Below are 72,089 nucleotides of genomic sequence, written 5' to 3' on the forward strand. Positions count from 1 at the left end.
AATAGAGTCAGCCCACTAGTTCATTGATCTTCATGATATCTAAACACTAATTTTTTAAAAAAAAACACATTGATATAAATAACATTTTGACATCCTAGATAGAATCTAAATTCTTCAATGTTCTTCAATATAAACATATTGCTTATCACAGGAGTCCTTCATGACATGGAAAAGCTCCTTTGATACTGTATAACCATCATAATCATGGGGAAACAGATATTGAAAGAGGAGGTAATGGGCCAAAGGTCACTAGCAGGGTCAAGGATGAAATGAGATTTAAGAGTGAAAGTTTCCACTTTGTTAGTCTTTATTCCCCAGTGAGACTCCAGAACATCCTGTTAGGTCTCGTTATGTCTACATTCAAAGTGAATTTCTATACATAGCGAGTAAGGAAGTCATCTGAGTAACATCACAGAATCCAATTATCCAATTTGATTATTTGGGGTATAGAAATGTGGATAACTTTATCAGTGTCAAGTAACACCCTTGATGTTTCTCTTTGGTTAAATCTGACTAACTCCTTAGATTTAAAATGAGTTCCTAGTCCACCATTGATTTTGTTCCCTTGAGAGCCTGAGGTAAGAAACTCCCTGACCATCTGTTCTGCACACCTACTAAGCCTTCGATTTTCTGAGGGACCGGCATTTCTATTAATTTGTGTACCACTTCAGCTGATGTCTAGAAAACCCTTTTATTTTTCAAAGATTTTATTTATTTATTTGACAGACAGAGTTCACAAGTGGGCAGAGAAACAGGCAGAGAGAGGAGGAAGCAGGCTCCCTGTTGAGCAGAGAGCCCGATGGGGGGTTCGATCCCAGGACCCTGGGATCATGACCTGAGCTGAAGGCAGAGGCTTTAACCCACTGAGCCACCCAGGTGCTCCTGGAAAACCCTTTCATACATACAAGAGAGTCTTGGGTGGGCAATAATGATTTTATTTAAACAGAGGACCAAACTGGCACCACTGAACACAATGATATAGCAATAAGGTTAGAGCCGTCAGTTGGCTACTGGAACCTGCTAGAAAAAAACCATGGGAAACTGTGCCTGTGGCTTCCACAGAGCAGACGGATCTACAGCCCACAGACAGAGCTGAAGAAGATGGGAGGAACTCCCTGGTGAGGAAGCTGTCTTCAGGACAGGGCTGGTCCAGGAGCTCACAAGATCGAACCACCAGGCCATCCATCATCAACCCCAGCTGACAGAAAAAATAAACCATTTTTTGTTGCCTCAAAAGGCTTGCAAAAGAGCTCCTGGGCCCCACGGAGCCCAGAGCAAGCTGCTCAGAGTCCGTCGTGTCCAGGCCCCTCAGATCAAAGATCAGTTTGGGGCAAAAGGAAGTTTTGAATTTGACAGGATTTTCCTGGACACGTTCAAAACAGGAATAACGTGACAGGCCAGGAGTAACAAACTCAACCGCCTGAGCCTCTTAAATGCAACAAGGCTGGGTGCATAGGGGCAAATTCTTCAGGGTCTGAGGTGGTCCGGACTTAGAGAAAAGCCACGAGGCTGCAAACGGGCCCTCAGCGCGAGAATCCGTAAAGCTGTGGTGAGACTTAGAAGTAAAAGGAGGGAGGAGGGAAGAGAGATGAAAGTAAGCAAATGAATTCTTTGACATATGCCTTATGAGTTTTGACACTTTGATAGGAAGAATCTGTTACAGTGCTTAAAAGTTCCAAGCTCAGCCCGCAGGGTATGGGGGAAAGGAGCAGAAAGTTCAAAGCAAATAATTACCTGTTATTGATGTATTATATTTAAAGACCCTGGCTAAGGATTAAAGACGCTCTCAAGGCCGTTAACAGCCTGCAGTAAACAAGTCATGTTTCAGAGAGGAGGAGGAGAAAAGAATTTCAGAAGGATTTCCTCCATTAGTCCTTCTGGAACCCTCTGTAGGTAAGGCAGAGCATGTCTATGTGCCTTACACAGAAGGACCTATTTAAGACCAGAAAAAAAAAAAAAAAAGAGTCATCAAATACTACTGGAGCTTTGTCTTGGTCCCTGAGGTTTTCTCCTCGGAGCTATCCTCTTTTTATCAAGGACTTTGTCTTCCTAACCATTATATTCCTGGCATCTCAGAGGGATACCCAGCCAGTCGGTAGGCGATAGATTTGGGTTGGGTGGATGGGTAGGTGGATGATTTCCTGGTGGAAACTAGTTTCTTTTTTTCTTTTTATTTTGAATGAAAAAAAAAAAAAAAAGATTTTATCACTAAAATAGGTGGAGGTTCACCAGACCTAGCACCTCTCTAGGGCAGGCCTAGAGAAGGGATGGTCTCCTCCAAGTAGCCCCTCAGACATAATGGCGGGATGTCTTCCTCAAGGAGGCACTTGATGGTTCCGTTCCTGCTTCCCCTTCTGTGGTATCTGATCTCTCAGCTGAGGACTATTATTCTAATGAAAAACACTTCCAGGAAATCAGTCCAAGACAGATTTAATTTGATGTGGAAAAGAATTTCAAATGCACATTATGTCCGTCGGAAATTATGACCAGCTTTAGCTTTCAAGTACCCAGATCTGAAGATGCCACAGCGCTTTGAAGGACATGGGGAGGAGGACTTCCTTGTTTTTGTTTTTTAGCAAAAAAAAAAAGAATAAACAAAAGAAGAAACATTCTTCCCCCCCACAGGGAAAAAGATAGTTCTGATCAACATAATCACAACCTTTCAGCGGGCAGAGCCTAGACACACACTGAAGCCACCAGGCCACGTGTGGCTGCTGGAGGCTGCTTGGAAGAGTGCGTCTGGTCCCCAGAGGCCACCTGTCTCAAACCACACTCTCCTGGGGCAATCCCCGGCTCAGGAACCTTCACGTCTGCAGCTCAAAGCTCTGAGCTGAGAATCAAGGCATCTCCAACCCCTCTTTCCTTGGCTTTCCAAGCCCAGCCCCCACAGGTGCCCTCAATAAACCATGCCCTGTGGCCTCCAGGTTCACCCAAAGATTGTCACCAGAGGACACTTCACTGAGCCCTAGTCAACCCTTCTTTCCACCCCTTCCACCCCAGAAAGGAACAATTTTAGAGCAAAAAGGGACCCCATCAATACTGTACCTAAGTTCCAGAATAATAAAATAAAAAGATTAGATGTACTTAGATGTCACTGCCTCTCCTCTCTTGAGCTTTTTAAGACCCAGCCTCAAGCTTCTCATTTGTTCTTGCTGGCTGGACTCAGAGGATACAAAGTTAAATAAAGCAAGGCTCCCGCCCTTGACATTCACATAGGTCTACAAATACTCTAAGAACCATCATGGTAAATGCCATTTCTCTATTTACATATTTTCTTGTCGTGATGAAATGCATATAACAAATTTGCCTTTTTAACCATTTTTGAGTGTTCTATTCAGTGGCATTAATTATATTCACAGTATTGGGCAATCATCACCACTGTTTTCGAAACTTTTCATCATCCCAAGCAGAAACTCTGTACCCATTATGCAAGAGCTCCCTCCTCATTCTCCCCTCCGCCAGCCCCTGGCCACCTCGCCACATTTTCTCTCTCTCTGAATTTGCGGATTCTATATATATTCCCTGTAAGTGGAGTCATACAATATTTTTCCTTTCATATCTGGCTTCTTTTCAGCGTAATGTTTTCAGGTTCATCCATGTTGGTGTGTATCAGATTTTCATTCTTTTTTAAGGCTGAAGAACTTCCTATTGGGTGTATATCCCCCATTCTGTTTATCCATTCATTCCATCTGTGGACACTTGGGTCACTTCCATGTTTTAACTGTTATGAATAATGTTGCTAGGAACACGGGTGTGTAAATATCTGTTTGAGTCTCTCTTTCAGTTCTTTCAGGTATCTAACTAAGAGTGGGACCACTGAGGCACCTTTCCATTTCTAGTTGATGGATGAACAAATGAGTAAACATTTTCAGCAGAGACACCAATTGGTATAAAGGCACCAAGGCATAGCACCACCCTGGGAAACTCTGTGCCGCCAGAAGCCATTAGAAATGGCTCCACCAGGGGACCTGCAGATGAGGCCATGGGGACAGGAACTCTCCTGGAAATCCACCATTGCCATCTGCTAACTGTCCTTAATCCAAGTAAACTCACGGGAACAGCCAAAATAGGACTGGTTCCCGAACTTTCCTCTTTCTGGACATTGAGGGCAGAGGTCACTCAAAGAAGCCAAACACCCCATACACTGATGACAAAGTGGCCTTCCTTCACTCCATCCTTTTTCTGTCAATCCAGAAAGATCCCCAAGCTAAGAAGACTTGTTCTCCAGGAACCACCATTCTTACATATAAGAAAAGATCAACATTCAGCATTTTAGTCTGAACACCTCTGTTGTTCACCCCCCACCCCCATTCAGTAGAGACGAGTTACCAGAGGTGGGAGAGTCTTCTGCAGCATCTGTCCCATGGACATACCCTATGGTGGGTCAGCTGACTTTGGTGATGAGCTCCATTAGCCAGGGTGAAAATACATGAAGAGAGGAGATTTGGGGAAGACAATGGCTTCATTTTTCAGATAGAGACTGAGAAGTGGCTCCTGGGGTGGAGTAGGGGCAGAGGACAGATCTCCAGCCTGGAGAGACATATGTGGGAGTCACGAGCACACGGGATGGTATAAACCAGCTAGGGTTATACCTTCAGGATATAAACCAGCTGGGGTTATATCTTCAGGTCCTCAGAAAGAGGACCAAAGCCAGAAGTCCAAATTCTACTTAAGAGATAAATCATCAGAGAGTTAAAAGAAGAGCAAACTTTGTGTGTTTTTGTTCGCATCTGGCAGGAGACAGCACGCCTCCCTACATGCGTCCCAGGGTAGCGCCGTGGGCCAACCAGCTTGGACTACTCATTGGGGGTGAGGCCAGTGCCACTGCAGACACGTGGACTGCCCCTGCTGGTTTTCTAATGGGACTAGATAGACACACTTGTTAACACGTTTTGTTAGAAGAGAAAGGGTGGTGGTAATTGATGCTTGATAGATAATCCAAGTCCCTACCGGGGCTAGAAAGGAAATCAGAATGTTCTAACATGCATTACCTCATCGAATCACCAGGTTGTGAGTGAGGCTTGATTGCTCCCACTTCACTGAAGAGGAAACTGAGGCACAGGTTTTTAGCAATAGAGCCAAGATTTGAAACTTGGTTTCCTAATAACTTCATGGCTGGCAAAATGACCTAACTGGGAGTTTGTAGAAAAGTGTTACCCCAATATAACTAACTCTCCAATATAACTAATGGCGGGAACCAAGAATTCCTGCTATCAACCACTCCTTAAAGGAGAAATCAGCACCGCCACCCAAATAAGCTAAAATATAAAATTGTTACTTAGGAACACTTACTTATTACTACTTGACATGCCTGAAATTAGGTAATCAGGTTAAAAATTAATTACAAAAAAATGAATAAATGGGGACTCCAGTAGAAGCTAACTGGATCCCAGGCACTATCCTTAGCGCATCTCGTGTATTTTATCATTAAATATTCACAAAAACCCAATGAGGTCATACTATCCCCAACGTACAGATTGAGAAAGTGAAGTCTAGGAGGTTAAGTAATTTGCCTAAGGTTAGGCAGCCAACAATAGGTAGAACTAAAATTTGAACCCTTCCTCTTAAAACCTATTCCATATCCCCTCCATGCAGTAATAATTCTTGTTATCTGTTATCTCTATCGGGAACCAGGAAATTCGTTCCTAATTTGCTTGGAAGCCATGGCAACAATGGGCACATCTTCTCTTCTTCCCATCCCTCCAATACCCTACTCCCACCTGTCCCAGCAAAAGAAATAGAAGACACCAGGTATAACCCCTCTAAACGAGGTAAATTTGTTGGAACCCATTGCTTGGACCTCCAGACATGAATTCTCAAGAGAGGAGACACCACCTCTATGGAGACACAAATTAATTCTTTGGAGCCAAAGAACACAGATACCATAATTGTTTGTGGCCCTGCAAAGCTCAATGCTACCATCAAAAGCTTATTTCTCAATATTTCATCTCCCTCAATAGGGAGAATTTTTCTCCTAAGGGAGATGCTAATGGAAAAAAGTGGTTGAGATTCCACCGGGAAATCAACCAAGATTGAGAATGGCCCCAGGGGCCCAACCTGCACCCACATTCCTTCTCCAAATCTGGGCAATGTTGGCTGCTAACCTGGTGGAGGGCCTTTTCCAACCTTCCTAATAGCTTGCAAGAGTATAAATGCACTCTTCACACGCACATAAGTTTATATGTATGTTTCCAAAAAGGAAGAGTCTTGGAGGGTCTATTTGGAGAATTCTTCGTTACATGCTGTCCAGCTCATCCCTCTGCTGCAGGACCCACCAACGGGCACAGTGACTCTGAGAAATGACCCAGGTACAGCCCAGAGCCTGGCCACCTTACAGGCGCCTTCTGGGATGGGGCACACTTCCAAAAGTGCTGCTTCAGACAACAGTCACCAGCACCAGGGCCCGCCCGGCACTCAGGAGGAGGTGGGAGCAAGAGAAATCCTTGCTGCTTGCCTTTACTTCTTTGCCTCCTGAATTCAGAACATCCTGATGCTCAGCTCTGCTCCGACCAGACCAAACCGCAGAAAAAGCTACACAAGAGAAAAGTAGAGAGAAACATCTGTCTACAAGTTTTCTCTCCCGGTGGCGATCTATAGGCAGCAGTGTAACCCATGCATCGGTCCTCAAACACGCACTTCTCGCCTACTGCTAATACATTTCAAAGGGTTTCAGGGAAGCGTCAATGAGGATATGCGGATTGATTTCTTCCGTGGGAATGTGGTTACAGACAAGAAAAAAGGAAGAGGGGAAAGACGCAGAGCCCCAGCCAGCAATTCATCTCACAACGCGAATCTGCTAGAGAAGATGAGGAGAAACAGAGACTAGGGTGATGGGGTGAATCCCCAAAGTTGCAGGGAATTAGCAGCAAGGCTGAGCGCACAGCCTCCAGGAGCTGAGCCCGGTTACACTCTGCCCAACCGCACTACCTCTCACAGCCGGGGGTTCTTTTAATAACATGCACTTAAAAAGTGAAATTGCCAGAGCGCCAGCAGTCTTTATAAGGATTTCAGCGCAGCACATTTTCATTTCCTCCACATGGCAGGACCACCTTCTTTGTTCCGATTTCACCCGCAAGACCCTAATCCATGGACACTTGCCGTAACGAAGTGTTTCCAAGCTGGGATTTTGGAGGAGACCTACAGGCTATCTTCGACCACCTCCTCCCTTTCCCCTTCGAAGCCCAGTGGGTATTTTCCAAATGCAGGAGTTTGGTTTGGCCCTAGCCTCTTGTCGACTTGCACTCTTGACTGATGAAGAAAAAGACATGTCTCCAGCATGAATTTTTTTTTTTTTTCTCTTGCTGTCAGATAAGGATACCTGTACTGGATCCTTCCTGGCCACGGATCTTAACCTCCCTTGTTTCAGAAATTGTACCTAAGGCTTCAAAATCTCCTAACTGCACAGCATCTTGCTTTAGGCGGCATTTTCCACTGCCATCTGTGAAACTCAAACTCAAAGTTTAGTTTCCATCTTTGGGACCATTAAGTATTTTCATCAGAGATCTTTATTTTACTTAGTGTTTTTGTTGTTGTTGTTGTTGTTGTTTTGTTTTGTTTTGTTTTTTCTTAATGCTTTCTTTAAAAAAAAAATATTCTGGATGTGTGCTTGTGTGCAAGGGCAAGGGTTTTGAATGATGTTTCTTTGATTATCCCACTTAATCAGGAACCCCAAATGTCACCCCAGAGCATCTTATGCATTGCTAAGCCATGTGTTTGCAATCGGCAGCTGCTCTTGAGCCGGGCCAGCATGTGTTTTCGGCTTTTGAATTCAATTTCAGCAACCTTGAGCTGGGTACAACATAGCTGGGCCGGAATTTGAATGGTGTTAGCTTCATTTGGATTCAATGGAAGCCAGTTAACCGTCCACCCATCTGTCTGCCAGGACGTCCGTTTACACTCGCGCACCAATCCCTCATTTCAGTCTGGGCCTCTTGGGCACGTACATCTGAAGTGCAGGGCGCAAAAAAGTCCACTGTCTGCTTGATGGAAGGTGGGTCCTGCGGCGCGCGTCGGAGTGAAAAACCCTGCACATTCATGCACGATAAGGATAAAGAATCCCGCGAGGCCTCTGCCCAGCTCTGGCTTTTAATTAGTCAGTAAAGCTTGATAAATGGCTCACCTCGTGGGCTGTAGCCTCACATCCTCAGACATCTGGAGGGAAACTGGAAGGGAAATGTTCTGCTCATTCCAAAGAGCCAGATGTGTGCCATCACGCGGAAGGAATGTCCAGATGCCGAACGTCTCCACCGCATTCCTCCAAGCAAGCATTTCCCGCAGTCTTTTTGAAAGTCAGATGAAGAAATTCTCGCTGAGGTTTACGCGGTGTGGTAGAGAGCACTTTATACCACTTCAAATCCTTTCAAAGACATAGAGGTATAAATAAGGAAACTCATTTTATTATGAGACTAAGGAATTCTTTCTTTTTCAGATTGCAGTTCTGTGTTTAAATAGACTTCGTTACCTAGATGGAGTGTGAGTGTGTGTGTGTGTGTGTTGGCTAGAGCAGGGATTTTAAAACAAGGCTACCAGTCATCATTACCTGAAAATCTTTCTAGAAATATGGATCCCTGTTCCCAAACTGGACCTATTTTTTTAAAGATTTTATTTATTTATTTGACAGAGTTCACAAGTAGGCAGAGAGGCAGGCAGAGAGAGAGGGGGAAGCAGGATCCCTGCTGAGCAGAGAACCTGATGTGGGGCTTGTTCCCAGGACCTTGAGTTCATGACCTGAGCCGAAGGCAGAGGCTTAACCCACTGAGCCACCCAGGCGCCCCCCAAACTGGACCTATAGAACAAAATCTCCAGTTTTTAAATTCAGAAATCAGTATTTTTAAATGTAACCAGTTGGTTTGGTCATCAGAGCACAGAAGGGCATTTAGGATGCAGAGAATCAGGGACATATAAACTAATACTAACACTATCATGGCCAGCTTTCATTGAACTCCTGCCATGTACTTGACAGGCACCTGATTTAGCCTTGACCAGCACCGTACCACGGAGGTACTACGGCATCTCCCTTTTAAAACTGAGGAAATGGAAGCTGAATCACAAAGATGGTAAGTGGTGAGGCCAAACATTCAAGATTCTGGTCTAAGGGGTTGGTGGTTCTTGTTAAATCACAAGCTCCTGCCCAGCCAAGGCAGACGTCATTCCCAGAACACTTCCCCTTGGCCCTGAAGTCTCCAGTTGATTAGAGCTGAATCGGGAGATTAATCTCTCCTCTGATCTAGCCCAACCTGTTTGTTTTACAGATGAATAAACTTTGACCTAAAGAGAATTAAGTGAGTCTTCTGGGAACACCCAGATGAGAACTTAGATTTCCTGATTTTGTCAGAGTTCTTACCAAAGCACCACATTTCTGGTTTAGTAACTAAGCTCTTTCTGATTTAAACACTAAAAAGGGGACGCCTGGGTGGCTCAGTTGGTTAAGCAGCTGCCTTCGGCTCAGGTCATGATCCCAGCGTCCTGGGATTGAGTCCCACATCGGGCTCCTTGCTCCGCAGGGAGCCTGCTTCTCCCTCTGACTCTGCCTTCCACTCTGTCTGCCTGTGCTCGCTCTCACTCTCTCTCTCTTACAAATAAATAAATAAAATCTTTAAAAAATAATAATAATAAAAAAAAAAAATAAACACTAAAAAGTCCCCTTTGTCCTGGAAAGATAGCCACATTCGATGGCGCTCACTTAATTTCCTAAAACTTCTGGGTTTGAGGATCTCTGCAACTAAGACCTTCCAAAATCCCAGTGTGTGCCCTTACACGGTCCTGGGTTTTTGTCTGCTCATTTGAGGAGTCTAGATAAGAAATCTTTCCAGACTTATCTTAGAAGTCTGTTTTTTTCTGATTCCAGTTCCATGAGCATATATTTAGGGGTTTAGGGGGGGATAAAAGGTTTTAAAATGGTTACCTCATGCCATTTGGAGACTCCAGACACATGTTTCAACAGTTTTCTCTGAGGTTCCCAACTCACATGTTGCTTATTGCTAAACTTCGAGTTAATATGACCGCTTGAGATTTAGACCTCAACATTCCACCCACAGACATGCTCTGGAAGCTTCCTTTCTCCATCCCACGCACAAGATTTCACTGTTGACATTATTACATAACTTTCCTCAAATTCGGATTGCCAAGACTGGTGTGTAGGGCTCCTACTGTCTGCGAAGGCGGGGCTGTGAATCTGTCTGGATTCACAAGGCTCCGTCAGCCTCAGAAGACACATGAAGGTTCAGATCACTGAGATGGAAACCTCACACTTAAGACTTTACTGAGATGGGTGCTGCTGTGCACCTGCAAGGTAGCAAATGCAGTAAAGACAGACAGCTCAGTGACCTGGTTCCAGGTCACTGGTGTCCTGGTCCTCCTGTGACAATGGCCAGATTTGCTGTCTTTTCTTCAAGGATTTGGTGATTTTTCTCCCTTCTCCCAAGCTCAGGATACCAAATTCTTATTGATTAGAGAAATAAAACCTCACACAGTTGTGGGAAAGCTAGAGAAATAAGACTCCGAAAGAGGCAGTCATTGATCAGAACTGCAGAGACACGGCCCCAATGGACAAGTTAACATTGTCCAGAGACCAGGGATGTCTATCTATGGAGATGGTGTGGCAGAGAGGAGCTAGTGGAGAAGCCTGTGGAAAGCAGGCATGGTTCGCTGGTAGCCGGCAGGGCTAGTCATCAGGAAGATGAGCTGGATGCAGAGTGAGGCAAAGGAAGGGCAAGGTAGGCCCCGCTGGCAATACCCTGACAGGCTTTCACTAGAAGCAGAAAGAATAGTCTGGAACCCACTCGTGTCTCCACATTTGTCTCTCACCATATCTTACACAACTATCTTCAGAGAGTAATGGCTGCTTTCTTTCCACCTTTCAAACATCACGTAATCTCTCCTTGAGTGGGTCTAACTCACACCCACACACCGATTCTTGGGAACGTCGTTCGAGCTTAGCCAAGCTGACACAGTACAAAACCACCACAGTCTACCCCTTTTCAACGAGACATCCATATACACCTTGTTCAGTCATGTTTATTCCCAAGTAAGGATGACAGTAAAAGGATGTTTTCACCGAATGTGGTGCAACTACCATCACACAACCAAAGACATACTAAGTCTCTCCCTAAAGTAGCATACTAAGGCCCATGTGTTACTTTAGTCATCTTGGGATGGCCATGTCATGCAAAACCATTTCTAAATTAAGACTAAAGTTTTTTCTTCTCAGAAACTGGTCAGAAGGACTCTCAGTGATGCCAAAAGTAAAAGCTGAGAGAGAGAAGGCAAAACAGAAGAACTAGGAGCCATGAGAATCTGAGCCACTTGTTTGTAGATCTTGCGTGTATCTTTAGGACCTGTGCCTGCCCAACTTTATGGCTTGATCTGTCAGAAAACTCTCAGTTCTTAATGGGTGGTATGGAGTCCAAGGTCAAGTGCTCGGTCTCTGCTCCATACAGACATAGGGACTCAGTCTCTATGGCCTTGTAATGAGACAAAAGCTATTTTTCAAATGAACAGTTATCTACAGAATGGCATGGCAATGTTCCCAAATCCTAAAGACCTTCCCTATGACTCATTTATAAGAGTATGTTAAAGCCATAGTCTAGAGACACATCAGGTGTCATAAAATATCCTTGATTCCAAGGCCAAAGTGACAGCACAGTTTGCAAAGCCATCTACCACAGAGCCTTCTTTTGTTATGGGACCAGCTCAAAACTGGCAATTTGGGGGGCTTATGCAACAAATGATTCAGATGACATGACCAAATGAAGGGCAGACTGCCTTCAAGATCCATAAAGGTCTACTAGACTTTGTGTCTTCTTAGCAGCGGAAGTGCTAGATGCAGAAACTTTCAGCCTGTCATAGAGGATTGAACCTCTAGAAATTTTCACTGAGATAAGGGTTCCTAAATTTTTGTGTCATCTATGTCCACCCTCTGATACACCCTTGAAGTGTCTAGATCAGTTTCCTCTAACTCACTTTTTCGTCACTGGGTCCAATCAGCGTGATATCATCAATGGGCATCAGTGTAGTAGATCAGCATGATGTCCCATGGAACAGAGGGACAAGTAAGGGCCTTGTGGATTAGATTATGACAGAGGACTAGAGATGAGTTAGTTCAGTGAAGGCCAAATCGGCAAGTTCAATGGAAATATGGTAGGATTCTCTAACTTACAAGTCCTTAATAGTAGTACTAACCTCTGCAGTCACTCCAGAAATGCCATAATTCTTCTGAGGCCATTCTAGAACCTTCAACTTGGCCTTTCCCACCAAAGTAGTCTTTAGGTCATTCCAGGGGTCAGGGAAACAGGTGGGGGCTCTGCCAGATGCTGAGTATGTCTATGTTCCAGTTATGCACCCCAGTACTGGGGATATAAGCATAGGATAGGTTCAGAGACACGCTTGGCCCACTGTGAAATGGACCTGATGCAAAACCCTATTAACCACTTCACCGCAACAATCTCCTACTCTGGCTGATGGGCCATTGTAGCATTTTGAGACCCCAGGAGGTAGTGTCATCTCACAGCCAGTATCCAACAGTCCCCCCAAAGGCTCACTAGTCCCCCCTTCCTTAATGACAATCACCTGCAAAGTGGTAGCACAACCTCTGGAGAAGGTCAAGGAGATTTACACTATATACTTGTGACTGTACTTCAGGGCCAGCCCACTTCAGATGAGTGCAGTTGTGCCTGCCTCTGCTCTGAGAAACTAAACGGTAGGCCCACTCCCCATGCCAATGGGCTCTTGTGCACACATGTTCCCTTATACACCCAGGGCACCTTCTACTAGGTGCTGTACAACTACACCACCCCCGACACACAATGCCCCTGCTTTGGGGAGGTTAAGTCTCTGCAGCTACCCAGAGGGAAAAAGGCAGCCTCAACTCTGCTTCCCCGCTTATGAGAACATGAGCCCCTAATGAGATTCTCTGCATATAAATCCTTTTGCCCCTTCATAAAAAAGGCCCTATAAGTCAGGTATTATAAATTCCCCCTATATTCATTTCTGAGGCCTGTTGGAATTACCAGGAAACTAGGTGACTTAAAATGACAGAAATTTATTTTCTCATAGTCCTCGAGGCCAGAAGCCAGAAATCAAAGTGTCAGTTGGGCCAGGCTCCCTTTGAAGTCTCTAGGACAGGAGCCTGCCTTACCTCTCCAGCCTCTGGAGACCCCAGGCATTCTCTGGTTCATGGTGGCATCATGCCAATTCTCTTTCCATCTTCACATGACCCCCTCCTCTATGTGCACCTCTGCATAGCCTCCCCTCTTCTTATAAGGACCCTAGTCATTGGAGTCAGGGCCCACCCTGCTCTAGCATGAACTCAGCCAATTACCTCTGCAAGGATCCTGGTTCCAAATAAGGTCATGTACTCTGGTTCAGGGTAAACATGAACTTGGGAAGGGGTAGGGAAACACTCTTCAATCCCCCAATTCCTCTAATAGTGTTTCTCAACCCTAACTGCCTTGCATGCCCTTGGTGGCTCCCTTGAGACCCATGCAGCCTAGGTTCCCATCCCTACCTCCTGAAATTCTGCCATAGTCTTGCTGGGATGGGATCCAGGTATCAGTACTTTTGAAAGTTCCCCAGGTGAGCTTTACTGACTGTAGCCCAGTGGTCCATAGGGTGCATGATGCTTTCCAGCCAACCTATATCCAAGGAGAGCCAAGATCCCTGCCCGGCTCCCAGTCACTGCTGACAGCCACCTGTCTAGCCCAGAGGGATCCTACAAGATCTACAGTCGCCATCCAAACTTCTGCTTAAAAACAAACAAACAAACAAACACAGGACATTGCATCCACATGGTCAGACTTCCACTCAGGTCTACTGCATTCTGGCACCATTTTTCACGTTGGGCTTCTCTTCTATGTTGTCCTCTACAACACCCCAGGCAGTGTATTTCCAGGAAGCTATGGCACTTCTCAGTTAGTCAACATCTTCCCACACCATGCACCCAAGATGCACAGTAACCTCAGAAAATGCAACTCCTCTTACTCCTGCTGCTCCCCCAGCAGACCATCTGTTGTAGGTTAGGAAGTCTCTGGAGGGTGGGACGGTCCCTGCAGGGTGGAACAGTCCCCTTGGCCTGCCTTTCTCTTTCCCAATATGAACACATGTACCTAAGTTCCTTCTGGCCTAGCCCTATGTAACAGCCGACATTCTTGTCTCCCCTGGTATTTACACAACACCCTTAAACCAATACTGTGCACTTACATTAACACACACAAAAATACGTTGGCGGGTCTGTGGCTATGCTCGGACAGGTTCCATTTAGGATGAAATCAAAGACTGGCTTCCCCAAACCCAAACCCTAGTAGTTTTCCTTGCTGGCTTCGAAAAAAAGCAATTCTCCTTTGTTCCCTGTGAGCAAAATTTTCCAGTTGCAGAAGAAAGGCTGTGTTTTTCTCTTGGTAATTAAGCTCCCTAGATGAAATAAATCTACATTTATTTCAACCCTGAATGCGCATAGAACCGGGATTTTCCATCTTAGAGTTGCCCCCTAAATTGTCTTCCTAAAACGGTGCCTTGTTCATCAAAGGACTGCTCTGACTCTGGAATGCCTTCTTGTTGGAGCTGGTTATTGTTTCTTCTTCTCTCGGTGCCACTATGGTGGCCGAGAGGCAGGGAGGGAGGCCCAACTTGTCCAGTGATTAGAGGATGATGACGGATTATTCCCAACACTCTTCCCGGAATGATCAGCTAATCCTGACAAGTTTAGTATCAGATAATAAAATGGGTAATAATAATTTCATATACCTTATGTAATACAATAATAATAATAAGCTATGTTTCCCATTACCTAGCAGGCCATAGAAAATTCCAGTGAGGACACGATTCTTATAAAATGGATCGTTCGATTACACAGTAAAGTGCCCCCGGCTTATTTCTGTTTGTACTTCCCTCCACAGCAGTGAAATTCTCTCTCTCTCTCTCTCTCTCCACCCTGCTGCCACCCCACTTGTTGTTTCTATCCCTGGCTGTTTTCCTTCAAACGCTCTGCTTGGGGTATTAATATCTGTGCGGTGAGAAGCACATCTGCCTATTCCTGGAAAACTATATAAAGCAAAGGAAGCTAATCAAATGCCCAGAAAAGGACACAAAGAAACCTTGCTCACGTGTTTTTCCCCAAGGCCATTCAAAGTCTCCCGCGGCTTCCTCTGGTGCCACCTGGAAGGGAGCTGTGGCAGAATAAGATGACAGCTCTCTGACCCTAATGGAAATGGAGCATGCAAACACCTTCACTCCTTCTAGCTTTGCCTCCACTCACTGGCTAAAGATCGGGGGAAGCACAAATCCTCGGGCTCACCGGTGCCCTGGGGCGTCATTGACACTGGCTGGAATTCTTGCACCTGAAGAACAGAGGTTCCAGAGGGAGCCCGGAATGGGGGATGGGAGGAGTCAGGTGATCTGGTCAGCCGGCCCCCTCTGCTGGCCAGCTGTATTTTGAGGATGGCACTCCACCCCCTCGCCCCCCATGACTCAATTACCCCATATTTAACAGTAAATAATTCAGATTTAGGGGTCTCTCACGTCCTTTCAATATCTAATGATCTGATAGCCTGAGGCAAGGCAAACAGCCAATAAAAATGAGCGCTCCCCAGCCTCTGTTCTAGCCTTGTAGACCAAATTGCTGACATGTATTTAATAATAAAGGTCTCAGTGACTCGCATACACATGAAAAAGATTTGCACAAATAGGAAGTTTGTGCCTATCCGTTGTTTCAACGGGCACCCTCCCTCCGGGGTCTCCACTTTTCTTTATCTCTGGTTGCTATTTGCCTCACGAGAAAGAAGGTTGCCCCGTAAGAGCTAATCTATGACATAAACTTGTCATGGGCCCACAGCAGAGACGTGTTACCTTACACACCAGAATACATTCCCACACCAGCTCCTTTGTCCAGAAAGGCAGAAAGACACTTTCCTCAGCCTCCCTTTAAGTTGGGATTGAACCGCATGCCCAAGTCTTCCTCGCAAGCACTGTGAGCAGGAGTAACGCCACCCCCAGACCAAGGCAGGGAGGAGCAGGTGTGGATTTTCCATGCCCACTGGCATCTGCACAGCCGGGAGCAGAGAACTCTGAGCTGTGGCTGGAATCATTGTGGGTCCCCGAGTCCCGATGGGAGAAGGGTCTCAAAGAGGGACGTCTGATCACCTCAGAAGGTGGTATGAGCAAGAAATCAGTATGTTTGTATTAAGCCACTGATATGTGAGGCTTTGTGACGCCAGCAAAGCCTACCCGATCCTGGTACTTCAACAGGCCCATCCCAAAAGCAGAGAAGGAGTCCCCAAGACCATCAGCCACTGCCCTGCCGAGTGCTGTCCTAGAAGTGGGGTTGAGGTGGGGGTCTTGGTCTTGGGAGTTTTTCTGGCTCCCACTGGCCAAGTCTTCCATGAGATAGAAACGGAGAAGGTTATTCAGTCACATGCTTCATCATCTGAAACTATTAGGTGACCAGGTCAACCCAAGCCCCTTGTTCTTATTCACTGCTCACCAAAAAACCTTCTAATTATGATTTGGCATTCAATGCAGCTTTGTTGACAGGGAGAGGATACCACATCAGAGGAACTTTGAGTCAAGACATTCCTGTGACAGAGTCTAATTAGAGATAGTCAGTTACAGCTGCTGGCACACTTCTAGCTCCTTGAAGGGGAAATGTCCCTGCCCAGAGGCTAGGCCCAAGGGCCAACATAGATAGCCATGTTTGAACCCAAGGGTTCCCAAACCACAGTCCAGCTTATGATTGATTCATTCAGTTATCCATTCATTCACTCAACAAGTACTTATTAAGCACCTACTCTGTGCACTGGGGATAGAGCAGTAAACAAGCAAACTCCCTGTTCTCATGAATATTATATTCTAGAGGGTAGGAGGCAGCTGCTAACTATGAAAATAGATAAAGATCACATATCAGATGGATACAAGTGCTCAGCAGAAAAATAAAGTAGGGTGAGCAGGATAGGAGTGTGATCTAGGGCAAAGGGTGAGATTGCCTTTTCTATGTTTCAAGGGAAAGATTACTCTGATATTTGAGCAAGACACTGAAGCAATTCGGGAGATGGCTGTGTAGGCATTCCGCAGAACAAAGGATAAGAGTGGATGTGAAGGGAACAACAGCTGCAAAAATCTTCAGGTGGAGCGTGCTTGTTTGGTCAAGAAACCTCAGGAAGCTGGAAGGGCCAGGGGATGAACAAAGGAATGGTAAGAGGGAAAAAAATCTGTGGGGAACTGGGGTCCAGAACACACGGGACTATGTAGGTAGGCATGGCAAGGACTCTGACTTAGAGTAGAATGGGAAGTCCTCTCAAAGTTTGGAGCAGAGGAGTGATGCCATCTCGCTTAGATTTGAAAAAGGAGAGATCTGGTTCTTCTGTTGAGAGAAGACAGAGAAGACAGTGGGAGAACGTGTAAGAGCAAGGAGAGATCCGTTGGGAAGTATCACAATAACTCAGGTGACGGGTCACAGTGGGTCCTATGGTCTATGGCATAATTCGTCAAATTCTCTTAGGGATCTGAGCAGATCGTACCAGGAGAATGAAGCTTAGAACTTCAGGGACAGCCACGGAGAACGCATGAGGCAAACAGGATCCCCTGTCCCCTAATATTGACCAGAGTGCTGACCTGACTTCCTGGTAGCAATAACCTCATCTCCAGGATGCCGAACCTTGTCTTTGTAGATATCCTGCTTCAATCAGCTGTATCAGTCAGCTATTGCTGAAAAAAAAAAAAAAAAATCCCCGAATTCAGTAGCAAACAATACTGTGCATCCATTCTCAGTTCAGCGAGGAAAATTTGCTCTGGGCTACGGTCAACAGGTCAGCTGGAGAAGCTCTGCTCCATGTGATTACTTTGCAGCCTAGCCTGAAGACATAGCAGCTCCCTGAGGACATTTTTTTTCCCATACAGAAGTTGGAAGCTTCCAGAGGAGCAAGCAGAAACACATGATTCCTTCTAAAGCTTGGGCTCAAGGCTAGCACACTGTCAGTCCCTTCCACGTTCTATTGCTGAAGACTGTCACTGGCCAACCCGGCACCATCAGGGCAGAGGAGCACACTTCTACTCCAGTAGCGAGAACTGCAGAGTCACCTGGCAAAGTGTACGGATATGGAGAGGGTGAAAAATTGGAAATAACAATGCAGTCTATCACATCACCCCATTGGAAAGCGAGTCAGTGGCCTCGGGTAGGGCTTCTCAGACACTGAGACTCCTAAGAATGGCCTCCAGAGCTCATAAAAGATTCAGGTTCAGTAGGTCTGGGGTGGAGCCTGAGGATTTACATTTCTAACAAACTCCCAGGTGATGCTGTCCCTGCCGATCCCCACGCCGCACATCTGGTCACAAAGAGCCACATCATACTCCAAGGTACTGAGCATCAGATCCATGGGACAGTTGGTAGAAATATTTTAATTCTCCAGGTAATATCTAATATCTCACAATGCAATGCTAGGACACCTCCTTAGCTGTGGAGGGAGAAGACTATCTAGATCCCTCTATCTAGGTCTATCAAGACAGAGCTTGGGGGAACCCACCCTTGTTGCTTTTGACCTCAGGTCACAGAGAACACTCAGCTCGTGTTGAACTTCTCAGCTTCTTTCTCTGTCAAATAAGGATTATGGCTTCTAAAAAGCATTTTATCACCCTAACCCCAACACATGCATGCTGAGTTAGCCCTTCTTTCCACTGAGCTCATACATGATCTCTATTAAAATAGTTACAGCAAGATGGTCCAATTATCTCTTTCCACCTGGTAAGCTCTGTGATAGCTACCTCCATGTCTTCTCCATGGGTCTCCCTGATGCTTGACACTTATTAGTGTCCCAACTCACGTTTGCTGAGTGAAAAAATGAAAGAAAGAGCAAGATGGGCTCTCCTAGGGAGACGGGAAGGACTCTTGTGAAACCATTCGAGAACACTGCAAAGGATCTGATTGCCCACCCCGTGCTGGGCCCCTGCCCAGCTGTGGCCTCCAGCCTTTCCTGAATTCCCATAAAGCAGTGGTTTTCTGCATGCATGAGAGAAGCACCAGGAGATATTTTAAAAATCTCAATGCCCAGGCCACCATCCAAACCACTTAAATCGGAAGACTTGGGGTGGGACCAGGCATTGGTAATTTTTTAAGCTCCTGGTGATTTCCACATGCATCCAGGACTGAGGACAGCTGAGTGTCAGAGGACATTCAGCTCCCCAGCTCCGCAGGCAGCTGTGACACCTGCAAGGCAGACACAGGGGGACGGATGAGTCATGGATGGAGCTTAACCGTCACCGCCAGGGGCACTGCAGCTATTTAGAAACAACAAACAATCTGGAGAAATAAGAAACAGATTCTCCCAACCTTGTTATGAAAACAAGGGATTAGCTGTTATTGCATAAAAGCTGGTGCCTCACTAATCCTTACAGAACCTGTTTTGTCGAGAGTTCCAAAGAAGCCACGGGTCCTTGGAAGGCCCTCTCAGCTAGCAAATGGCCTGCCTAAAGCCAAAGAGAGGGCACCTGGCAGTGGGGCTGGTCTACGGGCCCCCTGAGACCAGAAGCTGGCAGGGGGACAGGCCCTGAGGTCCTAGAGCAGGGCTGAGCACGGGAAGAGGAGCATACTGAAATCACATGCCGTGAAAGTTGGAGAAAGCCCAGAAAAGAGGAGGAGGAGAAGAGAGACACAGATGAGCAGGGGTGGACAGGGGACGGTAAGGTGGAGAAGGGCTGAGAGGGGAGGCTGGCTGCTCAGACCTGCCCCACATCTCCCAGCTGCCAAGACCCCTCTCTAGCAGCCATGGGAGAGAGAATCCAGGGTCCTCATCTTTCCCACTGTCCCACGGAATGTTCTATGCACGTACTCCCCAGATGGCCTCATGCCCAGGGATGGGAGATTGTGTTCTCCAAGCAGGGAATGCGTGGAACCCCAGTGAGGTTCAAAGTTCCATGTCACAAACACCCAGTGATTCAGATGGAGGACAACAACGTTGGTGGCTCCGGGCCACTCATACAGAGACGATCTCTTTGGTTTCTTACCGCCCAGAGGGATAAGCACTGACTTGTAGAGTAAGAAAAACCCTCTGCAGGTGAACATGAGCTAGGTAGCAAGCAGCTTGGCTTAATCAGAGGCCCCTGTAGCTGAACACTGGAAAGGTTCCTCACACCGTTATTGGGAGCAGGGAGCCCAAGTACAGTGGAAGTTCAGACCCAGAACCAGGCCCATTGGAGACCCGAGGTCTGGCCCCTTGGCATCTCAGTGAGGGACGGATAGCGGACTGGTGGACAAAGGCCGTCACCTGGCCTGTGCCATACTGTCAAGAAAACACAACAAGACCATTCCCAGCCATTTCGTTTATGGCAGGGACCCCAGCCCATCACATCAGAGGGAGACTAAGCAAAGCACCCACCTTCTCCTCCTGCAATTCGAGGAAGGAAGAAGGATGTCGCAAGAGCTGGGGTTTTCCGCTTTGGCCAGAGTAGAGGGGACACGCCACTTGAACTTCTGATAATATTTTGCCCCCTCAGGGATTTGATGGCAAATCCAGTTCGGAGGGGGCCAACAACTGGGCCAAGGCCACTCATTCCTGCTCTCTGGACAGCAAGCAGCCGTGTTGCCCTGGTTCTCCTGCTGGGGACACCATCTTGCTGGTTCACCCTTGTATGTCAAGCACTACAAGCCTCAGGCAGCCCCAAAGCCTGCCTTCTGGGTCAGCAGCTCTGCAGTCATGGTGTCCATTTAGCAACCAGGAGGGTCCAAATCAGGCAGACACCGGGCTCAGTGGCATTTGAGCTCCACATGAGGCAGTAGACACTGCCAGAGGGTTGCAGTGTTGAGGGCAGGAGGTGGGGGTTTAAAGAGATAAAACACACAGAGCCCTTGCAACCCTGCCAGGCACGTGGCAAGGGCTCGATGACCAAGGGAATCCACATCTGCTCATGGGGTTCCTCAAGATGACCAAGGCAATCCACATCTGCTCATGGGGTTCCTCAAGAGCCAGTCTACATTCTGGTCAACTGTCTTTTGCAGCCACTGGTCCCAGGACCCAGTTCTTTTTAAGAAGCAACCTGAGAAGAAAGCTAGTTCTTGGCTGAGAGTCCAGCTCTGATGCACGGAGGCTGGCTCAGAACTTTTCTCCCCTCTCCCACCACCCTGTGGGCTCTGCGAGAGCCTTAAGTTCCCGGGCAAGGGGCTAACAGCCTCCAAAGCCCCACGTCCCTCTGCTACCCCTTCTTCCCCACCACTCTGTATTTGGAGTGGCCATAGGGAGTATGGCTATGGGGGAGTCATGCTCTCGTGTGCTCGTCTGTTGATTCGATTGCTTTTGGAGAGAGAAAGAAGAATTTCATGGTGTGCCAAATCTCTTTAGGGCGCTGAAAACATTCAAGAACCGGGTCCATAAGCCTCTGCCACACTCACCCATATTTGCCCCCTTCCCGCCGGTTCTCCCCCACCCCTGCCTGTGTTGTCATCTGTTTCTACTTCCCTCTTCCTTGTTGCCTCTTCCCTTTCTTCTTCCTCGTTACCCTCCTCCCGTTTCATCCCTCCCTACACCCACACCCCGTGGGACCACTGTGGGCAGAGGGTTGATGGTTATTGGTTGGGCGGGGGGAGTGGGAAAAAGGGAGACTTTCCAGCTCCTTCTCACCATATCAGACTATGTTCACATACATCTGCAGTAGGTCAAGCAATTTCATTTCATTTTATTGTGCACGTTGGGATGAAAGTCTCCCAAAACTGAACTTGAGAGCTTATTTTTTAAACTTGTAAAGTGAAATGCGTCTGGAGTAACTGAAAATAACCAGTGAATCTGGTGACCATTTGCCTTTCTGTTATGAGAAGTAAACTAAAAGCCATGAGAACGGCATGGGGGTGAAACAGGACTGGCCTCATAGAGGAGTAAACAAATCCGATGATAAATATTTACTATGACCAGTGAAGTATAGGAGGTCTTCAGAGTTTCTGCCCCAGACTCTATTTAGATGTTCCTGAGGAACAGCTCAGCAGGACAGCTCTGGATAGAGCCCCATCCCCCACCGTACCCAAACCCCGGCAATCAAGGGCATCCACCTGCCTGACCCTCCACCACCAACCCCCCCACCCACCCACCCATCAGAACTCCTCCCCTACCAGCGGAGAAGTGGCCACAACGATATCAGAGCCCTGGTGTGGGCCCACGGGGTCTGGTTCTAACAGGGCGGGTGACAACTTGCCAAATGAGATGGGTCCAAACCAGCAACTTCCGTCACCTCCTGACCCACCTCCAGGGACCTCTTGCCATGGCCCGAGCCTCTCCTCCACCCCCCAGAAGACTTTGGAGCCATTGCCCTCACCTGTGCGCACTCTCTCTCTTGCTCTCGATCTCGTGTTCTCTCTCTCTCTCTCCCCAGTCTCAGCATTTTGTAAGCCAGCTTGTCCCATGACTGCCATGCCACCTGGGACATCATTGTGTGCAATGCAGGTGAAAAGTGTTCCTGCCCCCAAACAGATGGGCCTTTAAGAAGATGAATGATTTTTACTAGACCTTGTCTCCAAAACAGTCACCAAAAAACAATTCCACACTCCAGGGTTCTGACCTAAAGCCTTCTGATCACAGCTACCCCCCATTAAATGTCAAACTCTTTCCAGAACACCTCCAAAATGAGACGAGTTCAAGACTGCACAGCAGAGGCTGATGAACTCAGCTACTTTGAAATGGGTATGCCATGAGAAGGAGTCTTTGAGAAATACATCCTGGTAGAAATTTCCATGCCAGAGCCCAGTTGAGTTTGGCCTTTAAATTCTTTAAGAGATTTAAAAAGAACAAATCCCATTCTTCCTGCCTTGGGAGTGACAGACAGTGTGGGAATAGTTTCTGGGACTTTAAGGTGATGAAGATCTCTCCTGCCTCCCCAAGGATCTATTTACGTTCATCCCTGCCTGCTGGTTTCCGCAGATTCCTGCTGGTACACAGTCTAGCAGCTGCATGGCCTGGCCTGGCCTGGCCAGGCTGGGAAGGGGACAGGGTCATGCCCACCAGACCTGTCATAGGGTCACCAGCTGACAAAGGCATCGCTTTCATGAGTTGTTTTGACGACAGTTTGACTTTCAACTCACTGATTTCTTTCCTTCCGCAGCATTGTTAGAGATAGAGAAATACAAATCCAGTTTCCTATTTTAATGGACCCACCAATTAAAAAAAATAAAATAAAATAAATAAAAAATTTAAAAAAACTTGCGTAACCCTGTGGATTACAGGGTGTTTAAATAAAAATTGGGTTGCTTTTTGTTCAAACAGCAAACAACATCGGAATTGCTATTTCCCCAATATTTTGGTCCCTCCCTGGGTGGAAGAGAGAGTAAACAAGCTGCCAGAGGTCAAACCCTTCACCGTGGTAGAAGGGGCTGGGGCTGGAACAGGGGCTTCTGTCCCCTTGGTCCCTGCTCTTCAACCAGAGCTATCTCCCCACAGTAGCCGCTGGGAGGCTTTCATTCTTCTGCCCTCCAGCAATGCCACACTTGCAGAAAGAGCAGAGCCCGCCTATTCCCCAAATTCTCCAAAGCAGATGCCCACAAAGCCCCCCGGGGACTGCAGCGCAGGCTTGATGTCATTACTTCGCTGTGTCCCAGAGCGACACTCGCATTCAGTCATCTCTGGGATGGAAGAGAGCAGCCGCCTTCTTCTTCCAAGTCCTTCTCTTCTCTGCCTCCTTCAACTAACACGTGTTTCAGGCCAAGTGCAACTGGAGCAGCAGACCATGTGGAGTGGTGGGGTATATAGGCTTTATGGTGGGGCTGGCCCTTCCCCCATCATTGCAGGAGCTAGGTGAGGCATCCGAGCAAGCTGGCCACCTCTGGGCCTGGTGTGCAACCGGCCGGAAGTCAGCAGGCCAACCCCCAGGAGGGAAAGAAGGACAGAAGCGGGGGAGACCAGCAACCGATGAGAATGCATCTGCCTCTCACTGCGTCCTCCAGCCGTGATGACGGGGGTGACCTGCAGAGTAAATTAGAGACAGATGAAGAGATGCAGGGGAAGCCAGATCTGTTCAGATCTCACTGCTGCCCCACCCAGCAAGGTCAGCCAGCAGGTCAGGGACTTGGGGCTCCCTCCACACTGGATGGTGCCTGACCCGCTGTGACCCCCTGAGCATTTGACCATTTGGCCACTAGTTCACGCCTTCCAAATCCCATACAAATTTCTACGGTGGCGAACAGTTTATTCTTTCACCCAATCTACCCCATAAGTGGTTGGACGTGACTTCAAACACTTGCTCTCTGTAGCTCACATCGCATAGACAGAGCCCCAAAAGGAAGCCTGATTCCAAGGAGGCTGACCCCAGACTTAGGTTAATGTCCAATCTGTACGTCAAAACCTATTTTGAAGGGACTTTTCTTTAATATTTTCTACTGTGTACTATTTCACACAAACTTACATGAAACTTTTTGGAGACATGCAATCATGAGTAAGATACCCTTATTTCTTGCTCAGGCAGCAAATCTCACCCCAAAATATGCAAATAGTATTGACACACTGAGAGTCACATCTTGTCACTCATCTACAAACTCTAGACAGGCTTTCAAAACAAATCACCGCCTTCTATTACAAAGCGTGGCTTTAAATGATTAAACCGGGGCACCTGGGAGGCCCCGGTTTAATCAGTTAAGTGTCTGTCTCTTGATTTCAGGTCAGATTAAAACCTCAGGATTATGAGATAGAGACCTGTGTTGGACTCTGCACTGGACATGGAACCTACTTCCTCTACCCCTCGCCCCTTAAATAAATAAATAAATAAATAAATAAATAAATAAATATTTAATGTATTTATTAATATACATTTAATAATATACGTGTATATTATTAAAATTATTAATTTAAAGATTATAAAATTTATATATAATTAAAACATAAAATATCTATTATCCACATACAAAATTATATATTTTATAATTTTTAAATTATATTTTATAATATATAAAATATATAATATTATGTATAATATTATATATATGTATGTATATATAAACAAAGTAACTACTGACCCCTCCATAGTTAATCTACGTAACTTAAATGGTGATCCATCCCACTGTGCACAATGCAGGGCCATCTCAGGCTCAGATCAAAGGCAGCACACACCAGAGCTTTCCCTAAAAAGAAGACAAGACCTCTCATGTGGTCCTTAAAGGTTCTGGTTGATGAAATCTGGCAAGACTTTCTTCTGTGCATACACATGAAACACACACAATGATGAATAAAGTCTGTCCAGATGGGTTAAAACTTTCTGATCTGTGTTATGAATAACAAAAGGACCCAGAAATCAATAGATTGCCTGCGGGTGTGGTGGTTTTAATTTCCATTAGTTGATTGAAGTGTCCAAGCCACCATGATGAATGAAGCTGGAGTTTCACTGTACTGGGGGAGTATGTCCCATGATCCCAGGAAACCCTTGCAATATCCCCTGATTAAATGAGCTTTCTTGTAAGTTCAAAATTCACTAGATCAGGTTTACTGTCATTGTTGAAAATTTCAATGAAACAGATTGGTCCACTTTCCTGCTCTATAACACAGGCCTAGCACATGCTAAGCAATAAATAGTAATAAAGGAAATAATTAATATGTTTTCCATTATTGATCTAATATTTTGGAGGGCTTCAAATTTATACTCTATACACAAGAATTCTTTTCCCATACCATAAAAACAAAAGCTACATATCGATTACTGGCTGGATATCCAATAAACTTATAATATGCTTTACAAGATTATTTTAAATAAATCCCTACTATGAATTTGTCTTCTTACCTCTTGCTTTTTGGACAAAGAATTTCCTGCAAAGGTTATTCTGTTAAACTGAGGACAGCCATTGATTTATCAATTCAGTAGATTTTTTACACTTCCTTTGTTATACACTCTATGTTGGCCTTGAAAAACAGTAAATATAGAATTCAGCCTCAACCCCAAAAACATATGGTCTAGATTTCAAGATATACTACAAAGCTATAGTGATCAAAACAGTATGGTACTGGCACAAAAAGGGCTCACAGATCAACGGAGCAGAACAGAAATTCCAGAAATAAACCCACATTTATATGGTCAGTTAATATTCAATAAAGAAAGCAAGAACATACAATGGAAAAAAGAGAGTTGTTTCCAACAAATGATATTGGGGAATACTGGACAGCTACAAGCAAAAGAATGAAATTAGATCACTTTCTTACAACATAAACAAAAATAAACTCAAAATGGATTGAAGACATAAATATGAGATCTGAAACCATAAAATTCCTAGAAGAAAACATAGTCAGTAATCTCTTTGACATTCAGCCATAGTAAACACTTTTCTAGGTATACGTCCCTTGGCAAGAGAAACAAAAGCAAAATTAAACTATTAGGATAATACCAAAATCAAAAGCTTTTGCATAGTGAACAAAACCATCAACAAAACAAAAGACAACCCACCAAATGGGAGAAGATATTTGTAAATCATATATTTGATAAAGGGATAATATCCGAAATATATACAGAACTTATACAACTCAACACCAATAATAATAATCATCATCATCATCATCATCTAATTAAAAATGGGCAGAAGACATAAACAGACATTTTTCCAAAGAAGACATACAGATGACCAACAGACACATGAAGAGACGCTCATCATCACTCACCAGCAGGAAAATGCAAATCAAGACCACAAGGAGATATCACCTCATGGCTGTCTGAATGACTAAAATTAAAAATACAAGTGTCAACAAGTGTTGGTGAGGATGTGGAGGAAAAGGAACCCTCATGCACTGTCAGTGGGAATGAAAACTGGTGCACCCACTGTGGAAGACAGTATGCAGTTTCCTAAAAACCTTAAAAATAGAAATACCATATGATTCAGTAATTTCACTAAGGGGTATTTACCCAAAGGAAATGAAAACATAAATTTAAAAGATAAGATATACACTCCTGTGTTTATTGCAATATTATTTATAGCAACCAAGATATGGAAGAAATCCAACCCAACTGTCCATCCATAGATACATGGATAAAGAAGATATGTTTTTACTATCATATGATCTCCCTGATATGAGGAAGTGGAGACACAACGTGGGGGGTTAAGGGGGTAGGAGAAGAATAAATGAAACAAGATAGGATTGGGAGGGAGACAAACCATAAGTGACTCTTAATCTCACAAAACAAACTGAGGGTTGCTGGGGGGAGGGGGTTTGGGAGAAGGGGGTGGGATTATGGACATTGGGGAGGGTATGTGCTTTGGTGAGTGCTGTGAAGTGTGTAAACCTGGTGATTCACGGACCTATACCCCTGGGGATAAAAATATATGTTTATAAAAAATAAAAAATTTAAAAAAAAGAAGATATGTTTTATAGATAGATAGGTATAGATAGATATAGGTAGATAGATAGAGATAGATATAGATATAAACACAATGGAATATTACTCAGTCATAAAAAAGAAGGAAATATTGCCATTTGCAACAACATGAATGGATCTAGAGGGTATAAGGCTAAGTGAAATAAGTTAGAGATATACAAATACCACATTATTTCACTCATATGTGAAATTTAAGAAACAAAACAAAGACAAACAAAAAACAGATTCTTAAATATAAAGAACAACTGGTGGTCACCAGAAGGGAAGTGGGGCGGATGGGAGACATGGGTGAGGGGGATTAAGAGTACAAGTGTCTAGATGAACACTGAGTAATGTATAGAATTGTTAAATCATCATATTGCACACCTGAAACTACTATAACACTATATGTTAATTATATTTGAATTTTTTTAATTAAGCAACAAAAAAAGAATGCTAACTAAAAACAAACAAAATATATATTAAAAAATCTAATTGATGATGTAGAGAACTGAAATAAACCAGGAATTACAAGATAGTGGGATAAGTCAAAATAACAAACGCTTTAGGTAGGAGAGGGGCTATAGTGGGAGAGGGCCACCCTGGTGGAAAGGGATAGTCTATTCCTGCCACTGTTTAGAATTGCTAGTAAGAGATGACAAATTGACTTCCAGTCAATTTTATCATTCTCTTAAAATTCTCTGGAGACCATGCACCTCTTATTTCCTGCTTCCAGGCCACCCCTCTTCCCCAATGGCCCCTGATTGGCAATGGGCCAGGAAAGTAAACTCACAGAGCAGGAGAGGAGAAAACATGGGCAAACATGAGTCCCAGCTCCTCAGAGACCATCCCTCAGAGAGCTAACAAGGACTTCTGGGGCAACTGAGTTTTCAGATTAAATCCATTGTCATCTGGCCATAATTGGGACATTAATCTTCCTATGAAGTCATTTGTGGCTGAGTTGGAAAGTCATGGCAAAAATCAGGGAGCAGGACAGAAGTCTCCAGCAGTTCAAAGGGGCCCAAAAGAAGAATGATCTACCCCCTGGAGGGGGACATATCAGTAAAGGCACTGGACAAGAGCCGTATCTGTCTTACCAGAGAGATAAGTGGGTTTGGGAGTCTCTGGGCAGAGGAAACCCATTGGGTAAAGCATGGAACAGCCTGGCACTGGGGGTCACCTGTTGGCACAGAGGGACCTAGGAGCAGGTACAGTGGAGAAAACTACATTCACAGGCCCAAGTTGTTCCAATCATACTTAAGAGGTTTTCAAGGGGCACCTGGGCAGCTCAATCGGTTGGGTATCTGACTCTTGGTTTCTGCTCAGGTCATGATCTTGGGGTTCTGGGATCGAGCCCTGGATTAGGCTCCCCACTCAACAGGGAATCTTCCCAGGAGTCCCTCTTTCCCTCTCCCATTGCCCAAACCCCGGCTCACATATACGCACTCTCTCTCTCAAATTAAACAATAAATCTTTAAAAATTTTTTCTCAATAACTGAATCAAGTATCTGCTTTTGAATTTAAATTTTAAATAATTAAGATTAAATGAACAATTCAGTTGCTTAAGGCACTGCCACATTTCCAGTGTTCTTGACATAACCCTCTGGCCAGCTGGCCACTCCTCCAGACACCACTTATGACTGTGCAGGGCCATGGAATCCAATGACACACAGCAGTCCATGGGCACCCTGGGCCAGAGACCACTGCACATGGTGGAAAGAAGCAATGGTGTCAGCGGCTATTGGTGCCATAGCCAGGGAGTGGAGGGTCAAGGATGAAGGAAAACTGAAGAAAAGTAGAGAATCAAAGTATATTTCTTGGATATTGACTTCGAAGAGAAGGAGAAAGTAGAGTAACCACAGTGAATGCAGAACCACAGGACCTTGGATTATTGTTTGGTGAGACAGGAGAGTTTCAGGAATACTGGCGGGCCTGGAGAAAGAAGCAATACCGAGAGAGACGTTGCAGTATTGGTGGATAATGAAGGCAATCTTTGAGACTTTATTTCTCTGAAATCCCTGTGGTAATGATAGTCATACAATCAAGTTTACTGAACGTTTCCCATGAGTTGGTCATGCGCGTCTCATGTATTATCACATTTAATCAACATGTAATTACAGAATCGTAGAGTTTGCATTGAGAAGAGAAGCAGAGCCTGGAACGATCACTGCTAAATCAGTTGGAACTGACACATAATCATAATCAGAACATAATCCCCGAGGAATATGCTAGCATTTGGATCTCCGAGTCAAAAGGAAAAGGGTCCCAGTTACACTGACATACTCTTTCACACGGTGGACTCTTGCTTGCCCCTATGTACAACCCCCACAAAGCAGCTTCTGACTGGGAAGCAGGGTGGGAAAAGCAGGAAGAAGAAGAGACAAGATCCCGAGTCTCTGTCCCGGTGCAGTGCCATCCCCCAGGGTTACAAACTGTGGCGAAAATGTTGCCTGCAAGGAACACATGAAGATGGCCGCTCTTGGTGGAGCCAAGGATCCACCTATAAAATTCCCTCGTCTGTCCCCCTGTGACCAAATCATGTGCAAAGTCCCAGGCAAGATCCCACTGTCAATGCCTGGAAATCGTAAGGAAAAATGGTTCCTCTGAACCAGCTCGGCAGAAAGGCAAACATCTGCTCGCACATGCAGAAAACATGTCTAGCCCACTTCAAAGACGTCGTGCATGTCTTAACTACCAAAGGAAGGAATTCTGAAAAGAAAGCCATAAATAAGTCTTACGGGGGGAAGACTGTTCAGCATTTTTGATTGCGCTGTTGAAAGGCAGAGGGTTTTTTTTCCCCCCCTTTTTACTCTTGCTGATCTTGAGCCAATAAAGCTATTGACATAATTTTTTTAACTGATTACCAGAAACATATTTTTTTTAAGTTTGCCCATCTGGAATAACAATCCCAGTACACAAGAAAGAAGGCAGTAGCCTCACCTGCTTTACAGAACCCCGCTGCTCTCCAGTTCCAAAACATCTGCATGAGAGAGACTCTTTGGGCCACAATGGCAAGCACCAGAAGGAAAACCACAGGTGAGAAGGTTAATCTCAGTGTTCATTGCCCCCCATAGGGTCGTGCCTATTTGTTTGCATGAAGAGGACTGGCTCAGGGGATGGGCGATGCCAGGTCTGTACAAAGCCCATTTTACGACTCTAAAGGAACAGCTAATACTTTTGTGGGCCAAGCAAAGTTCTAAATGCTTCACATATATACATATTTAAATTCCTTTTCTCCTCACAATAGCCCTTATAGGCACAGAAAGGTTAATTGGCTTTCCCAAAGTCACACAGCTGTCAAGGCCCAGCATGCGACCAAGCTGACTCTCAGTCTACAAAGTACCTGCTAATCCCAGGTGCCTCCCTTCAACCCAACTCTTCTCCGGACTGTTCTTGCACTTTAAAGCCCACTGGGCCCAGTGAGAAGGGACTGACCCAATTAAGAAAAAGTCCCTCAGCTCTTCCAAAGCCAAAATTCCAACCTATGTACCTACCTAATGGATATATAGATGCCATTTTAAAGGTCGAGGTCTTACTCACATGTGAAGAAGGGGCTTCTTGCTACAATTTCCAAAGGTGGGCCTATCCAGATGGACAATTGGTGGTGTTCATTGGTCATTAGTCCCATCTATCTCAGTGTGTAGGAAATAATGGGGGTTTCTTCATTAATTTGGTTCTAGTTCTGGCTGCTTCCAGAAGGAGCCAGGGAAGCAGGACATCACAAAAACTAGGGAGCTCTGCAGAGAGGGCCAGGAGTTGTGGAAACAGGAGGTCTATGAGGACCTATTATGCTTTTCATCCCTGTGCTTGGGTCTTATCACCCTGGAGAAAGGACTGACCTCCTACTAGAGGGGATGTCAACAAGACTGGTCAAATATGATAAACTCCACCTGCATGAGATCAATGATACCCCTGAAAAATGTCTCTCCCTGGAGCAGTAAGCTTTCTGAACTCAAGATGGAAAATCCCAGGAAATATACATACCAGAGGGCCCAGAAAGTTCTAGAACTATCCCATATGTCAGAAATAATGTCTCCAACCTCCTAACTGAAGCCATGGAACTGAAGCCATATTTCTGACATCCCAAATGTCAGAAATAATGTCTCCAACCTGCCAACTGAATTCTGAGTACCTGGAAAAGAAAGAGAAGGGCCCCTGGCCCAGGCTGAAGGGCACTGCCCCATTCTGGGGGCTGCCCTCCCTGGCAGGCAAGCTGGCCCAGGCTCCCAGCCAGCTGCTGGACTGAAAAGGAAAGAGTACCAGGGAAGCAGCTCTGCAGGCTGGCCAGGTTCTTCGAAACTGTAAGTCCTGGTCAGTGTCTGGCCCCTCGAGTTCTGGCCCCCATCACAAGGACAAGGAGGACAGAAACTGGAAAGCGGCTGAGACGTGCTCTTGCCTTTCTCTGGGCCGCCCCACTCACCGTGGCAGGACTCTTAAAACGATATGTGCCCCACATCTTCCTGCTTGACCCTCAAGTCCACGTGCAGCCATGCTGCTCTTCCTATCTATAGAAAAGGAGCCAAGCACAGAAAGGTTGTAAGTGCAGTTTGCAACTCGAAATCTCCTCTCTGAACCCCGTCAGGGGGGGTCCACCTCCTTACTTCACAAAATCCTGGTATATTTATCAACCTGATCAATTCACGATCATGGATCCCAGAACTCACAAGCTGGGCGAGGTGTCAGAGACCTAGCCCAACCCCTTCCACTCCTCAGAGGAAAACAGGGTCCCAAGAGCTGAAGGCGGTGCTCCATTACTCACAGGCTACTGTAGCAACGAATCACCACAACCCGATGCCTTAAATGGACACCCACTTATCACTCCATTTCCCCAGGTCAGAAGCTCGGTGAGGCATGGCTCAGCTGGATCTCTGTTGAAGGTCTTATGGGCCCAAATCAAGGTGTCAGCAGGGCTGCAGACCTTTCGAGAAGCTCTGGGAAGACTCCTTCTCAAGCTCATTGAGTGCCTTGACAGAATTCAGGTCCTCATGGTTCTAGGCCCAGAGTCCCCATTTCTTTGTAGTCTGTCATCCGAGGCCCACCTACATTCCTGTCTCACTGCCCTTCCCTCCTGAAACCAGCAAGACATATGGAACCCTTCTCTTGATGTGACTCTCTCCAAATCCTCTTTCTGCCTCATCCCTCAGACTACAGCCAGAGAAAGTGCTCTGCTTCCGAGGGCTTGTGTGATTCAGTTGGGCCCACCGAGACCATTCAGGATCATCTCCCTCTGATAAAGTGCTTAATGAAATCTGCAAAGTCCTTTTGCTAGGACATGATCACATGGTCTAGGAATAAGGACATGAACATCTTCTGGCCATGCAGTCAGTTAGAAACCCAGAATAGGTGTTCAGCCCCCTCCCCCCCAGGTCAAGCATGCTGTGTGGCGGGAGCCTCAAAGCTCCAGGCTGGACAGGTTTCTGGCTGGAGGCTTGTATCGGCAGAAGGGATGGCCCCATTCCCTGCCACCGAGCAACGAGCAGGCGGACCTCAGCACCCTCTGGTTTTCCTGGTCTCTGGGGTTTATTTTGGCGGTGTCCTTCATCATTTTGTGAGAGCAGCTGCAAATCCTCGGAACATTCAACAGACAGATGTGCAAACGCGAATACCAAAACCTATTGCAAAATATTCATTTGTATGTTAATGTATATGCAGTCATTCAATAAACATTTGCAGCAAGCAGACCATGTGAAAAAGATTTGAGGATCTGTAGCATCTTTGAATTATTTATGAGGCAGTGCCCTCCCCCCTGATTAATATGAATAACAGAATTGACCACATCCGGGCCTTTGCTCAGGTCAGCATTCGTGCAGACGGTGTACCCTGAAGAACCTCAAAGGGCTGTGTTTGGGTCTGGTGGTGAAGTAGCCCGTCCACTGCATAGGTAGGTGGAGATCCAGACTGAAGCTGAGTCCCCTTCCAGCAGAGTAAGACCTGGGACTGCTGTCATGGATCCCTCAGGCCCCAGGGCTACATCTTTCTGCCAGGACACCCAGGGCAGAGGCACCGGCAGGAAGACAGGCATCCAACGGGATGTGTACCTGGCTCCTCGATGAGGCCAACAGGGCTGTCTTGCCCAGAGACCAAAGTTACAGACCTCTGTCCATACTCGGCCAGAGCCCTTTGCTCATGTCATTCAAAGCTGTGCACAGTTAAGAGTCTGAAAGGACTGCCACGTAGTCTCAAAGGACCAACGCAACCCACGGAGTAGCTACTCCCTTTTCAACAAGATCTGTATTTATTATAAAACATCTTTAACCAACAAGCATTCTTGAAACATGGTTCCATTTAGCAGGAAATTCAGATTGGTGTAGCTGGAAGGGGACTTGAAATAGGAACTTTTATTCCAAAGCAAGGAAAATGAGATCCTGGGAGGTGGGGTGACTTGCCCAGGAGCCCCCATGAGTCAGTTCAGAGAACAGAAGCTCTGGTGTTGGCCCCCCCTCCATCGCACCAAGGGGCCTCCGACGGCAATGCCGGCAAAGCAATGCTTAGAAACTGATAAACACGTACGTGTGGGTGTATTATATGACAAGTTATACTCCACAAGCATAGCACTTCCTATGGTAGCACCTAGAAGTGGGAAGAGCTGGCTGAGAGGCCGGGGAGCTAAACTCTGGTCCCCAGTCTGCGAGTAACAAGCTGTGTGACCACAGGCAAGTTATTTGACATCTCTGGACTTCATTCCCCTCACATGTAAACGAACTGAAGTTTAAAGCCTTTCCTATCCCCGACACCCAGGACTAAGGGCAAAAAGCCTTGTGGGGTTAGCTACGTGTCATGCGTAAAATAGAAATACAGAAGGATTTTGGCTGAAGACTCTCATTTAATTTGTTCTGCTGGAATGAAGGAACCCCAGGTCTATGATAAGATTCCCCCTTCCCAATGCACCAAGTGTCATGTGAGAGGCAAGGGAGGCTCCGGGCTGGAAGGAAGGAGCAGGTGGTGGCCATCCCCCACCCACCTGCCAAGACCACCTCCCCATGGGTGCTACACACCAGACCCCTTGAGGCTCCTTGAATCACCATGATTGATGGGCTCTCGGTTTACACACTTCACAGGGCCCTCCCACTCTTGTCAAGGGTGGCAGGGGATGGCTGCTGGGTTCTGGGCTCTCGCACTTTCTACCTGAGCCTTAATTGGATTAGAGACATGAGGCAAGGAGAACAGAGGAACACGCAGTCCCGTGAGCCCCAGCCCCGCTCTCTGGAAGCACCATCCTCGTTGACTAGGACAGCTCTGAATGTGTCTGGGAAGCTCTCCACCTAGTCTTGGCTGCAGCCCCAGGAGATAACACATACACAGATGTTCTCTTTGTATCAATGAGAACACGGGGGCTCTGTCCGGCTTGTAACCCCCTGCGTCCCCAGGAACAACGTGGGCCTGAGGACACATGTCCATCAGAATGGCAGCCCTTCTGTGCAGATGTCTTCCTCAAACACCAGGACACTCAAACCCAAAGGATATGAAGACATTTTGTGCCCACCATTCATTCAAACACAGCGCATGATGAGAGAAGCCCAAAGTTCACAGAAACTGATACTCCAGTGAGAAAAACACCTCGAAGATAGGTAAAACCAGCAGAGGAGGCTAACCAAGTCCTCGTTGGCCTGACTCATGTGGACTGAGGTTCAACAGAAGTTCAAGGGGGGAGAAGAGTAGTAAAGACCTTGCTCGCTACTGGCACACCGCTTGCCTGGCAAAAATAGGTATGTTGAATCCCAAGACAGTAATAAATGCCGTCTGAAGACAGAAAAAAAAGGAGTCAAACCCCAGATGGTTTTATTAGTTGGGCAATATTATGGTTTCCACAGTAACATTTGCCCTCTGTTTATAAGAACAGGGCAGGGAAAGGGGACTGATGGGGTTTTTTGCAGTACTTTTTTTCCCCAGCTACGACTGTGGCTTTCATTATCGGGGGAAGACCTGAAATCCCACAGGCTCAGGTCGTTACTCTGATCTTTCCCAGCAAAAGAGTCGGGCAAGGAAAAAGGAAACCACCTTATTAAAAGCAGAAACACCCTCAAAAGTTAAAACCAAAATATTAAGAAGGGCAACCCCTTTAAAAAAAAAAAAAAAAAGATTTGAGCATATCCAACAAATGGAAATCCCCCCATAGAAAGAACAAAGGTGTGCAGCCCAGACGAGCCAGAATTTGAAGGTTAGTGGGAAATGGGAAGGGAGCCTGTGTTTATGAATGAAGCCATCTGATAACATACTCCCGTGCCCTCCCATAAAGAATACCAGGGTGGGTGCTGGGAGGAGGGGGCGTGGCCTCCTCGCACCTTGGTCACGTACTAGCTGTATCTGGAACAGAGGTTCGCTCCTTATGCAGCTATCAGCATAAGTCTGGGCTGGCCCTTGCAGATCACATTTTGGCAAAAGCTAAGGAAGGCTCTTCCTTGGGGGCCCTGGGTAAGGAAGGGATGCACAGAGTTCCAGAACCAGCAGAAACCTTGAAGGTTATCTGGCATGTTCCATCATTTTATAGAGAAGGACCCTGAAGGCAGGGGGAGGGAAGTGATCAGCCTAAGATCCCCCTGGAAGGTGTTGGCAGAGCTGAGACCAGGACTCAAGTCTTTGCGTTTCTGATCTGCAAACATGTAGTATCTTCAACCATCAATAGAAAAAGTGAGTGCAAACCAATGCTTTGTCAGTCCTGTTTCAACCCTTGGGGGTTGTCCTTCCATAACCTTATCATTTCTCCTGATGATGCACCCTGGCTTCCTCTCTCTTGTCTCCTCTCCACCTTCTTCTCTCCATCGTGCAAATGGTGGGGGAGGGGGGAGGTGGACCTCTGCTTCACTGACTGTCCCCCACATATCCCAAGCAGTACCTCCATCTCACTGGCAAGACCTACATGAGTGAGGGGTGTGTGATTAAGTACAGGAGAGGTACCAGAGAAGGAAATGCAGCAGGAAGGGTGTGGGAGGCGGATGCAGGAGGGGTACATGTATAAAAAAGGGTACAGGAGGAGGGGCACAGGTGTAAAGGGTGCGAGCAGAAGGGTTCAGGAGGAGGGGTGGCGGGACGCAGGTCCCAGCCTGGACCACACAGAACATATATAAGGAGCATGAAAACAAAAGGATTGTGACACTTCCGGGTTGGTTAATTTCACCGTCCATGAGAAATGAATGGTAAGTTAGGAACAAGGGTTGAAGGTCTTGTTCTCCACATCAAACTCTCCCAGCATCCTATGTCTGTCTCAGGACCTCAGGCTGAAAGGGACCACAGTGACTGTGCTGCAGGTGTCCCTTATCCCTGACGGTGGACGCCAGCCAAGAGGATTGTATTTCCTTCGGGACCTCCAGCTGCATGAGGTTATAAGATTTACAGGCTACTGCCTGGATGCCTGGAGCTCAGGCACCTCACCCTCACCCGGGTGAGACAGATTTTCTGACTTGATAGCTCAAGAAGGCAGGACATTATTATTTTTCAATACCCACAAGATTCTAAGAAAAATAGGGAGAAATGGCAGTTTTATCGGCGCGTAGCTGGAATGTCTGATTGTCTGTTTTAAAAGGCTACCTCTATTTATGAGGCAGAGCTTAACCTCCACGGAATTTGTAGAGTGCATGGATTTGTGTGTCTTGATCCACAGAAAATACAAATGTCTGTGTGATTTTAGACCCAATAGGCAGATGCTGATCAGTCTTCTCGATCATCTGGAAGTCCATTTAGACCAACCAATCTGAGTGAATGAGTGAGTCAGGGACTCCCAGTTGTACATGTTCTTTCTTCTCATTCTAACTTGGTAAGGGATTTTTTTTAAAAAATCATCTCAAGTCACTTGAAAATGAAATTAACTATCAATCTAATTTTTAGAATAACTACAAGTTATAGAACATTTATAAAGGTAGCAACAAGTAAACATGAAACATTGTAACATCATATATATATTCATATCTAACTGAATATACTCATCTTGGAGGCTACCTGATGGAAATTTGTGATCACAGCGCTATGTACTATGTACCCACTACTCAGAAGTATAGGACATAAAAATGAGCCACTACCACACTGAGTGAACGTTTCCATACAGCTGCTCTGTAGGCAATGGGTTCCCAACAGCTGTGCAATAAAGCCTCCATCTGCAAGAAACTTCCTGGTGCCCTTGGGGCAATAGGGATCGTTCCTTGGGAGCCTGGCACTGGACACAGGGTTCCATGGGCTGTTGATATGTTTTATGTTAAAAAGAAAAGGGAAAAAAAAGTTTTATGGACAAATATGATTAGAGAATCCCAGGTTAAACAAAGAGAACTTGGCTTGTCATGCAATGCCTGGCCAACTTCATTCCCTCATCCCGTCAATGACAAGAACCGTAGGGTAAACTGAGTTAGATCTCTGTTAGCTGCAGGACCAGCTGAGATCAGAGCCCCGGATTACCCAAACCAACCAGTCCCATGCCAAGAGAAAGACTGGTGCTTGAATGCCCTTGACACACACAAACATACTGAAACCTCTGTGACAATCATCCCATCTTTTCTTTTCACCCCAAATGCTAATGCCACCAACCCACCATCTCGGCCTCTCTCAATAGAACATCCCATTAAGGGCGCCTGGGTGGCTCAGTGGGTTAAGCCACTGCCTTCGGCTCAGGTCATGATCTCAGGGTCCTGGGATCGAGTCCCGCATCGGGCTCTCTGCTCAGCAGGGAGCCTGCTTCCTCCTCTCTCTCTGCCTGCCTCTCTGCCTACTTGTGATCTCTCTCTGTCAAATAAATAAATAAAATCTTTAAAAAAAAAAAAAGAACATCCCATTAAACAGCGTTCAGTGGCATCTGCAGATCAACCAAAAGATACACGCCCTGCATATAGAGAAGCAAGCCATCTTTTGGGACGCCCGGGTGGCTCAATCAGTTAAATGTCTATTTTCCACTCAGGTCATGATCCCAGAGTCCTGGGATCGAGCCCCACATCAGGTTCCCTGCTTGGTGGTCTGTTTCTCCCTCCTACTGCCTCTCCCCCTGCTTGTGTTCTCTCTCTTTCTCTCTCTCTCAAATGAATAAATAAAACCTTTTTTAAAAAATGGAAAGAGGGGCGCCTGGGTGGCTCAGTGGGTTAAAGCCTCTGCCTTCGGCTCAGGTCATGATCCCAGGGTCCTGGGATCGAGCCCCGCATAGGGCTGTCTGCTCTGCGGAGAGCCTGCTTCCTCCTCTCTCTCTCTCTGCCTACTTCTAATCTCTGTCAAATAAATAAATAAAATCTTTAAAAAATAAAAATAAAAAATTGAAAGAAAGTCATCTTTCCTCCTTTCCAAAATGAAAAAAAAAAAAAAAAAAGAATCATAGAGGTTAAATTGGCTATAGAGGTTAAGAAATCCAAAGAAAGCTATTTTGTTCACATCTACTTTTAGCAAGAAACATTGCTCCACTTTCTGTGTACACACACACACACAAATGTGTGTGTGTGCACATGTGTTTTACATACACAAATTCCACCAAGATGATCCCCAAGCATCCTAATAAAAACTGACGAGGTCAACCAAGTAGCTTGGTGTTTCCTTTCTCCCAGCTTCCCACTCTGTGGCATTCTGTCAAGCCCCTCCAACCATTGGAGGCTAAATGATAAAGCCATCACTGAATTAATTACACAAGGATCTTGGTTGGACCACTTGCCCAGCAGGGAGCCAGACCCTGGGGCAGAGCCCACAGGTGGAGAAGAAACAGCCTGAAGGGCTTGCTCTCTAGCTCATGCTACATTCTCTCTTTGCAGACAGCCAAGCAGGAGAGGAATGTGAGGTAGAAAGGCAGGGTGGCCATGCTTTGATCTTTGTTCTGACAACAGTGCTTCACCAGACTTCTCTTCGGCACAAAGGACTGAAAGCCTGAAGTACGAGATACTCCTTTGTACATAATAGACACAAGTTTTCCATTAACACTGTTGATTTTGTCCCTCTTTTGGTGCGCACAGTGATACGCTATCATTTCAGAAGCTGACAGTGCAAAGTAGGACGGGTTTCCTAACAGTTTTATCTCTTTCTACAGTTGGCCTGTCCCGTGCCTCTCTCCCCACCCCCTTTAGCAGCAGGCACCATGCTAAGACCAACCAGGGCTCCCTAGAGAACTGGTTAGCATCTTAATACTAACTTTATTAGTTAGAATTAGTTAATTCTATTAGTTAGTTACTCTAAATCGACTCTAAGAATGATTTCACCTTCAGAAGACAGCTATTGAGTGTAAAAACCAAAAAATGGTGGAACGCAGCTTGGGATGTGGCTTTGCTGAAGCCCCCTCAGTTTTCTGGCAGGCCTACTTCCTTCAGCTGGTCCCCTCGTATTCCAAGGACAGGAACCTGAGCAAGAGCCACCATGAGAAATGCCTTGCATTTTCCTCAGCTCACTCTTCATTCCCTCACTCGATTATTCACTGAGGCAACACGGAAGATACTATGGGTATCTCCACAGAGCAGAGCATACGGTGAAGGAGGTGGACACTTGAGAAGAAAGGCTGGACACAAGGAGGAGCCTGGAGAAGTAGTCAACTCTAGGCCAGGAGAGAGTCAACGCAGGTCTGCTCCCACAAAGAAGTGATGAAGCTCTTCAGGAAACACACTCATAAAGATACACCAACAAGAATATTGCTGTCCAAAAAAGCTGAAAAAGATAGCTAATTCTCCACCAAGAGTGGGTTCAGGGGATGAAACCAAGAAAATGCGCACATGGGAGCCATTTTAGAGAAGTCTCTTCAGCCGTGATACGCAAAGATCCCTAAAACAGAATTAGGGAAAAAAAGAAAAGAAAAAAGACGTAATGGAATGAAATTAGCTCACTTTTTAATTTCCTTATTGAAGAATAATTGACACACAATATTGTATTCATTTCAGAGGTACAATAATTATTCCATATTTATAACGGTTACAAAATGCTCACCTCAGTAAGAATAGTTACCATTTGTCACCATACAAAGTTGTTACATATTATCATCTATTTTCCCTACGCTGTATAGTACCTCCCATGTCTTAATTATTTTGTAGCTGGAGGATTGTACCTCTTAATACCTTTCACCTATTTTGTCCCTCCCCCTCACCTCTTCCCCTCTGGTAACCATCAGTTTGTTCTTTGTGTCTATGAGTCTGTTTCTGTTTTGTTCACCTGTTTTGTTTTCCAGATATCACCTAAGGAAAGTCATAAGGTATTTGTCTTTCTCTGTCTGACTTATTTCACTTAGCATAATACCTTCTAGATTTATCTGCATCATTGCACATGACAAACCTCATTCTTTTTCACAACTGAGTAATATTCCTTTGTACATACACACCACATTTTCTTTATCCTCTTATCTAGTGATGGACATTCAGGTGGCTGCCATATCTTACCTATTGTAAATAATGCAGTGGTGAACATAGGGGTACATATGTCTTTGCAAATTCATGTTTTCATTTTTGGGAGGGGACAAGTGCCTAGAAGCAGAATTGCTGGCTTGTATGATTATTCCACTGTTTATTTTCCACTGTTAATTTTTTGAGGAACATCTATACTGTTTTCCACAGTGGTTTCCCCAATCTACATTCCCACCAACAGTGCACAAGGGTTCCCTGTTCTCTACATCTTCACCAACGCTTCTTATTTTCTGTCTTTTTGATAATAGCCATTCCGACAGGTAGGAGGTGATATCTCATTGTGATTTTGATCTGCATTTGCCTGATGGTTACTGAAGCTGCACATCTTTTGTGTGCACTTTTTGGCCATACGTATATCTTTTTGGGGGGGAAAAATGTTCAAAGTCTCTGCACATTTTTACTTGGATTGTTGGTTTTTTCTTACACTGAGTTTTATAAGTTCTTTATGTGTTTTGGATATTGACCCTTTGTGGTTTCAAGTCTTCTATTTAAGTTCTTAATCTGTTCTGAGTCTATTTTTGTCTACAAGCTAGGATAGTGGTCCAGCCTCATTCTTTTGTGTGTAGACATCCAGTTTTCCCAACACCATTTATTGGAGACTGTCCTTCACCCATTGTACAGTCTTGCCTCCTTTGTCATAGATTAACTGACCATATATGTGTGTGTTTCTTTCTGGGCTCACTATTCCATGCTATTGACCTATTTTTATGCCAGTACCATACTGTTTTGATTATTGTAGCTTTATTGTATCATTTAAAATCAGGAAGTAGGATGCCTCCAGCTTTGTTCTTCTTTCTCCAGATCACTTTGGATATTCAGGGTTTTTGAAAGTCCATACAAATTTTATTTGTTCTATTTCTGCACTGAAATGCAAAGATCCCTATAAAAAGCTTTGCAAAAAAAATAAATAAATACATAGTGGAGAGCAAATGTCAGCTCATATTTGTTTAACAAAAAACTTATACAGATTCAAGTCTGCGCTTTCAAATGCAATGAAAGTTTCTGGAAAGATAAAAAAACGGCTCACAGTGGTTATCTTTGCAGAATGGAACTTCCATTACATTTTTTACCATGAAAATATATTAGTTTTATTTTTTTAAGCTTTTTTTTATTTATTTGACAGAGAAAGAGAGAGAGATCAGTAGGCAGGGCAGCAGGCAGAGAGAGAGAGGAGGAAGCAGACTCCCCGCTGAGCAGAGAGCCTGATCCGGGGCTCGATCACAGGACTCTGAGATCATGACCTGAGCTGAAGGTAGAGGCTTAACCCACTGAGCCACCCAGGTGCTCCTAGTTTTATTTTTTTAATGAATAAAGAATAAGCCTACCATAAAGAAAACTAGCTCAAATACCACTCACATATTACCTGGGAGCATCCTAGTATGGCAGGCATAGCAGATCCTCTGAAATTCAGGGGATCTGATGTATAATTCTAACAAGGCCATATTGCTTTGGTATTTGGCCTTATATCACATACCCTCCCTACGAACCAGTTACACCTTTCAAAAAAGTAAGGATTATCAAGAGTCTCTGTCAGAATAAAGGATGGAGAAACATAGTAATAAACAATAGTAAAAAAATCACAAAATATTAATTAATTAACAGAACCAGGAGATTATAAATTCAGTTTACTGAGTTATCCTTAAAAGTGGCTCACTAAAGGGGCGCCTAGGTGGCTCAGTCGGTTAAGCATCTGCCTTCGGCTCAGGTCATGATCTCAGGATCCTGGGACTGAACTCCTTGCTCAGCAGGAAGTCTGTTTTTCTCTTTTCTTCTGCCCCTCCACCCCAATGTGCTTGCTCGCTCTCTCTCTCAAAAAATAAATAATATCTTTTAAAAAAATCAAGTGGTTCACTTAAGAAAGAGCTGGCAGACAACAAAGTCAGGACCCCCACTACGTGGCTGGTCCCCTTTCACAATGCTCCCGTATTTGTTGTTATTACACAGCCTGCAAGATCAAGCCCCTGATCTTTTTGACCCCAAACCCCACCCATTTGCTCACTTAGTCCCAGCCACACTGACCTCCTCTCTGTTTCTAAAACAGGCTAAGCAAACTCTTGCTTAAGGATCTTTATACTTGTTCTTCCCTCAGCCTGAAAGCATCTTCCTCTGGCCAGAAATCTCACCTAATTCGTGTCTCCAGTCAATTTCCACCTCCACCGAGATGCTATCCTTTATTGCTCCGTTTAAAATACCGATATCCACCCACCCCATCATCATCACAACCCCCCTTACCTTTCTTTAAAGCACATTATACTCAACTTCTGTCTGCCTCCTTCTCCCATTACAATTTAAGAACCTAGAATAGCACATAGTAAGGAACCAAGCAAGTTTGGTGAATGAATGAATGAGTGAATATATAAAAATTCCTTTGTACTTCCTTATAAGTTCTGTATGAGCAGAAGCTAATTCAGTCTTAGTGTTTCTTATATTCCAGGGCCTAAAACAATGCTTAGCCTGCCACAATGGAATAAAAAGAACCAGATTTACCTTCTCATCTTAAAAACCTGAAACCCTTGACAACATAGCAAAAACAAGGGTTTCCAGACATTGGACAACAGACAAGATAATGATCCCGGAGACGAGGGAAACCAACAAATGAGCCCTATGATTGATTGTTCCAGCTTCCTGCCTAGAGAGAGCTTCCAGGCTTCAAGGCATGGGTGGGAAGCCCAAAGAGAGCCCTGTGGTTTCATGGAGCTGAGAAGAGAGAGCTGAGGAATCAGGAAAGCCATGACAACAGCCGTAGTTCACAAGGCAGAGTAGCAGAGAGACTCCTGGAGAGACTCCAGCCAGAGTGGGCCATGTCATATGATACAGACCATCAGGTAAGGCATGTGAAGAGGAAGGAAAAGTAAGTCTTAGACCAGGGACTACTCTGACACCATCTAACAAAGCTTAAAAGCAGTTTTCATTATGGTCAAATGACTTCCAAGCAAGTAGCATAACTTATCCCAGAGCCAAACCCTGAACTACTGAAATGAATACCAAAACCCTAGCACTTTATAAGGTAAAATATACAGATAAAATGTCTAGCATCCAACCAAAAATTACCACCCATGCAAATAAGCAAGAAAATAAAACCCATAGTGAAAAAAAATCAAACAGTATACCCAGACTAAGGAACAACCCAACGGATTGGGGAGCCTGGGTGGCTCAGTTAGTTAAGCATCTGACTCTTAATTTGGGCACAGGCCACAATCTCAAGGTCCTGGGATCAAGCCCTGATCAGGCTACATAATGGGTATGAAACCTGCTTAAGATTCTCTCTTTCCCTCTCCCCAACCCCTGCTAACATCTTGCTCGCTCTCTCTCTCTCTAGGAAAAAAAAAGGAAGAAAGAACAGAAAAGAAAAAAAAATTGACACAAAGGATAAAATTAGCAGGCAAGGACAATAAAGCAATTATTGTAATTTCCTATTATAATTCCAAAAGGTGGAGGAAGGTATGAATGTGTTCAAGAAAGACATGGACTATATAATAAAGACTCAAATCAAACGCCTAGAAGTAAAACATATATTATCTGCTGTGAAAAATACATTGGATGAAATTAGGAGCCCGACTGCAGGGAAGTTGAACTCTAGCAATAAAATCTAACATGGAATGATGACTTTAAAAAAAAGCTAAAAAATAAAGACTAGAACATCACTATGTTGTGAAGCCCAGAGTCTTAATATACATAATTGGAATCCTCAATGGTAGGCATGGAAAAAATATCAAAGATCTGCTGGCCCCACTTTTTTCCAAATCTGATGAAAACTCTATATCCACAGATCCAAGAAATCCAACAAACCCCAAACACAAGAAATATGAAGAAAACAAAGCACATCATCATCAAATTGCCTAAAACCAGTGGTAAAAAAAAGAAAAATCTTAATAACAGAGAAAATGGACACATTACATACAGAGGAAAAATTATAAATATTACTGCCCCATTCTCTTCAGAAACAACACAAGTCAGCGGTTCGGCATCCTGAAAACACTGGGGGAAAACCGTCAACCTGGAGCTCTGTAGCCAGAGTAAAAAAAGAAAAAAAAAAAATCTTTTAGAAATAAAGACAAAATAATTTTTTTTTCAGACATATAAAGGCTGAATGAATTCATTCCCAGCAGAACGGCACAGCAAGAAATGTTAAAGGAAATCCTTTGGGCAGGGGAAAAATGATACCAGATGGAAATCTAGATCTACACGAAGGAATGAAGAGCACCCAGAATGGAAAGATAATCATGATAACATTTTGTAAACAATTTCCCAGCAGACGCTGACATTTTGCTCTTTTCTCTCTTCTCATATCTCCAAGTAAGATGGTTGCACACAGAGCTTTAAGAAATTTCATGAAAATATTAACCAACTATTATTACTGAATATTAAAAACATATATTTAGTGAGCCATCACGGATCCCTCATAGACGGAACTTACCGAATGTTGGAGGAAGGAAAATGGATCGAGACGTGGGGGAGGGAGAAGGAAGAAACACCCACTTAGCATTGGAGGTAGTTGCTTCCATCATGTGATATGACGGCTGTTATAACATCTCCCCTTGGCTTGTAAGAACTACCATGCCCTTCAGGGCCCAGCAGAAACCTGGCTTTCCTTCTGCAAAGGGTTCCCTCACCAGTCCCTTGTCTCCTGGGTACGATGGGAAGAAATAAGAATAAGCCTTAGCAGGATGCTTGGGTGGCTCAGTCAGTTAAGCCTCTGCCTTTGGCTCAGGTCATGATCCCAGGACGAGACCCAAATCAGGCTCCCTGCTCAGCAGGGAGTCTACTCCTCCCTCTCTTTCTGCCTCTTTCTCACACAATCTCTCTCTCTCAAATAAATAAATAAAATCTTAAAAAAAAAAAAAAAAGACCAGCACTCTAGTTTTCAAAGGTCATGACCCCCATTCTAAGGACTTGCAGGCTACTAGACCAACTCCCCCAAAGGAAGCCCTTGACTCCTTAACAGCAAGACAAACAGAATGTTGCTAATGTCCACAGATCTGTTTGTATATCTTGTGCAGAGCTTAGAGTAGAGCAGAGGACAGGCTCAATGCATTCCTTGATGCACTTAAATTTGAATTAAATTATGCATAGCAGATTTATATTCCGTGCCCCAAAGTTTACTCCTAGCCAAAAAAAAAAAAAAAAAAAACTGCTCTGACTTGAATATAACGAGCCATCTTTATGCCCTATCCTGGGAGCCTGGGGGTCAAAGGAACAACCACAGCCTCCAGTAATGTCTCTCTTTGGGCTGGTACCACAAAATGTCAAGGCTACCCAGCGACTTCATGCCCAATAGTCCAACAGTCCCCTTAGTCGTCTCAAAACAACAGAAACTTTTCTGGCATTTTCCTTTACTTATTACTTGTGGACACTCTCTGGATCTTGGGTTGTATCTTCCCAATGCAAAGAGCACCCAAACAAAATGACAATGAGCTCAAGTCCATCAAATTGTCAAGCTGTGCACAAACTAAAATCACTCATTGCCTAAATTTGTCATATTTGAAGTCTCTGTAGTGAGTAGATATTGACAAAGAAAGGGTCTGAGTGTTCTTCGGTCCCAGCTGGAGAGAGTCCTATCCCCACTGGCGAGCGTGGGTCCCACCCTTACTCTTCCGGGAACAGGCTTGGGGCCCCCAGCCCGTGCGGGGCTTGTGTGAGCCTGCGACAGGGAAGGGGTTCCCCAGCAGCACAGAGAAGGGGCTGGCTGAGCTGACCTTCCTCTGGCCAAAACAAGCAGGCTCTTGGAGATCATTATTTTAATTAGATAATTTAATCAGTCTTGACATGCTTTGTATACACAGACAAGAGCACGCCCGAGCTGCCACGGGGTCCGTGATCTTGAAAAGGTCTGATTTTTCCACTCACTCCTGGGTACAAAAATAAGGACAAGCTAGGAAGAGTTTTATTAACTCATTTTTCCTTCACATAGTACCACCGAGTTTTTTCCAGAGGTCTAGAAAAGAAAACAAGCCTCGGTGCCAATTTTTTTAAAGGAAGTTATTCATTTTTCCTAATCTTCACGAAACAGGGTGGTCGCGGAAGCCCCTTGAGACAACCTGTGTTCTCACGCAGCTGCCCCTGTGAGCAGTGCCCAGTGGAAGCTGCCGAGCCCTCCTGGGTGCGCCTTCTGGAAGAGAGGGAAGGGGGAAACCAGAAGGGGGGAAACAGAGGGGAAATGGAAGCAAAGGGAGGATGCTGTCTTTTTTTGTTTTTAGAAAAGCAAAATTAGTAGGGAAAACCATATATGTTTCAACAAGTTTCTTCTTTTCGGAAGTAACATAATGTTCTTGCAGGCAAAGGAATGATAAAAATCCAGAGTCCTGAGACCGAAGTATTTTTCCAGAAAGACTTAACTATCTCACCCCATCCAAAACTTTCTTTTTACCTAGAAGGTGGTCTCCGTATCTGGCTTCCCTCCAGGAAAGTGTCCGGGCATCTTCGTGGGCTGGGCTCCCTCCCTCCCACACGGCTGCTCCCTGTTTCAGAGGAGACCTTCCTGTCACCGCTTGGCCACTTCCCACGAGTCCGGAAGCACGAACCAGTCTTCATGTTTCTTAAGCGACCAAGGCCCTGAACTTGCATTTGCTTTCCTGCTAATGTAAACTCTGAGGTGCCCCTCGCTCGGTAAAGTCACCCTGCGGCTCTGTGTCAATAATCCCTCCTGATTCATTTCCCCTAGAGCAGCTCCCGCAAGACGAAGGGCTGTTCCCGGAACAAACTGCCTCTTCAGAAAGGTCAGACCCAGTGATCTGTACATATTCTAGACACAAGTCTTTTGGGACTTGAATGTAGTACAATCATTTTCCTCCAGTTTTGGTGACTTAATCTTCACTTTTTTTTTAGTGTCTTTTGATAAACCAAATTTCTCATTTTAATGGGAGTCAAATCTAGCATTATTTATTTCTTGCTTGTGCTTTTTTGTGTCTTCGTTTAAAAAAAAAAAAATCTTCTTCCCCTGCCCAAATGGCATAATGATACAGTGTTATAATGTTTTCCCGTGTCTTAATATTCTTTTAATTTTGTATTTAAGTTTTTAATGCAATTACAATGAGGTCTTTGTTATGACGTGAGGTAGGACATCCTTTTTGTTTTCATACAGATAACTATTTGTCTCAGCTGCATTTATGCCATAGTCCATCCTTTTCTCAGTGGTGTGCAACGAAATCTGTCATTTATCAAGTTTCCACACACGTGCATCTGTCTACATATATGCATATTAAAGACAGGAGTTCCTTCCGGGACCTTCAATTCCAGTCCAACACCCTAGGGTGCATTCCGGCCTGCCCCCTTAGCTTATTTATAACTCTGTTCTCCAAAAGTGAAAAACATGGCTCTCATTATCTACAATATATTCACTTCTTTGCTCTGTCCTAGAATAAACACAAAGTGCTCTCAATAGTTTGAAGGCGGGGGCGACCCTTTCACAAGCAAACCAGGACATTATGCACCACCCCAAAGAAACAGGTGTGGAAAAGAAAGAACCAAGTCTGCCTGTCTCCCTCCCATTGGTAAGAGAGAGATCTGGACTCCTGGCCCACCCCAGCTGGGAACATAGTAGCCACACAACCTTATACAGTGACAACACCCACCCCCAGGAGCAGAGTCTATGGCAGGGATCAGAATAAAGCACGTAAAGCTTAGCACTGAATCAGATGCAGACAGGCATAGGACGGTGGTCCTCACTCTGTGGTTGGTTCCACACTCATTCACCCGCCTCACCGAAGAGAAATTCACCAAACTTTCCTCCCATCTCATTTTCCTGCCAAAAGGAAACCCACGGAGAATTGTAACAAAGAGGATTTTGTTTCTCTGTCTAATGCTCTCTAGGAATCGTAAATGCAGGGTATTAACACCTTCGCCATGTTTTAATCTATTCTTGAAAGTCTCATTGGATGACTTGGAGGTGCGTCCTCCCATTTGGGAACAGGGAAAACCAGGACAAAGTGGCCTCTGTCCTTGCAGGAGGCTCCGGCAGAGACAGCCAGGCTCCTAGATGAACATCTTAGAGCTTTGCTTTCCACTGAACCATGATGCTTTCCCAAGACGTGGAACTATCTAGAGGGAAACATCTGGGGGCGAGTCCGGGGGAGGCGAAGACAGCGTGAAGAGCGGAGCTCCCTCCCTTCAAAGCCAACTTTCCAAGCCCGTGCCGAGGGAAGTTCCATTCTTTCCCACATGTCTCTGCCCGGCTAAATATAAATCCGTCTTGGTTTACATTATGCTGCCTCTAATTGAATCACATTCTTCATTTGTTTAATTCAGAAACAATAAGCCATCCTGAGCCCTCCCCGGGAAGCCTGCCACGGCCTCGGCAGGCCCTGTTCCCAGGCGCATCGGGCGGGGCTTGGCACCGCCGCCCCACCCAGGAGCATTTTGGGGGTGCAGACCTAGAGAGAACAAATGGGCCGATTTTTAGGACGCCCTTAAACATGACTGCCACATCAAGGAGCCCAAGAGAAAACGTAATGCCCACCAGATGCCTAAGAAGCTTTGCAGAGCATTAACCCTTCGATCCTGACTTTAACCGAAGTCCTTAGTGAAATCGAACAGATGGTCCTTCTTGAATGTGACAAAATGCCTACTGCAGAGCCAAAGCTGGCCTCGGCTCTCCAGTAGTGGAATGCTCGGGAATCGTGCTGGAAAAGAGGGAGAGAGAGAAAGAAGAGAGAGAGAAAGCAAAATGGTCGTTGTTTGTGGAGACTCTGATTCTCTACAGGAAAACCCAGAAAAATCCATTAGGAACTGATAGAACGAAGTAAAGACCTGGCCATATATTGGTACCTAAAAGCCAGTAACTCTATGAGATCTTAATTTATAGTTTAATGTAAGCAGTTTTCTTCATTCCTTTGACAACCACTGAGCTCCTCTCATATGCTAGCGGGGGTCCAGGTGCCTGAGAGCCAGCAGAGAACAGAGCCGTGTACCCCTCCATTCTGCAGCTTACCTCCTGGAGGGATGGACAGGATAAGGGACATCGATAGATACGAAACAACCCAGCGGTAAGACAGTCGGTGCTGAAAGTAAGGCCATGTGAGGGACATGTGAAGAGGCTGCTGGTTTTTAGGAGAAAAAGAGACACCCTCTCTGCAGAACTGATCTTAGGTGACATCCTGAAAGAAGTGGGGGCACCAATCTTTGAAACTGAAATCTGGGCTGCTTCCATTTCCCTCGACCCAGCCAGGCAGACGAATTATCTCCAGCAGATACCAGGGGAGAGGAAGCAGGGGAGGGCATTGGGGTCCCACTGGAGGGTGGGAAAATCAGTATCGGAGGTAAGGGAGGCATCAGTAGGACACGAGGCAGGGGTCACCAGGTCATAAGGAGGACTGTGGCTTTTACCAGTTAGAGGTTTTCAGTGGAGAAACAGCATGATCTGACTTTCTGTCCAAAGAGACTAAGAGACTATAAGATAAGCATCTCACACCCTTTAAAATGGCTGCCATCGTTGGGGGGTGGGGGTGAGGGCAGGGAACAGAAACAAAATAACAAGTGTTGGCCAGGATGTGGAGAAATTTGAATCCTTGTTCACTGTTGGTGGGAATGTAAACTGGTACAGCCACTATGGAAAACAGTACGGCAGCTCCTCAAAAAGAATTAAAAACAAAATTACCGTAGGATCCAACAATTCTGCTTCCGGGAATAAATGCAAAAGAATTAAAAGCGGGGACTTGAAGAGAGATTTTCACACCGATGTTCACAGCAGCATTACTCACAATTAGCCAAAGGATAGAATCAACCCAGTGTCCATCAAAAGATGAATGGAGGGGCATCTGGGTGGCTCAGGGGATTAAACATCTGACTCTTGATTTCAGCTCAGGTCACAACCTCGGGGTCATGGGATCCAGCCCCATGTCCGGCTCCTCGCTCAGTGGGGAGTCTGCTGGAGATTCTCTCCCTCCCTCTCCCCCTCTCCCCTAACATAAATAAATAATTTAAAAAAAAAAAAAAAAAAAAAAAACCTTCTGTGAGATCCCTTGAGTAGCCAGATTCATAAAGACAAAAAGCAGAATGATGGTCGCTGGGGGCTGGGGAGGAGGGAATGGGAAGTTGTTATTTAATGAGTACAGAGTTCCCGTTTTGCAAGATGAAGAGAATTCTGGAGATGACTGGTGGTGATGGTGTACAATAGCATGAATGGAATTTACCACTACGGACCTGTAGATGGCTAAGATGGTGACTTTATGTTCTGTGTATTTTACCACAATTAAAAGAGAGAGAGAAGAATCAGGCCTGAGTTAAACAGCCTTTATTAAAATATTGTTTTACATACTAAACAGCCCAAGTAGCCTTGGCTCACAATCGTTTGCTAAGGCATGCACATCTAGAGCGGGCAAACCAGGCCATGTAGCCCCTTTTAGAATGCGGCGGTGAGGGGCAACTTCCTTCTGGAATCTTCCATCACTGCAGAGGCGGATGCTGCACGGTGACTCTTGCTTGCCCCGTCCTGGAGCCAGACTCTGCTCGCCATCCTATTCAGAACAAACACCACCAACAAAACGGGCTCCAGCAAGCAATTTCAAGCTTCATGGCAATCTTAGGGAAAACGGCAAAGGGAGGTCTCATTCATGACTGAGAGCAAAACTTTTAGGATTCTGTGGCCCATCATTCGGTGTCCCTGGCCAGGCATGGAGTGACCGCCGTCTTTATCCCTCCTCTCCCTTCTGCTGCCAAAGAAAACTCCCTCCTGCCAGCCCGCTCTGGCTGGGCCTCCTTCCTTCCTTTCCTGCTCATCTGGACCTTACACCCCCATCTTCTCTGAGCCATGCCAGCCTGGGGTATCTCAACTTCCCTCGGCCCGGCAAAGCCGAACAGAGCAGGCGGAGACAGGCTTCTCCCCACGCAGGGATCACAGGGCCGTGAGTACGCAGATGTCCAACCGTAGTAGGTAACGCACCATCCATGTGCTGTTTCACTTTCCTCTAGGTGGTCAGAGTCTGCGAGGATGCAAGCAAAATGCTTCAGAGACCACATGGGCAAGTGTAAGGATCACCACCCCCTAGGATGGTGGAGGAACAGGCCATGGGGGCACTTTGTCTATAGGAGGACATCATGAATGTGTAGACCCATCCCACGGGTCCATGCTACTAAGTGTGGCACTGGACAGAGCCCCCTTGGGGTTCACCTGTCTCCAGAGCTCTCATCCTCACCTTTCAGACTCCAGAGAGCCCGTTGCCTTCCCAAAGCATCCTTGCGGCGAGGCAAGCAACCCTGATTTGCCATCAGATGATAGAAACGGCCTGTCCCTCCACACCCATGCGTCCTTCTGATAAATTATAAAACCAAGTCAAATAGCAGAAAACTATTCCTTAAAATCCCATCAGTACCAGTGTAGGGTTCTAAGCTGCCCTTAGGTGCTCTGAGTCAAGCCAGTTTGTAAGTTTCCGGTTCCGGGTTCATGCCAGCCTACCTTCCAAAGAGGCATGTGTGAGAACTTCCTGAGTTCGGGGGACTCATGGACTTGGGAGTCAGGCTGAGCCTTTGGGTGTCTGGTGTCCCCTCTCTGGCCTCCCCTTGGGGGCTCAGGTGACACCCTCTGCCACCTCCTGTTGGGTCACCGTTGCTTCACGTCATTGCAACATCTTTCAACTCAAAGCTAAGCCCAGAGTTTCTGTGGTTGTGGCTTTCCCATCTGGTACAGTTTTTGAAATTTACAACTAATCCTCAAAGAGCATTTCTTATTTGAAATCACGGCTCAAGACTATTTTCCAAGAAGGAAGGTAAACCCTGCTCGGAATGTCCTCCTTCCCAGTTTCCCCGTAGTGATCAGTGAGCTTCATTCCCTGCCCGACTGAGACTCCTGGCACCGGAGCCAGAGGTGCTCAGGGAAAGAGCTGCACTTACAGAACTGTCCCCGTCACCACCATCCCCTCCTGAGGCTGAGGCAAGCCCCACCGCATGCCGGGTCCTGGGGCAGGGTCTGTGAGCCATCCACGCAGCCTGCCTCTCAGGCCTCCCTAGACCAGCCAAGAGCATGTCCTTTCCCATTCTCTCCCTGGGCCGCCACGTTCTCCTTCATGAAGGGGGAGTAGCGATCTCCCATCGAAGGAGGAAATAAAAAGTAAGACTGGCCGACAGCCGAGCAACAGCTGAAAGTTATCACTTTGCTTCTTCACATCTCTCTGTCTGTGGATATTTGCCCGAAAAAGACAAATACTCCCTGCTAAGTGGTTCCATGCTGTTTCTCACAGCAAATGTGATGAGTGAACAGACACCAACTCTCCATTTAAAGTTTGCCTTTTCACACGGTTCCCGGAAGGGACTTCTGCAAACGTCCTATCTGTGTGCCGTGTGGCTCACAAACCTTGAGCACTCTCCAGAGTTCTTACTAGAACTTTGGTCAAAGGGTCATCCAATCCCAGTGCCCCCATGGACTGGGAGCTCTTCTTCCTCTTCATTAAGTTGCAGCGATGTCAGGGTGAGCCCGCGAAGTGGCAGGGGTGTGGCCCTTGGATGCCCCTCAGAATGTGGAAACCCCCACCCAGCTCCCCTGCAAGGCTGTGATCCAAAGTGAGGGCCGTGTGAGCGCCGATCTGCGGGGCACTAACCCACGGCGGGAACATCAATTGCATTGTTCTAGGCCCTTGACATGAACTCGTGTTTTCCTCACAACAGTTCTACCAAGGAGATCCTCCTGTTCTGCAGAGAACCTGAATTCTGCTCATAGAATGCTGCTGAGGACACTGTGGGGTGACAGGCGTCCCACCTGGATGCTTGAACTGGGTCATTCCTGAAACCAGGACTTCTTTGGTCCCAGAGTGAGGAAGGAGCTGCTGGGGTGGGCCCAGTGGGGCCTGTGTTGCCGGGGAAACACTCATCCGAAGGGAAGAACAAGCTGCGGTAAACACCAACGGCTAACGAGGAGTGGGTCAGAGCCACGTGGAAGGGGGGCTGAACACCCTACCGAGGGTCTGCCCCACACACCAGCCAACTCAGACCCTGTGGACGCCCACCTGGTCAGGGGACAGGGACCAAACGCTGAAGAGCTCTTCTGAGATGTCCCCGGGCCGTCCCCGGGTGGTAGGTGCCAGGAGCAGCAGCACCAGTGGGAGTGGCCTGGGCAATGGCAGGAGCAGTCCCTTGTGGCCTTGAGGAAAGATCAGCTGGACCACAGCCCTGAGCTCCCGGGCACCGTCACACACGCTTGGTCCCAGGCCTCAGCTCTGGCCCAGAAAACCACTCCAGAGTCAAACTGAAGACTAGGGCAGAGGAGCAAAGGGGCTGAGGCTTCCATTTCAGTAGCACAAGCCCTTCTCCGTACCTTTCGCTGGGCTTACCAGGCCCCACACAGGTGAGGTTGCTGGGCGACCTCAAACAGGAGGCCCAGGTCTCCGGGGGGCTCAGTGTCCCCAGGGCCTCTCATAAAGACTTCTTGCCACTCACTCAAGTCAGGCCTCCCATCACCCTTTTGGGCAAGTGCCTCAAGACATTTCTTTCTTTTTTTTTTTTAAGATTTTTATGCATTTATTTGATAGATCACAAGTAGGCAAAGAGGCAGGCAGAGAGAGGGGGAAGCAGGCTCCCCACTGAGCAGAGAGCCCGATATGACCAGAGTCCCCCACACATTCCTCTTTGGGTGATGCCTTCCCAATTTCTCCTCCAAATGTAGCTTTGCTTTTTTTATCCGATTAGAAAGATAACATGCATTCAAACAAGACCATAGAGAAGGGAAAGAAGCTCAAGGTCATCTGAAATCCGGTTCGCTTGTGGTTAGATGAACACGTTTTGCATTGCCAAACCAGTATTTCTAGTCTCTGCCACATCCGTGAGGCAAAAGAAGGGAAGCAGAGGAGTCTGGCTCCCCTGCTGTTGGCTTGTCTGAGGGGTGGGGGCACACAGGGGCAGCCCCCCCGGAAAGCAGATGTCGTCTCTGCCGCCAGAATCCTCTCAGAATCCTTTGCAGACTTTGCCTGCAAAACTTCTTTGGGCAGGTCAGATACGTAAACTCTTAATGCTGGGTGTTCTCCAGGGATCTGCGCCCACCTCAGACATGAAGCCTGCTTCCTCTCCGATGTCATGTGCCATTCTCCCTCTCGACCTCTCCCCTGGCATGAGGCACAGCTCGACACAGACCATTCAGCCCTTTGGCAAACCTTCACTCAGGCAGAATCTTCTTGTCCTCCCCCATACCAAATCTCCCACACCAAAGGGATTTTGCAAAAACAATAGGGTGTAAACTCTAAGTGGTGTTAATCCCAGAGAGGCGCGTTCAGTGATGCGGCCCTGCGAGGGGACCAGTAGAAAATCACCTCCCACACCCAGGAAAAGGGCCTCAGGCCTAGAAATGGTGTCGGCACAGCAACACTGTCAGAACCGGGTGTCCCATAAGCAATCGGATTTGACCAGGCATTTGGATACCTGTGAATTACGGGTCCTTTCCTTGCATGACTTTGGCCAACATCCCTATATGGCTGCTGTCTGGAGGCATGGAAGGGAGAGGACAGTTGAGCTAGTGGGGGGTGGGAAGGATATCTTAAAGATCGGGAAGAGGCAGAATTCCCACCCACGGATGAGATGGGACCACTCCAGACCCGACTCTTCCTTACGTGCTGGGAGCTTGACCCAAGGAATGGGAAGATCCTAGAACTCTCTGATGAAGATGCACGTATTCTTGGAGAACAGCACAGATGCTCGCAGCCGCAGTGCTCTAGGATGGGTCACTTCCGGGAACAAGCCACGCTGTGCCGGGGGCTGATGGGCTGGGAGCAGGGACATGGGTGCCAGGACAGGGCAGCCAGCCGGGGGAAGGACAAGTCCAGAGTCAACTGGGCTTGGGAGGAGGGGAATGTGAACCAGGTAGCCTGAGAACAGCAGGGGAGCATCCTGGAGAATCCTTGACCTTCAGCATGCCATCAATTGGCAAACAACTCTGCCAGCTCCACCTTCCGAGAGAATTTGAATCCCCCTCCACGGTCATTCCCTCTCCTGGGTTACAGCTTCAGCCTCTCCTGTTCTCACACCTGCTTTCTCCCTCTCCCATCATTCATTGTCTACATTGTAGCCACATACTCCTTCGATTATTCGAGCTGTATCTACCTGCTGTCGTCTACTCTGCTCCAAGCCGGGTCCCTAGCCAGCTCTTTGGATCGGCTCCAGTTCACAGCCCGTCTCCACCGGCACCTTCAGCCCCAAGTCCCTTCTTCCTGCCTCCACCGGCATCACCTCCTGCCCAGCGCCTCACAAGCATCTGTGTCCTTCTGGGCCCCGTGTGCACTGTTTCGGTCCTTTCCCTGGACCGTCTTCCTCCCTTTCCGCCCTTGGTCACTCTTCACGTCACAGACAAGTCACTGACTTGTGTATCCCTTCCCGATCCCACCAGATTGTGTGGTTTTCAGCAAAGGCATGAAAATCGCTGGAGAGTTGAACAGAAACGGCACCAATGCCCAGGCCTGCCTTCCCCTGGGACAATGAAATCCACCTCCCTGGAGTGCACCTGGGCCAGGGAAGTCTGCCAGAGGGCCAGGTCTGACCACTCTGGGACTAGTCTCCGCTCACAAGGAGCAGGGGCCTTGGCGGCCGCAGTGCATGTGCTAAACTGGGAGCTGCTGGCTTTGCCACCGCCATGATCCTCAGCCGCATCCCCATTTCAGTCCTGATAATCCTGGACAGGCTGTTCACACACACATGCTTCGCTCTTGATTTTCACGAGTTGACGGCAATGCCTGTCTCCATCAGCAGGCTCCCTTCCAAAGTGTGCTTTTGACACCTGTTTGCTCCTTGGCCACCGAAGACACCAGGTGCTGCGTCTCTCTTCACTTCTGCTGTTTTGACTCAGGAAACAAAGCCGACAAATGGGGCCACGTATTGGAATGGAGTTTTCTGGAGGCTCTCGGGCTCCGGCGGCAGGTGCCAAAGCAGATCTGCGAAGAAAGGCTCTTTTCGCCGTGGTCGGACGAAGAACTGTTGTCGTCATTGTTTATTATGAAGAGCCTGTGGAGATCCCCGCAGATTACTCCACCCAGCCCGCGACTGCGGTCTCCGCGGATGGCTCAGTGACGGTCATTGTTTTTGGAGCACGGCTCATCGCATGAGCTAGAATCACTCAGGGCCAGCTAATCAGAAGGAAGAGGTGATAACAGCCTCTTTATGATATACAGTTATGTGATAAGATGCAGACGTAATGAGAACTCTTTTCTTCTGGGAAAGATTAAAGACACTGGGTCCTGGCTCAGGAAGAAAAGGCTCTTTGTCCGGCCGAAGCGAAGTGACCGGATGTCTTGATTTAGGCGGAACGGGGCCCGATGCTTTAGGACTTGTCCCCCATCTGCGGTCTGAGGTTATGTCCCTCTGTCATCTAGGGTCCTGAGGCACCACTTAAAAGGATCTGAAGCTCTTCTGGGGCTGGCTTCCTCCCCCTGGAGGTAGGGACCCCACTCAGAGACAGGGGCCGGGTCATCCCAAGCACAGAGAGGGAGGCCAGGGGAAGTGTGCCCTGAGATGTTTTCTTAGCACCCCCTTTGGGGGCCTGCAGCCTCAGCAACTTGCCCAGACCTGCACCTGCGATCCAGAACTAGCTCCCTGCTGGCCCCTTCCATGGAAGCTGCTCTGGGTTTCCTCCCACGAGGATCCATCAGCTTGACCCATCGACCACGTGAGAGGAATAGTTTCAGAGTCGGTGGCCATGGTGGGAGTGGGGTGTAGCTAGGAGCGGGAAAATGGGGAAGCTGCCAGTAAGTAACCAGCCATCTGGCCCGAGGCAAAGTGATTTTCCTTCTCTCTGCCTGTTTCTTCCCCCTGTGAATTTAAAGGATTGAATGAAAGACCAATGCTATGTCCCCAAAGCCAAAGTCTACATCCATTACGGTTGACACTGGATTTCCAACACCTTATATGGTGCCCGGGGCATGGCAGGGCTTCGGCAGGGCCTCGGTGAAAACTGCTGAATGAGGTAAGGAAAGCCTGTGGGAATGGAACAACCTCTACAGGGCCCTCTTTGGCTCTCAATTCTGTGATTCTTGCCAAATTTTTAAAAAATCTCTCAGCCTTTGCACTGAGCCCACCCCCTCAAACCATGGTCACTGTGCAATGAATCCACAAGATCTGCCTGAATGTTTGACCCTCTCTGGGGATTCCCAGAGAACACCAAGCAAAACTAAACCAAAAAGAGTGATGGATTTTTTTTTTTTTCTTTTTTGCCTCAGGCTTCCTCTCCCAGCTCCCCCCCCCCCCTACCCCCACCTGATCACCTCTGCCCGACACTGCCCTACCTGGAGGTCCCCATCCCATGATCTCAGCACTCCCCATTGCCCTGCCCTGCCAGGGTCTCCGCAGGCACTGCCCACCCTCATCGTACCCCCGTCACAGTCCCTTTCCGCCCTGTGGCAAAAACGGATCACACTGAACAACTTCTCATTTTTAGGCCCTCTGGGACTGCGGCATGCTCTAGGTTTGGAAACAGAAAACACGATCTGAAAGTCACTTTTGCCAAATACCAGGGTTTTGCCTTTGTGTACATTGCTTGGTCCCTCTGAAGCTCAGTTTACCCATCTGTGAAATTGAATAATGGGTTTAACAATAGTCAGACCCTCATACACCTATACTCACGTAGTCAGGCAGGGTTGTCTATACGATTACATGAGAAAATACTTGTGATCGTATTTTATAGCCAAAAAAAAAATGCAATCATGTGTCAGTCTTCACTATGATATCGGCTGGTGGTTATCTTCAAAACTGCTCTAAGGGGACAGGACATAAAAAGCAATTACTGGCAGGGCTTTGAAATCTGACTGGACAGCCGTCTTAGGAGCACGCCAGATGCTCTCCCGATGCTGCCACCATCGAACTTTTGAACATCAAACAAATCTTCTGGAATCACATTTTGGTGTTTTGAGTAAAAACAAATGAGGAAAACGTGGAATCAGTTTCCCTATATACATACATGAGGAACATCCTGGGGAAGAAATGTGAGACTGGGGAGAACCCTACGTATAAAAAAAAAAAAGAAAAGAAAGAAAAATTCAAAAGAAAGGAAAACTAGGATTTCATGAGCTCACGCTATTGGTCAGATGTTTTGTGTGCATCATCTCCCTTAATCCTCACAACACCCCCATGGAATGTGGACTGCTGCCTCTCATTTGTAGATAAGGCAACAGAAGTACAGAGAGGGTGATTTATTTATGGGGAGTCAACAAGTGTGCCAAAGCTGAGACTCGACCCCAGCTCTGACTGAAGCTAAGGCCACCGGCCACTTTCTCCTCTGCCTCTCCCTGCTTTACAAGACAGGGGAGTCACTACTGCCCCTTTGCACATAAAATGTCACCTACCCTTAGAAAAATGTGGATGTCCCCCATGGGCTCTGGGGACCTTGAAATCTCTGGACATTGATATGTTTTCTTAGTCCATAAAATGGTCTCACTCTGAGAATTAACATCCATGAACACTGCTCTAATGCTGAGGCAAAAACCCATTTCCAAGTGCATTTGTTTATTTAGTAAATATTTGTAAGTCTCAGGCACTTGGCCACATTCCAGCCAGGCTCATGAAAATACCATATTTGGGAGCTTTACATTGGAGCAGAGACTCTTTGATAAACAGTGTGGAAATGACCATGAAATTAACTAGGACTTCTTGGCTTTACAGAAGAAATCTGACTAACTCTCCCCTTCCATTTTCAGGGTTGGGGATATGCGGGAGGCACTACCTTCCCACGAAAACAACAGTCTGCAGCTTTCTCCCGCCTTCTCAAAGTCTTCCCAGCAAAATAGGGTGACACACCTGTCAAGGCAGTGACCCACACAAACAGTCCACTGGGCACGAGCAAGGGACTGGCCAGTGCCCAAGGGAAGGGCCACCTGACTCCTGAGGTTGGAAGCGTGAGCTGGACACACAAACTGCACAGGTATTGGGGAGGCAGAAAGGAAGGGACACACCATGACATGTGACTCCCATCCCAACGGTCTTCATACACCAACCTGTACAGAAAAAAAGAGGACATGGGGCTTGTTGAATGTCAAGGTCCATGGACATGGTTTCAGTTGAAGGGTGTGCCAGGGCTGAGGTACTCCCTGTGCTTGACCACCCTGAGGCTCTTCTGTCCTCTGTGAGGAAATCCTGTCCCCCCAAAACACAAGCCTCAGAGATGCTTGGTTATAAGCACGCCCTATTAAACAGACCAAAGAGGAGTTTCCAAACTCATAGGTTTAAAAAAAAAAAAAAAAACTCCCAAGGGAAAGGTTTCAAAATGTTGACATTTCCCTATGCCACTTCACATAACAGCTTAAGAAAATAATTTCTATTTACATAACATTTTACAGTCTGTAAAGTACTTTCATTTTCACTACCTTCATACAACCATTATCACAACTCCTGAGGTAAAAATGGTTACCGTTGCTGTTGTGATTCTCATATTAAACATGTGAAAACGGGAGCAAAGGCAGGTTAAGATATTTGCCAACGTTCAGCTTTGGTACCAACGCTAGAACTCAAACACAAGCATTCTGGCCAAAAATCCTATGATCTTTCTCTGGATTTCTCTTGGCGTTTCTGTCATCACTTGGCCAACAGCTTCTTGTGATACAGAGGTTTGTTGTACGTTTGTTGTACGTTTGTTGTACATTTGTTATACGTTTGTTGCAGAGCCCAGCATCTATACAAAATGAAAATATATGACGATGTAGTACAAAGCTGACAGTGAACACTTTTACAAAATCACTGAAAAGATGAAGTTAAACGATATTAAGGATCATCCTGTCTATTTCTGCTAATACCATCCCCTTAGCAGTGCACATCACTGTAATCACCATGAATCCACATTTCACTCGCGTTCACAATATGAATGTACGGGTGCAGTTTTTATTGACTACACTCTATTCCATTTTGTTCCTGCAAACAATTTACCAACCCGTTTCTCCATTGTGGGCTTTCAAGTTATTTTTCCACTTCTCCTTAAAAACAGAGTTATGAGCTCCTTCCCCTGTGTGCACCTGGCCTCTTCTGACTCAGTTAACCAGACAGGTAAAATTCTTTTTTGTGCGGACACCTGGGTGGCTCAGTCGGTTTAGCATCTCATCTCCCTTCAGCTCAGGGTCCTGGGATTCAAGTCCCACATCAGGCTCCTTGCTCAGCAGGGACCCTGCTTCTCCCTCTGCCTGCCGTTCCCCCTGCTTGTGCTCTCCCTTTCTCCTCTCTCTCTCTGACAAATAAATAAAATCTTTTAAAAAAAAACATTCCTTTTTGTACCTGAGCTACTTATTAAAAGTTAACATTTTGGAACTCAGGAACCCTCTGGAAGGAGGCGTGGGCATTCTCCATTTTAACAGCTCCCTCGTGATCTCACACCCCTAAAGTTTAAAAACCATGAGTTATTTATGGGAATCTGTGTTAAGCTAGATGCTGTAGACAATTTAGTGCCTTTTACTCATTCACCTGATTCTAGTCTAGTGTTCAAGTTCTTCCTACCATTATAAAGTATCTCTTGTCCTCTTATCCTGAGTGGACAACGATATTCTGGCCAACTCCGGGGGAGATGTCGAGGCTTCATCTCAGCCGGAAGAGATGGCCGCCTTTGAGTCCTTAACACATGACTGAGTAGGAGTCCAGGGAGGGGAAGGCTTCTGTCTGAGAATGTATCTGGCACTTTTTCTGATGAGCAATCACCCAACCACTGCATCAACGCCATTATAAACACTCAGACCACCCAACGGAAAGGCAACATTAAGCCTCTTTTTGCAATCAGCTCGCCATGCGTGTATGTGTCTGTGTGTGTGGTTCTGAATATAAAGCAGCCACAGAAAGGGTACATGAATTTCCCAAGATGGCTCCCAGAAGACCTCGAAAAATGTCTGTTTTTTTGTTGTTTTTGTTTTTGTTTTGTTTTGTCTTACCAAAACATCCATTCAATTAGAACTTGGGAAATAACGTTTTTTACAAAAGCCACCCACCAATATGCTCTTTTGGCATTGCAGCTCTGCTGTGAAATACGGTAGAAAGCTCTGGGCTCTTTCAGGAGGGGTGTGGGAGTCACTTGTCCAAAGGCCTGTGTTCATCACTTTGCAACATGAGTCTGGGACACCCGTGCAGTTTGAGCTCCCAAAGTCAGGCTACCCCTGCGTGTTCTATGGACAGACAAAGCAAGAGGGCCGGGCTCTTTCCCACTGATGACTCTCATGGGTTGACTTGGTACGTGGCAGTGGTATTAGAATATCATAAAGAAAAGTCTTTGGGTTTTGGAGCCGGACAGACCCGGATCTGAACCCAGCTCAGTCGGATCTTGTATAGGTCAGCAAACCACTCTGCTACTCCTGGATCTGCTTTTTTTTACTCCGATTTTATCAAAACATCTTAGTCCCACGGCTCATTTACTCAGCACTGGACTTCAGCAAAAAACTATCCTGATAAATTGTTTATAAAAGGTGTTCATTGGCTGAGGCTCTGCCCTTTGCAGTACAGCATGTGAGTTCTAGAAACAGCCATATTGCCTTAAACTTGTAACTTCCAAAATGATGATCCCAGGTTTGGGGCACACTTTGAGCGGATGTTCTGGTGGGGGAGTTCCAAGCTTCCCTCCCCACTCTCCACCCACAACAGCTCAAAGGTTACCTACTGTTAACAGAGCTCCGCCCAAGCCTGTATGTGGGGGGGAAAAAAAAAAGGAAAAAGAAAAGTCCCACCTCTATGGTAGTCAGAATTCTACAACATGGGATCCCATTCCAGGACTCCTTGCCTAAACCCCAGAACCTGTGAATATGAGGAACTACCCCTCCCACCATTAGATTATGCTGGATGGCACACTTGACCCTGAGGGAGATTATCCAGCTGGCCCTTAAAAGCAGAGTGCTTTCTCTGGCTGGTGGCAGAAGAGGAAGGTGGAGAGATTCCAAACAGAAGGGGAATTGGAGTGTTTGTCCAGTAAGTATGGGCCTCCTTGGGACACTTTTTATTGACTGCTTCTTTTTTCTTTCTACAGGTTGTATTTCATTTTTTTACATGTCTCATAATTTTTGTTGAACTTATATGTAACATAATGTTTATATTATATTTTAAATACTATGTAATGTGGAAAGCCAAGATATCAGAGTCTCTCCTCTTCCCAGAATTTTGTTGTTCTTGTTCATTGCTATCGTTTTTTAGTCATTTTCCTGAACTAATTCTATGTATTTTGTTGTGTGTGGTCACTGAAGTCCTTGCTGGTTAGTGTTGCATTCAGCTAATGATCAGAAAGAGATTTCTTTAAGTGCCTAGAACCCATAAGTCTTCTAAGTCTTTGCCAGGAGCTCTGTGTGCAATCAAACAGTTTATACCTTTGCCTTATCCTTCACTTCTCCCTTGCACAGAGCCCCACAGTAAGTCAAAGATGAGAGCTTATGGTCTTATCAAGTCTTTCCTGAGATGTGTAGATCCCTGGGCATACAAACCTACCTATGTATGAATATGGCTTTCTGTAGTCCCAGGAACTTTTCAAATTTCCATACAGACATCCCATTCTTCAGATTTACCTTTTAAACCTTCTGGTTAACTTTTGTTAGCCCCAACTGTCATCCAGGGCATCAGGCAGATGAGATGTTCAACAATTGCCTCTCATTGGTTTTGACAAACACCCCTGGGGGAAAGGGTGTTTGCTCCTGCAAGCTCCTTGTCAGGTCAAATAAAGATAGCCTTAACAATGGCGTCTTCCAGGGGCATCTGGGTGGTTTAGTTGGTTAAGCTTAGGTCATGATCCCAGGGTCCCAGGATCAAGTCCTGCAACCAGATAGAGCCCTGTGTGTCCCGGTCCCTGCTCAGCAGGAAGTCTGCTTCTCTTTCTGCACCTCCCCTTGCTCCTTCTCTCTCTCTCTCTCCCAAATACATAAAATCTTAAAAAAAAAAAAAAGGGGGGGGGTCTCCCAGGGAACAAGCAGATGGGTCAAATAATGACAGTTCTCTGGAAATGGGGCTTTGAAGGAGCTCCAATCCTATTCTGCCCCCTTTAGTGACTGCCAGGCTGCTGGTTTTCACCATTATCAAAGCTTATCTGTACTCTCTCTCTCTCTCTCTCTCTTGTTTTTTTAAGTTCTTATCTATTTATCTGACAGAGAAAGAGAAAAAGAGAGAGAGAGCACAAACAAGGGGAGCAACTGGCAGAGGGAGAGGGAGAAGCAGGCCACCAAACAAGGAGCCCAACGTGGGGCTCAATCCCGGGACCCTGGGATCACAACCTGAGCCACAGACAGACGCTTAACAACTGAGCCAGCCAGGCACCCCAGGTTATCCGCTTTCAAGACCACAGTGGAGTGGGGGCAGGGGTGTGGGGTGGTAGGCATAGTGCAAGTTAAAATATCATAAAGCTCACTATTCTTGTGAAGATTCAGCTATTTTTCTTGAACATTCCTTGGGCTGCTGCAAGCCTTTGGTTCATTTCCAGAGTTCTGAAAAAGTTGCTTCATACTATTTTTGCCAGTGTTCCCATTGCTTCTATGGAGGAAAGAATTTTCAGAAGTCCTTATGGCACCGTTTTCACTGATGTCACTCTTTTTATTTGATTTTAATTAATTTAGATGTAAACAGCCACACAGAATTAGTGGCTACTGTACTGGACAGCACAAGTCTATAAAATAACAATGTAAAGTCAGTTAATCGATTAGAAATCTACTCCACTCTTATATCAGAATACACGAATACAGTAAACTTGAAATCACAAAAACAAAACAAATAACCTGTTTTGAATGTAACAAAATTCTACAACTTTTAGAAAACATTTTAAAACTTTTCAGAACTATATCAGAGCAATATTTCTGAAATATTTCTGAAATATCGCTCTCATTCCCTATATTTTTATGATGAGAAATGGGACCACCAAAGGAAGACAGTCCTAAGGGCTCCCATGTCCTCAATGTCACTGCTGCCCATTGACTGATACAGATTACAGATCACAAAAGTGGGAACAGGGTTGGGGCTGACACGCCAGGCATGCCTGGGCCCATCCTCTTAACTTATAAAGAGGTGTGTTGTGTTTTGTATCATTTCTGTTTCCCCAGGGGAAGTTCATTTTTAAAGTCACTTTGCTAATTTTGAGCATATCTTTGCCTTGCCCTCTGAGAGCACACCTAGGGGACAGCAAGTCTGTGGCCAGAGAGCAGCACATGCGTCTCTCTAAGTACATGGACCTTTGTTTCATGAAAACATTGGCGGGAATATCTAGGGACTAGCGGAACTACTCACACACTTTGTGTTTTCCTAGTTTGCGCACTGGAAGTCCCATGTCCCCAAGAACCTTATTCCCAGGCTGGCATGATAGTCAGTTATCCTGTTTGCAAGTGACAGGAGACAATATCAGACAAGACCCTAAATTCAGCTGGGGAATTTCAGGGTTTTGGTGACAGATTATCACATTGTGCATTGCCATTGTTTTCTAGTTCAATAAACTGAAGATCAATCATTTTGGTTTCAAACGTTTACACTGGGGTTTAGGGTTAGAGGCTTTTGTTTTCCTAATTGGTTGGATTTTTTTTTTTTTTTTTTAAATAACACTGGTTCTATTCCTGGTTGATAGAATGATGAATATTTGATTTCAGTTAATTTTTCGATGAATGAGGACAGCTCACTCCAGGCACCCATTCATAGCTCACTTGACTTCTAGCCCCTGAGAAACAAGGCAATTCCCTGCCCAGCACATCCCATCACACCCACTCAACCTGGGGCTCCTCCAAGCGCCAGCACGCACGCGCACCTCCTGCCCACTGGCTGGAAGGGCAACGTGGACATCCTTGCTCGGGCTGCCCTGGGCTTCCAGACTTCCCCAGGTTTCCAGACTTCAGAAAGGCAAACTAAAGCTTGGGTGAATGGGAGCAAGAAGCTTGTCCAAGGTATCCACAATGTTAGGCAATCCAGAAAAAAATTGGTTTACTCTCCCAGATTTCAGCCTGCCAAACCCTCTTTGGCACAAACCACCAAAGCTCCCTTTCCATCATTTTTAAGAGGCTTAACAAAGAAATAAGTGACGATATTCTGAGATAGAGAAACACCATTCTTGTAAATCCCTAGGACACCTTCTCCCCCAGGGAGCCTTCCCTGCCACCAAGGCTAAGTTCAGGGTCCCTTCCCCATGATCCCATGTTCCTGAGCAGAAAAAGCAGGCACTTAGCTCTCTTTTTTGCAAATTGTCTTTTACCATGTTGGCCTCCCCAGCCAGACTGGGAGCCTCTTGGGAGAACAGGATTTGCCTTAGTTACCTCTCTACACAAGCACAGCTCCAAGCATAAGACCTTATGCATCTCCTGCAATAAATGGCCTGTATTTACATGCTTCCCACATATACATGTGCAGCTCTCAATGAACATTTATTGGACTCAACCCAAGGTGGCTATGCCCAGAACAGAGAATGTGGGTTTTTTAGGGATCCTAACAGCCAAACAATTTAAAATCAGGTCTTTGGGTGTTTTATGCAAGTAATGAATCATGGAATTTTAAAAAAAGAAGAAGAAATTCAATATATAATAAAGCCTAGGGAAAAAAGTGGAACAGTGAACAAGACCAAGGAAATCTAAGAGAAGAGAAAAGGAAAAGCCTTTGAGGGACAGAAGGGGGACAATGCAGTCTTCATAAAACTTCACCAGATGGCTTTGAACCTTTCCTTAGTGACCACAGAGGCTCGGCACCAAGCTGTTGCTCCTTTCTCAACGAAGGTCAGGAGTTCTGCGGGAGGACCACCTGCCCTGTCTCCCCCTACCCCCACTTCGTAGAAAACAATTGGAAGGGTTGCCTGGCGTCTTCCTTCCTGGTGTCAAGTGTTTCAAACAAATCATGTGTGTTCGCTCTCACACGGGAATCCTTAGTAGGCTTTTCTTCACTTCCCATCATTTAAAATGCAAACATCAAAAGAGAAGCAAAGCCCATTTAAAACTAAATAACGCCATTGATGGAGAACCCAGGAGGGCCAGGGCGGGGCTTAGAGCCAGGTTTGCTTGGGTGATCCAAGGGGCAGGCCACCGCACGTGGTCTCCAGATCGAACCTCAGCGGGCCCCTTGGCCCTGGGAGGCTCCGCCCCCAAAACAGCGAATCCCCATAAAGCCCTTCAGTTTCTGGGGTACTCAGGGAGCCGGATTCCTGAAGGCAAGCAAACAAAGAGCTGTTCTGTCACATGTTTGTGTTGGACGCCCAAATGTGTCTGTAAAAGGACGAGTATCTACTAGTAGATTAACATTAAGAAAAAGTCAAGATTAGGGAAAGGAAAAAAAAAATCTGAGAGTCTGCAGCAGCTCAGACTCTGGGCCTAGCCGACTGCGGGCCACCGAGGGACCCGTGCTTCCTCCTGACCCCGCTGCTGGTCACCGCGGAGAGGGCGTCCGGGGGTCCCCGGGCCTAGGGCGACAGCTGGGGGAGGGGGAGGGGTTCCTGCAGGGGCAGCGCGGAGGAGGGCTGCTCTCCGAGTCCCCTGCTTGCCCCGCCCTCCAACCCTGCCCCTGCCCGCACTGTTCCACCCAGTCGAGCCTGTTGAACAATTTCTCTTCTGAAACAGCCCCCTCGGTGCAGCCTCATTCCATGTTCAGTGACATGAAAGAGATACTAATGCCGATTATCAAAGGCATGTGCTCCAAACCGCCCAGGCCTAATGCCTGGGGGGTGTAACTTTATCTCTTCCTCCGACTTCTCCATGCTCCCGCTGTGCAGGGCTCGGGGGCGAGTAGCACTTCGTTTCTCCCCCTGCTCATTTCACATCAGATATTCATCGGAGTGGGGGGAGCAGGAATTCATACCGTCAGCTTGTAGGTCACATTCAGGCAAACATGCTTCTCAGAGCCAAACACAGGAGCAGAAAGCTGACAGCCAGGGGCTCCCCGGGGAGCAGGCTCCATGGAGGGCTGGCCTGCAGACCTCCTTCTCCACCGGCCACCTCATGTGGGTCCTCTCCCATTGACAGTGTCCCCGCACAAACCCACAGAAACTTGGGTCAGTCCCTTCCTCGGAACAAAAGACCTGACACTTTCCGGGACTGGGCTAATTCTTTTCTGCTCTGGACATTCAAGACCTGAGCTGTGCAACAACGGGAGGGGGGGGGGGGGATCAGCCTGCCTGCCTGCGGTGGGATAGTACACAACCATGACAATGATGTGTAGAAGGTAGAAGAAAATTTCCTGATGGGCAAAAATGCTCATCGTGCATCACTAAAGGGGAATGCAGAGTACAAAACACTACATGCAAGGATGCCTGGGTGGCTCAGTCGGTTAAGTGTCTTCCTTGGGCTGGGGACACTGTGTCGGGGTCCTGGGATTGAGTCCTGCATGGGGCTCCCTGCTCAGCGGGAAGTCTACTTCTCTCTCTCCCTCTGCCCCTCCACCCCGTTCATTCTTTCTCTCCCTCTCTCTCTCTCGCTGACTCTCAAATAAACAAAATTTTAAATTAAAAAAAAAAAAAAAACACTACATGCAGAATGATTTCAGTTTTCTACAACAAAACGGAGTAGATTGTGTGTTGTGAGTGCACAGGTGAAGTCGAAAAGGAATTCTACCAAACCGGCAACGGTGGTTGTGACAGAGCAATGGGACCATACGTGACTTTGCCTTGATTTTTTTCTTTGCTTATGTCTATTTCCTAGCTGGGCCACCAAGTGCATTATTTCTCTATGATATAAAAATGTCAGATTAAATTGACTGACACATAGTATGGAAAAGAAAAACATTCTTTTAAAGAAATTGCCCATGTGTGTAGCCGTACCCAAAGGGATAATTTTTAACGACTTTTTTTTTTCCCCCAAAAGAGCAAGTAACATAGTAAACTTCTCTGCACTGCTCATTAGATCTACAGATTCCCCCACTATAGAGTGCCAGGAACAGGGATAGAAACCTCAATTCAGTTCTGAAAATGAGGTGGCCAAAATGATTCTATCTACCTCAGAGTCATTTTTTTCTCAGGCTCTCCAGGGAGGAATGTGTTAGGACCACACACCTGTATTGCTCTGGTTCTAGGATTAATTGAGGTAATGGAGGGGCGCCTGGGTGGTTCAGTCGTTAAGCATCTGCCCTCCGCTCAGGTCATGATCCCAGGGTCCTGCTCCACAGGAAGCCTGCTTCTCCCTCTCCCACTTCCCCTGCTTGTGTTCCCTCTCTCGCTGTGTCCCTCTCTGTCAAATAAATAAATAAAATCTTTAAAAATAAAAAACAAATTAGAAAAATGAGGTAAGGGAAGATAACTGCAAATCACAACTCACCATAAAAAGGTGGGTTCTTGGGTCTTTTGTCAGCTGTATGGCACCCAGGAGCAGTCCTCAAAACCTCACCTAAAAGCCTCACCCTCTGTCTCCCATTAGTCTTCTGATTTGAGGAGGGCCTGAGTTTTAGGCCTCACCAGAGGGAGCAAAGGGTAAGATGGCCCCTCCCCGCCATCTTACATCTGAACATGGCTGGACCATGGAAGAGCCTGAGGTGTCTGAGAATGGTCTGAGAACCGAGTCTAATGGCAGAAGGACACAGGGAGAGAAACCCAGGGAAGACATTGCACAAAAATGGCCAATGGCCCGAGAGGCTCTTCAGTAGCGGATCCATCGAATTCACGATTGGAGGACAGGATGAGAAAGAAAATGTTTGGATAGTATGAGAGGCAAAACTCAACTGGAGTTTCTTGCCACATAGAAACTACACGCTCCATAAATATGTGTATATTCCTCACCACACACACACACACACACACACACACACCCCACATGCTCTTGGGCCCAACACTGTCTTCTTCATCCAGTGGCTGGTTGGAAAGGCTGTATCCAGGTTAGCCGTGAGCTGCCCTGGGATTCCAGCATTAGACGTACCTGTAGGCCCAAGGACAAACCCAGCTCCAAAGGCCAGTCTGGGCAGCAGGCTTGAGAGGGTCTGAGTTCCCACAATTGTACACAGATTTGCTGCAAGAATCAATACTGCAAAGGGTGCTCTCTCACCCTAACTAAACTAATACTTGATCTCAGGCCCTTTGAACAAAACACAGCCTTGGTTTCCAACAAGCAGTTCTGTACGTGAAAGAAAACCCAGGTCTAGAACTGGGGCCGAACGAAACAGGAAGAAATCGAAGTTCATGTCTCCTTTGGTGGAGCTTTGCCTCCCTCACCCCTACCAAACAGGACCCACCCCAGGCTGAGCATTCACAGACATTCTGGAACATTCTACCTTCCCGAAACAGCAGGATAGCATTGGCCCGGCTTCTCTGCTCTGAAATCCTTCTGGCCAGAGCAGAGAAACCACCCCCCCACCACCACCACCATCCCACCCTGTGGACCAGGACCCTGCACACTTTCACTGAACTCCCAGCTCAGAATGGTGATTCACAAGGACACTCAGAGGCTGAACCTCACAGCCAGACCACAGTGGGCCTGCCCTGCTCCATGAAGCTGTACTGGTCCTGCAGGCACCCACCTCCCACTGCCCAGAGCCTCTCCACACCCTCCAGCTCCCCACCCCCTGCTCGCAGGCATCTGCTGCCCTCTGCTGCCCCCAGGTGGCTGACAGCAGAAGCCCTGGAAGGACCTAGAAGGGCTTGGGGGCGGGGGGGGGGGGGCGCGGATTGGCGGTCCCTCCCCTCCACAGCCAGGTATATCTGATTCCAACTGTACGCATTCTATTTAGGAGGTCAGTGATTCCCCAAAAGAAAGCAAAGCTAAGATGCGCACCTAACTGCCTGCCCTTCAGCCAAGGGCTCAGCTCCTGGCATTATTTTTCCTGATGAAGTTTAGCCAAATGAATAGGAAAAAACATAAAACTACAAATCAAGGGAATCAAGTTCTAGACCTGGTCTTTCCCTCTTGCTAACAGGAAGCTCAGCTCCCCAGAGTGTTTCTTCGTGAATAATACCTTTTCTATCTTCTCGGGATTGGGGGTGGGGAGTCATTTAAGAAATGCGCCCTGGAGCATGGGGACACCTTAACGAAAATAAAGCCCTCCCCAGGCAGGAGTCCCAGAGGAAACACACGATGCCCACAGAAACTGGAATGCACAGAAACAACGAGTGATTTTTTTTAGCATAAGTACATCTCCAGGATTTCATGTGACAGACTGACTGTGAACATTTTTCATCATTTATTTGGCATTCAAAGGTAACTAGGCATTTGGTCTCAGAGAGTTTTGTTTCTTTTTTGTTGTTTTATTTCTTTTTTGTTTTTTGTTCGTTTTTTTTCTTAAATCCTGCAACTCTACCCCCAAATGCAGGCATCCCTACATCCCTATGTGAGCAGGACACTTCCTTAAACACCTTCCCTACAGCCGGCTTCCCAGCAGCACGGGACCAAGGGCATTGAAGCATAGTTAGAGTTTTCTTTCGGGAAGGAAAAGAATGAACTCAGAACCCCCAGCTGGAGGGTGCCTGGATGTGGGAGGTCTGCAGGCCCCGTACCGCTTCTGCTTATGCTGGGCACCTTGGGACAAGGGCATCAGCTGGCCTTGGGAGTTGCCTCTTATCTGGTTCCAGCTAATATTTTTCTCAAAGTCAGAGATGAAAAACACTTTTAAAGCCCCAGCATGTTTCAGACATCTGTTCTTCATTTTCTTTGGTGGGGATTTTGTCTCAATCTTGTATAAGGGCTCAAGCATGCATCTGAGTATCCGGTCTGGGCTCTAAGCCGGTGGAGTTCTGGAGTTGGTGTTTCTCTCTAGATAGGGGACATGACGCCTGTATTGGTTCCCAAAGCCACTGGATACCCATTGCCTCATTTCATCTTCGAATGTCAGGAAATAACGAGGCACAGAGCAATAGACCTAAACACGGGCTGTATGCTGGAACTATCTGGGGAGTTTTTTAAACCCCGATGCCCACACCATACCGCAGATCAGTTACCTCGGAATGTCTGGGTGTGGGGACCTGGGCATCAGCCTTTCCCCACATCTCCAAGTAACTCCGATGACAGAGAACACTTGTTTGGAGCAGCAATTCTCCAAAGGTGGTCCCTGGACCAGCAGCACTAGCATCCCCTGGGAATTTGTTAGAAATGCACACCCCTAGACCCACCCACCTGCTGAATTGGGAACCTGGGGTGGGCTGTCCAGGGATTCTGATGCATCCCGACCATCAAGGACCCCTGGCGCGGAGGAAAACAATCTGGGCCCAGCTATAACCGCCAAGGACCTCTCAAAATTCAGCTTTGGCATCTGCAAAATGGAGGTGATGCTATCTGCCTTGTGCATCTGGGGTCAGGAGAGTCAGTGAAATCAGGTGCATGCGTTGCCCGGGAAAAAACCTGACAAGAGTTCAGCAAATGCCGTGAGCAGCGCCCCCCACCCCAGCTCACACACATAAAGGGAGTTCCTGGGCTGCTGGTGCTGAAACCAGGTGGTCGTGATTTGGCACTTGGTCAGCACATGGCACTTCCCTTGGAACAACCCTCTGAGAGACATGGGGCAAGCATTACAGTCTCTGTCTCACAAGAGGAAGAGCTAAGGGCTTGAAGACGCTTGCCAGAGACACCACGAGTCTGGTCCAGGCCGGCTAAGCCCACGGCGGACTGACCCCAGTACGGGGCTCCCTCTCTAAACCTGTGAGTCACATCGGTGGGTGACACTAATATCCATCCAGAACTCTGTGTTAGCAACAGCACACTA

General features: G+C 46.4%; 1 long non-coding RNA gene across 2 annotated transcripts; it reads right to left on the minus strand.

Moving 5' to 3' along the window:
- Window positions 1-23,090: 23,090 nt before the first annotated feature.
- On the minus strand, window positions 23,091-47,155 carry LOC132023891 (uncharacterized). 2 transcript variants are annotated; one of them, XR_009406082.1, is made up of 2 exons: window positions 46,990-47,155; window positions 23,091-23,921 (listed from the first exon to the last, which is right to left on the minus strand). It is a non-coding gene; the product is annotated as an uncharacterized LOC132023891 (long non-coding RNA). The 2 variants fall into 2 exon arrangements; XR_009406081.1 differs by lacking the exon at window positions 46,990-47,155 and adding an exon at window positions 45,040-45,400.
- Between the last annotated feature and the right edge of the window lie 24,934 nt (window positions 47,156-72,089).

This window comes from Mustela nigripes, chromosome 8 (genome assembly GCF_022355385.1).
Source record: "Mustela nigripes isolate SB6536 chromosome 8, MUSNIG.SB6536, whole genome shotgun sequence".
Taxonomy (NCBI): domain Eukaryota; kingdom Metazoa; phylum Chordata; class Mammalia; order Carnivora; family Mustelidae; genus Mustela; species Mustela nigripes.